This window comes from Myotis daubentonii, chromosome 1 (genome assembly GCF_963259705.1).
Source record: "Myotis daubentonii chromosome 1, mMyoDau2.1, whole genome shotgun sequence".
In the NCBI taxonomy this organism is placed as follows: Eukaryota; Metazoa; Chordata; class Mammalia; order Chiroptera; family Vespertilionidae; genus Myotis; species Myotis daubentonii.
Window position 1 is genome coordinate 202658102 of NC_081840.1, and position 51209 is coordinate 202709310.

The 51209-nt window shown below is 43.7% G+C and overlaps 2 protein-coding genes across 4 annotated transcripts; both read left to right on the forward strand.

The window, feature by feature from the left end:
- The first annotated feature begins 8337 nt into the window (after window positions 1–8337).
- On the forward strand, window positions 8338–50954 carry SGCB (sarcoglycan beta). 2 transcript variants are annotated; one of them, XM_059671486.1, is made up of 7 exons: window positions 8338–8488; window positions 14205–14414; window positions 17059–17244; window positions 19364–19555; window positions 20133–20264; window positions 23556–23761; window positions 50944–50954. In XM_059671486.1, exons 1-6 carry the CDS (start codon window positions 8456–8458, stop codon window positions 23757–23759), a joined length of 957 nt encoding a protein of 318 aa, XP_059527469.1. In that variant the 5' UTR covers window positions 8338–8455; the 3' UTR covers window positions 23760–23761; window positions 50944–50954. The 2 variants fall into 2 exon arrangements, with proteins under 2 accessions (XP_059527469.1, XP_059527460.1); XM_059671477.1 differs by lacking the exon at window positions 50944–50954 and having other exon boundaries at window positions 23556–26607.
- On the forward strand, window positions 26758–47420 carry LRRC66 (leucine rich repeat containing 66). Of its 2 annotated transcripts, none has more exons than XM_059671464.1 (5): window positions 26758–26982; window positions 30328–30828; window positions 39051–39220; window positions 42524–42713; window positions 44813–47420. In XM_059671464.1, exons 2-5 carry the CDS (start codon window positions 30333–30335, stop codon window positions 47044–47046), a joined length of 3090 nt encoding a protein of 1029 aa, XP_059527447.1. In that variant the 5' UTR covers window positions 26758–26982; window positions 30328–30332; the 3' UTR covers window positions 47047–47420. The 2 variants fall into 2 exon arrangements, with proteins under 2 accessions (XP_059527447.1, XP_059527438.1); XM_059671455.1 differs by lacking the exon at window positions 26758–26982 and adding an exon at window positions 29856–30047.
- Window positions 50955–51209: the final 255 nt, after the last annotated feature.

Below are 51209 nucleotides of genomic sequence, written 5' to 3' on the forward strand. Positions count from 1 at the left end.
CTTGTTTTTCTTTCTCTTCATTACAGTGGTTCTATTGTTCTCTAATAAAAGATGAGAGGCTAACTTCTGGGACCAGTGTTCCTACTATTTTCTGTAGAACCCAAAAATAAGGGCTCTAAGGGTACATAGCACATATTATTTTATCACTGTAGAATAATTACTAAAGAAAAAAATCACAAACATCCCATTAAATATTTATTAGATGCTCTCTTCCTTGAAAGGAATATAAAGGAGGACAAAGGGGATGGAGAAAAACTTTACGAATTTCTTAATTTGGAACCAATTAGTTCATATTTTAATAGGCAACTGGAATCTTGAACAGTCCTTTTTACATATTCATAAAAAACAAGTTGAAATATTATGTCAGATTAGGGATTAAATCCTCTTCCTTGCTGTGGGCACTTCAACTGCTAATTCTTGGTTTCATCATCTTTAAGGAGGGATGATAGTTCTTACTTCAAGGAATTATATGAGACTAAATAATTCATGTCAAGTACTCAGAGCACAGTGCCTGGCATATACTAGTACTGTCAGCACTTCATAAAGGCTGTGCTCACTACCATTACAAATGTAGATGACAGCATTATATTTTTTATATAAACTTTTATTGATTTCAGATAGGAAGGGAGAGAGAGATAGAAACATCAGTGATGAGAGGGAATCATTGATTGGCTGCCTCCTGCACACCCGCTTCTGCGGATTGAGCTCACAACCTGGGCATATGCCCTTGACCAGAAGGATCCTAGCCTGGGACCCTTCAGTCTGCAGGCTGATGCTCTATCCACTGAGCCAAACCAGCTAGGGCCACAGTATTACATTTAGCTAGAAGCCCTAGTTAAGGAGCGGGGGGAGGTCCCTTAGCCCAGCCTGCACCCTCTCCAATCCGGGACCCCACGGGGGATGTCCAACTGCTGGCTCCTAACTGCTCACCTGCTTGCCTGCCTGATCGCCCCTAACCACCTCTACCTGCCTGCCTGATCGCCCCTAACCACCTCTGCCAGCCTGCCTGATCACCCCTAACTGCTCCCCTGCTGGCGTGATCACCCCTAACTGCTCCCCTGCTGGCGTGATCACCCCTAATTGCTCCCCTGCTGGCCTGATCACCCCTAAATGCCTCTGCCTCAGCTCCACACCCAGGACCCAGGATTCCCTCCTCCAGCCAGCCACAGGCACCCAGGACCCGGGCTTCCCTCCCTCTGGCCAAGCCGCAGGCACCCGGGACCCGAGTTGGCAGCAGCCACAGGGGACCATGGGCGGGCAGCTTTGCCCAGGCCACAGCACCTGGCACCCAGGACCGCGGGGCGGGTGGCTTCTCCCTCTCCCAGGCTACAGCCGCAGCCACTAGCGCCCAGGGCCACAGGCGGGCAGCTTTGCCCAGGCCCGCTTTGTCAGGAAGGACGTCCAGATGGTTGTCTGGAAGACATCCATTCTAATTAGCATATTACCCTATTATTAGTATAGATGGGGCTAGTTAGGTTGGATATAATCTAAATCTTCAACAATAGGATTCCACAATGATTATTTTGCAACAATCATTGAGTGATTGTCTTCAACAATCATTCAATGAAATGTTGCAAAATAAAAATCTTATGACCAAAGAATATCTAGTATCTAAGAATTCTCACAATATAGTATAAAGTAGAAAAAGCAGGATATCAAATTCATTTATATTGTATAATATTATGCAACATGAACGCCAGGTATGATTATGGTGACTTTAATTTGCTCCTTTATACCTTCCTGATTTTCCAAATTTCTACCAGGAATACAAATTGCTTTTATGAAAACTTATTCAGAAACAAAGTTACCCAAGAACTTTGACCACCCTCAGAGAAATGTTAGCCAAAATATCAGTATTTAATCTGAATCAAAACAAAATATGCTTTGAGCAAATGTCCATATTACTAAGTTAATAATTAAATTTATAGAGTCCTAGGATAGAATGCATCTTTGAAATCCCTTAAGAATATGCTACTTGGTATTATCTCTACAGTGCTCTAGCCACACAACTAGATTCAAGGCCCTTAAGATCTGTAGTCATTTTGTACTTCTTGGTTTCCTTAGAACTCTGGAGTGTGGTGGTGCATAGTAGAAACTTTTTATTAATAACCAAGAAGCATACCCTGCCGGCGAACCCAGCCGACATGGCTCCGTGGTTGAAGTTCAACCTATGAACTAGGAGGTCACGGTTTGATTCCTGGTCAGGGCACATGCCTAGGTTGCGGGCTTGATCCCCAGTGTGGGGCATGCAGGAGGCAGCAGATCAATTGCTCTCTCTCATCATTGATGCTTCTATCTCTCCCTCTCCCTTCCCCTCTGAAATCAATAAAAATATATTTTTAAAAACTCAACTCTTTAAAAATGTAACAAAGAAGCATAGCACTCAATGAGTCAAAACAAAGGAAATGTTTTAATATTCATAATTTACCCTCACTACTTCCAAAAAAGGATCTGAAATGGTTTACAGTAAAAGACTTGTAGAAAATATCATTGCTATTTTTTAATGGAAAAGCAAAATTGAGCGTTGACCTATGAGCCAGGATGTCATGGTTCGAGTCCAGGTCAGGGGCACATGCCGGGGTTTCAGGCTCGATCCCCAGTAGGGGTCATGCAGGAGGCAGCTGATCAATGATTCTCTCTCATCATTGATGTTTCTATCTCTCCCTCTTCCTTCCTCCCTAAAATCAATAAAAATATATTTTTTTAAAAAGCAAATATACCCCAAATTTAAGACTATGTAGTAAGATTGAGCCATATTTTCCATTTCTTTCTGAGTTCTGTGGAAGCCAATGCAGAAAAGAAAATGAGGGTAATGAATAGTGATTTTTAAAATATAGATATCAGTTCTTTGAATGTAAATGCATTTTCCTGGTACTAATTCCAAAGCATGCTTATTCTTTTTCAAAGAGTATAGAACAACAGTGATGAAGGTGTTTTTAACAACAACCCCCTATCTTAAAAGAAAATATAGGGACAATCTTCATGTGACTGTTTCTTGCAGTCACCTTCCATCAATGCCAAAGGGATAACACTGGAACACATGTCATCAAAGAGAGGGACAAGCAACTGACACCCGTCTCTTAGCGCTGGTGATGTTACTTGCTACACACTTAGAATTTCCATACCTGTAGGAACAAGTGGACATCCTCATAAGTGCCCTAAATAATGATCCCCTCCTCAGAGCTTTGAGTGTGGCATAGCAATCAGTTAAAGAAAGAGCTAGAGCCTGGAGTGCAAATAGTCTTTCCAATTAAAGAAGAATCCATATGCTTCAAATTCCAAGCATGCTGTCAATAAGGTAGAAGTTCTGTTCAAAAAGTTGGTAAGCCTACTTTTGTCTATATATGGAAGAAAATGTCAGCGAAATAAAGGTTCTATTTGGAGAATATTTTGACATTCTAATTTTATCCTGATTTGGTTATTTTAGGATATTATCAACTAGGCAATTACTTGGAAAGAAAGAATACAAAGCAGACCTTTCTTTTGTGATACACTTTTAGGGGTCTTGGAGAAGTTGAAAGAACAGCTAACTTGGAACGTGGACTCTTGCTTTATCTCACGCTCTGCCTATAGTGTTTTCATGACTTCACATAACACTTTAATCACTCTGAGCCTCATTTTTCTGTATCTGTATAATAAAAAATGGACTAAATGAGTTCTAAGATTTCTTGTAGTTGTGACATTCTTTAATGCTTGTGTAGTTGTTTTTAAACATACTGGCTAAGGTTCAGATTGAGCAAATCTTGCCCTTTGTTTCAATTTTTGGTTCACAGTTCAGTTCGAGTCAAGCCTTGATTTTGAGAGCATTAGCTGATCATCAAAAGTTGAGCATCTTTCTTGAGTACAATTTATTCTCTGGAATAACCCTCTAAGAAATAAACAAGGCAACACACCTAACCTCTAAGAAATAAACAAGGTATTTTTCCATAGCTGCACTTTAAATCAATTTACACCCAGCTCAAACTGACAAAAATCTTCCTAAATCCCCCAACCCCTCAGAGCTCATCACTCTCATCGTTACGTTTTCTGTCTTTAACTTTCAGATATGTTAATACTGTTGCAATTATCACAGGATATTGTACTCATTTGCCTGCCTCCGATATCAGCTTGTGAGCTTCTTGACGAAAAGGAAGAGGCTTATTTAGCTTTATTACTTCAGCAGAGCAACTGATATGTTACCCTCTGCATAGTTTGCTAAATTTAAAAAAGGGGCGGGGGGAGGGGGGGAGAAAGGAAGGAAGGAGGGCGATGATTGGCTCTTTTGTATCTGACGTCATAATCCCTTTGAGTTTGAAGAAAGCAAATGTAATAGCCAGTTGGTGTTCTATGGCATCACAATTCTCTCACCCACCCAGAAACCATTTGTTCTAGAGAAGGTAATGTGTCGAACATCTGGAAGGAATAAGCTTCTGAATGTCCTTAGTTTTTGTCCACTCTGAATTTTACCCACATTGGTCAGCGGGAGAGATTTTTAACTTGGGATTTGAAGAAGCCAATGGAAGATTAACAGAAACACTCAATGAAGTGAGAGCTGTGTGTGTAGTTTCATGCTCCACCAAACACGAATATAGGCAATAAGCTACAAAGACAGCTGATGGGATCCTTATCAGATGTCCCGTCCTTCCCCACTCAGGACAGTGTGGCTAAAGAATAACCTGTTCTGCTCTGGTCTGACGCTTTTTCAGGCGCCCCTGATCCTCTTCTGTGTGTGCCGTGCCGCCCTGGCCCACGGCTGTCTGCCTCAGGAGCTCACTCCTGTGGGCCAGGGCCCTGCTTGCATGGCGTTTCCTTTAGAGCCAGTTTTTACTGGTGGCACTGCCAAGGCACTTGGTCTCCTTGTAGGTGGCAAAACACTAATGTGTCCATTCAGTGTTCTGTAGCCTGACAGCTTGTTGTCCCCAGCTTACCAGCTTCCCTTGGTCCTTGTTCTCTGCCACACTGGAAGGGAAAAACGTTTTTAAAAACCCACAAAATACCAAGTGCAGGCGCGCACGTACAGTGCAATTGATACTTCATGGCCCATGCGCAGAAGTCGGTATTTTGTGGAAGAGCCGGTATTTTGTGGAAGAGCCACACTCAAGGGTCCAAAGAGCTGCATGTGGCTCACAAGCCGTGGTTTGCCAAGCCACAGTTTGCCGACCACTACCATAGGGGAAGCTCTGCTCAGCCGCAAACCTCTCCTGCCTCCTGGCAGCACTAAGGATGTCCGACTGCAGCTTAGGCAGGTAGCAAGCCTAAGCCAGCAGGTGGACATCCCCCAAGGGGCCCCAGACTGTGAGAGGGTGCAGGCTGGGCTGAGGGACCCCCCCCCCCAAGTGCACGAATTTTTGTGCACCAGGCCTCTAGTTACTAGTATACGCATGTCTCCTAATGTGTTCAGGATTTGGAGCAACAGAAATAGTAACACATTGCCCCTGCTTTGTAATGAGTGTACAGTTAGTTCCCTTGGGAGCAAACCATACATGTATGTGTGAAAGGTAAAATAACATCAGATAGTGTTTTATTAAGTATCAAATGGGAGTCACAAGCACTTGAAAAGAGAGCAATAATGATTGGCTGTTACTGTCAGGAGGAGGTGGAACAGATGAGGTTAGTCCTTAAAGATGAATGAAATTTGGGGAAGGATAAATTCAAAGACAAGACAGACGGGTGGGTAAATAAATGTCAGCGTAGTAGGATAAATGTGACAACGGAGACATGCTTGGGGATCACAGAGAGGGGCACAGGAATCCGAAATGTGTGATGAGGAGACAGATGGAGGAGGGCTTTCCAGAAGACATATTCCTTGAGCTGAGTCTTAGTGGACAAGTAAGAGGATGGCTAGATAAAAAAGAGAAATACCCACATTTGCAAAGGCACAGAGACTTTAACGACTTGGAGTGTCCAGGCCAATAAATGGGAACGGCAAATACTGCACGTGGCTGGAGTAAAGAATGAGTTGTGGAAGGGGCAGGAAAGGAGGCCAAGAAGCAGCATATGGAAACCAGTGTTCAGGACCTTATGTGCTAATCTAAGGGGAGTCATTTTTATTGTGAACGGTCCTGGAGGGTTTTAGTGCTTCGGGGTGAGGAGTGACATGATCAGCTTTGTATTTTAGGAAGATCACAGCAGAGATAGTATAGAATGACTTTGAGAATTCTGACTGGATGGTGGTGCCATTCACGAAGGCAGTGGTTCTCAACCTTCCTAATGCTGCAACCCTTTAATACAGTTCCTATTGTTGTGGTGACCCCGATTTCATTGTTACAAATTAAACATAATTAAAGCATAGTGGTTAATCACGAAAACAATATGTAATTGTATATGTGTTTTCCGATGGTCTTAGGCGACCCCTGTGAAAGGGTCGTTCGACCCCCAAAGGGGTCGCGACCCACAGGTTGAGAACCGCTGCACTAAGGGAATTCACAAAGAGCGGGGGGGTGGGGGCAGGGGAGAGATTTTGAGTTCAATTTGTAGATGTGTTGTGCATCAAGTGTGAATTAGTTTCTTAAGGGCTGCTGTAACAAGTTACCACCAACGTGATGGCTTCAGACAACACAATATATTCTCTCACAGTTCTGGAAGATAGAAATCAGCGGAGTAAGTTCCTCTGAAGTTCTGAGGGAGAATCTGCTCTGTGCCTCTCCCCCAGCTTCTGGTGACAGTCTTCCATCCCAGGCCTTGTAGACACATCATCCCAACCTCTGCCTGTCTCCACATCGTCCTTGCCTCTGAATGTGTCTCTGTCCTCTCCTCTTATTTTAAGGGCACCAGTCATTAGATTTAGGGCCCACCAAAATCCACAGCGATCTTATCTTGAGATCCCTGACGTAATTACATATGCAAAGACCCTATTTCCAAATATCATCCCATTCACCCTACCAGGAATTCTGACTTGTATATATCTTTGGGCGGGGGTGGGGCGGGGGGAGATACTATTCTACCCACTATAAAGTGAATGAAGGGATAACTGTCTTCATAACCTGACTAGTACTATCACCTTAGTTTGCACTTCTAAGTGCTGATAATATGCAACAGGCAAAGGGAAATGCAGAATGAAAGACTCTTACATGGTAGGAAGAGCCAAGACTTTAGTCAGGTGGGCCCAGGTTCAATCCTGGCTGTTTACTCATTGAAAACCTGGTTCGCTGTTTAACCGCTATGAGTCTTGATTTCTTCATTTGTAAAATGGGGGAAATATGACCTATCTCAATAGACTGTTGGGAGAATTAAAGAGGAATTGCCAGGTACACAGTAGCCTCTAGATCAGTGGTTCTCAACCTTCTGGCCCTCTAAATACAGTTCCTCATGTGGTGACCCCCAACCATAAAATTATTTTCGTTGCTACTTCATAACTGTAATGTTGCTACTGTTATGAATCGTAATGTAAATATCTGATATGCAGGATGGTCTTAGGCGACCCCTGTGAAAGGGTCGTTCGATCGCCAAAGGGGTCGTGACCCACAGGTTGAGAACTGCTGCTCTAGATATGTTTTTTAAAGCTTGAAGATAATACATTATGAAATGACCCCATTAGCCAAAATTGGGGGAGAGAAGGGAAGAGTTTATTAGGGGTTCCCTGTGCAACAGATGATCTATTTAAACTTCCCAGCAATCCTATGATGTGACGTAGGCAGAGCAGTGAAATAGCGCAGTGAAATAGCGGCTCCAGACATCAGAAAGCAACACTGATGTAGGTCCTAGAGAAATACAGGTGTTGCCAGCGAGCCTCTGTGCCTCCTGCTGGCCAGGCAGCCCTCGCGCCCAAAGTGGCTTCTGAGAAGTGGCTTCAGCGACCTGAGGGCCAGCTTTTGCACCTTGGTTGCTACTGCCCTCACTGCATTAAAAACAAACAAAAAACCAAACCAACAAAAAGCAGTGAGAGGGTTTTTGGATCACACTGAGGACTGGGAACAAGGAGTGTGCACTCAGGTGACCTGTGCACTCAGGTGGCTTGTACATTTGGGTGCCTCCTGATGGGCAGTCTTACCCGTTACATTATGCCCGCCCCCCTCGCCCTCCGCACCATCTCCAGTTCCGAATGGAAGCAGCAGACTTTACAGGCCTCCGACGTTCAGCGGCGTCCCCGGAGTGACTGCCTTCCTCGAGGGCTCCCCGTTTTCAAGATTTTAGTGGTTAATCGGCGATTTGTGACCCCCTGTCCCCACTCCGTCTCCGCCCACGTGTCCTTTCCAAAACGCCCCTTTGCAGCCCACCTGGGAGACCCGGCGGTGATGCGCGAGGGGAAGGTCCCCCCGGGACAGCACCCGGCCTGCGCGACAGGGGCCGAGGGGGCGGGGGCGGCGGCGGGCCCTTCCGGGACAATCCAGAGGCCTCCCGGCTCGCGGGGATCCCCACGCGCGGCCGGGTGCAGGGGCGGCGGAGCGCTGACAGCCCCGCGGGGCTCCCCCGCCCCCGTCTCCAGGGCGCATGCGCAGGCTCCGGAGTGGGGCGCGGGGGCGGCGGCGGCGGGAAGATGGCGGCAGCGGCGGCGGCGGCGGCCGAGCAGGTCTGAGACCCCCGCCGCGGCCGGAGGGCTGGAGGGGCAGGGGCGCCCGGTGCTGGCGGTGGGGCCGCCGCGGGGCGGGCGGGCGGGGCCGGTGCGGCGGGCGGGGCGGGGCGGGAGGAGCTGTCCGAACCCGAGCTGCTGGCGGAGGCCGGCGGGACCCCGGGGCTTCCGAGCCGCGAGGGCGAGCCAGCTGCCCGCGGCCTGGCGGGGCTGCCCCTCGGCCGCGGGGAGAGGCCGCAGGCGGCCGCGGCCCCGGGAGCCCGGCCGGGACGGGCCGCTCAGCCGCCGGGGAAGATGCGGGTAAAAATAGCCTCCGCGCGGCGCCAGGCTGCCCGGCGCGGCCAGGAGGGCCAGCTGCGCCCAGGCGGACCTGCGGGCGCGGGGTGCGCCTCCGCCCTGGTTCTGGGAGCTTAAAACCGTCCCCTGGCCGGTTGTTAAAAAAAAAAAAATGCTTTATCAAGTATGTCCTGATCTGCATGGTAAACTTGGAACTTAGAATAGCTTTGAAGGCTGTTTTCCCCCCAAAGCAAGATATACCTGTGAAAGTGTGTGTGTGAATTATACAGGGTGTCCAAAAAATACATATACACGCATTGAGTAATTATTAATTCCAATGGGTTAAAGCTGCAAGAGAGAAACATTCATTGAGCTGTCAGCTGTTAAGTGTGCGTACATTTTGGGGGGACAAACTTTATATAGGGTGACTTCTTACAACAAAGATCACTTTCATGGTCACTTTTTCTTTTCGTTAACTGTTATTTCCTTTTAGAAAAAAAACAAAACTATGATGTGATAGGGTGTTTTTTAAGTCCCATTCTTAAACTGTGTTTAAAAAATAAATACGAGTCAAGTAACCAGTATTCTGTTTCCAGAAAATCTCTTTTTTTTTCTGGAAAGGTTTTCGTAGGTAATTAACTGCTTGTAGGGACCTCAGAGGTATATGTCACTGGGAGAGGCGTTCTGAGGGATACAAAATACGGAAGACGTGAAGTCTGCCTTCTCGGAGCTTAAAGTCCAGTTGCCTGATCGGTGCGGAACCACCAACTGAAGACCATAGGCGGGTCCCACCAGCTGTGTAGCGGTCCTACCCGGAGTCGTCGTGGATCCCACTCTGTCCCGTTCACATCCAGTCCTTCACCAGGTCCCGTTCTACCTTGTACCACCTCCGCCCAGGCTCCTTCACCCCCAGTGCTGCAGCCCAGGCCAGCCCTCACTTGGGGCTGTCCGAGAAACCCGCTGTCGGTATCTTCTAGTCCAGCTCAGCCCTTTTTGGGTTGATTTTGCTTTAATGCCAATCTGAGTTATCACTAACCTATTTTAAATTTCTGGTAGTTCCCCATCACCTTACGGATAAAGCCCATCGTTCTCGACACGGTACTTATGTCTATTCATTTATTGGCCTCTAACCACCTCTCTCACCTCTTTTTTTGCCCCGTTTCTGTACTTATCCTCCTCATCACCCACTTAAAGCTACCAAAATTAGTTTGCCCAGAGGTGACCTGAACTCAGAATCTCCATGCTGTTCCCGCCGCCTGCACGCCTTTCTCTGTACTTTTGCCTGGCGAACTCCTGTTTATCCTTCAGGATTCAACTGAAACCTCAAGTGTCCTTAAAAACCTTCAGTTGATGCCCCCGCTTGCTAAGTAGAACGTCATCCCTCTGGTGTGCCCTGTGGTGCCCTGCGCATGCTCCACCGTGGCCCTTGCCTGGTTGAACTGCAGTTGTTAACTACCCCACTTGCTTGTAAGTTCATTGAGGGTAGGTGCTATGTCTTGCTCATCTTGCCGGTCTGGGCATCTGGCATACAGTCACTCTTCAGTACATGCTAAATGCTTGCGGTGAATATAATCATGTACATGAAGTAGCAGAGAAGACTAAAGAATGCATCCCAGCCGGGATAAATTTTGCCCCGCCTGTCTTATGTAAACGGACATTCAAACTCTGACTAGGACTGAAATTGCCCACCTATCAGCACTGTCACAAGTGTCTGTGAAAATGAGAAGAAGGCACACCTCCCTTCAGGGAAAAACTACCATCATGCATATTCGAGGCTAAATTGTCTGCTGTGCACCTCATAGATGGTGCACCGCATGCGGATATACAACCTACACAACTGTATCAGCATTCTGTTTTGTGATAAAATCTGTGAAGTAGATTGAATTAAATTCTATCGAGCCTTCCTACTTGCTTTGTGGAATTTAAAATTTTTTATCTTCCCCATTACTCACAGTGCTTATTCCTCTCTTTTTGCGTAAGCCCCCAACCAGCCTGCTGCTACTCCTGACACATAAGATTCCAGATGGCCCTGCCTGGAACCTCCCTAGGAAAAAGAATGGCTTCCCTTAGTGGTGTGAGCATTTCAGTGAAGTCCGAGTCCACCCTTTAAGGCTGTTCTTTTCTCCTGTGCTCGGAATCCCTTTCTTTCCTGCCTCCACGGGATCTTGTTTCCCACATTACCCTGCTCTGCTCAGACACCTGCCTCGCTTGACATCTTTCCCTCTGCCGTCAAATATACAAGTGCTCCCCCAAATTGGGGAGAGGGAAGGTATGACAAACACAATGGAAGAAACACAATTTTCCTCTGACAATACATAATTCTTTATATATAATTTTTCTTTCCTCTTTTCTCCTCTGGATTCGGAATAGATGAATACATGCTGGCTTTTCACTATTCCCTACTTATCAATTTGCTGTACAGAGTTCATCTTTAAGGTTGTGGAGACACTTCCTGACAAATCAAGTTCAGCAACTTGATTTTCTTGACATTTATTGTATTTCTTGTTTCCCATTGTTCCTGCACACTTAAAGTCTCCCAGTACTATCTCCCTAGCTCTTTGTTCTCCTCTTTATACTGTTTTTCACAATGAACTGATGTGGTCTCATAGATTTAACTTACCTCGAGGCTCAGAACTCTCAAATCTGTATCGCTAGTCCTAACGACTTAATATCCCATCCCATTGCATTTGAGGCATGTGGTTATTTCTCATTGAGTTCAAATGCAACGTATGTGGAATCGCCTCCCTCCTTCATTCCACATATTTAACTCGTCACCATTTAGTAAACATGACATTCTTTTTTGAACCTGGCTACAGATTCAGTTAACTTTTCTCTTGGAACTATATTTTTTACTAGGGGCCCGGTGCACGAAATTGGTGCACTGGGTGTGTGTGTGTGGGGGGAGTGTCCCTCAGCCCAGCCTGCCCCCTCTCACATACTGGGAGCCCTCAGGCGTTGACCCCAGCCCAGGCCTGACGCCTCTGACAGAGGCATCAGGCCTGGGCTGGGGGCAGAACCAGTGATGGGGGGAAATGAGGGTCCCCTGCTGGGCGGGAGAGCGGGTTGGGGCTGAGTCGCCCTGCCGGCCCGCGTGATCGGGTCCCGGGCGACCACCGGCACTCACGCCCCCAACCCGCTCTCCCGGGTTGAGGGCGTGAGTGCAGGCAGACGCCGCAGCCGCCAGACGCCGCAGCCGCCCCGCCGGCTCGCGTCCCGGTTTGCCGGCCGGATCGGGTCCCGCTGGCACTCACGCCCCCAACCCACTCTCGCGGGTTGGCGGTGTGAGTGCGGGCGGACGCTGCAGCCACCCCGCCGGCCCTGTGTGATCGGGTCCCGGGCGACCGCCTCAGCCGCCCCGCCAGCTCGCGTCCAAGTCTGCCGGCCGGATCGGGTCCCGGGCGACCGCTGCAGCCGCCCCGCAGGCCCGCGTGATCGGGTCCCGGGTGACCGCTGGCACTCACGCCCCCTACCCGCTCTCGCGGGTTGGCAGCGTGAGTGCGGGCGGACGCCGCAGCCGCCTCGCCGGCCCGCGTCCGGGTCTACCGGCAGGATCAGGTCTCAGGCGACTGCTGGTACTTACACCCCCAACCCGCTCTCTGATGGCGCTGTACCATCCTGCCTGCAATATGCAAATTAGCCGCCATCTTTTTTGGCGGTTAACTGCCATCTTAGTTGGCAGTTAATTTGCATATCTCACTGATTAACCAATGAAAAAGGTATCGGTCATACGCCAATTACCATTTTTCTCTTTTATTAGTATAGGATCCTTTTTCATTCCACTTTAGTTTAGGCCTTCATTACCACAAACCTTCTATTCCTGCAACATCTCCCAACAGCCTACTTCCTGGTAGTTGTATTTACTAACTCTCCTACAAACGCCTACACATTGAGCATCCTGAAACATGTCATTCATGTTCAAAAACTTCTAATAACTCCCAGTTAAACAGCATAAAGACTAGAGTTTGTACCCAGCAGTCCAATAACTTTCACAACATGCCCTACTTTTCCTACTTTATTTTCCCTGAATTGCCAGATCTGACCCACCCACTCCATCTGGTTTCCCTGACAACTCCAAGCCATCCTGTTTCTCCTCCCATTACACTCCACAGCATGTATTGTCTATCCAGTGGTCGGCAAACTCATTAGTCCACAGAGCCAAATATCAACAGTACAACGACTGAAATTTCTTTTGAGAGCCAAATTTTTTAAACTTAAACTATATAGGTAGGTACATTGTTATTACCTTAATTAAGGTACTCCTAAAGCTTAGGAAGAGCCACACTCAAGGGGCCAAAATACCACACACAAAATACCACGTGTGGGAGCGCACATACAGTGCGATTGAAACTTCGTGGCCCATGGGCAGAAGTCGGTATTTTGTGGAAGAGCCACACTCAAGGGACCAAAAAGCCGCATGTGGCTCGCAGTTTGCCGACCATTGGTCTATACTGTTGATTTTGGTCTCGAGTACTCTTTATACTCTTAAAAATCACTGAGGATCCCAAAGAGCTTTTGTCCACATGTGTTATATCCGTTGATATTTACTGTATTAGAAAAACTGCCCTGACTGGTTTGGCTCAGTGGATAGAGTGTCGGCCTGCGGACTGGAAGGTCCCGGGTTTGATTCCGGTCAAGGGCATGTACTTTGGTTGCAGGCACATCCCCAGTGGGAGGTGTGCAGGAGGCAGCTGATCGATGTTTCTCTCTCATCAATGTTTCTGACTCTCTATCTCTCTCCCTTCCTCTCTGTAAAAAATCAATAAAATAGATTTAAAAAAAAAAAAAAGAAAAACTGGAAAAATTTTTCAACACAGGAATACATAATGCACAATTTCATTAGCTGTTAGAGCAATGATGTCATCCTATATAGTCATTGGGCCTATGGAAAATTCCTCTGTACATTCACGAGAGGAGAGTAAAAAAGGAAAAATAACATCTTAGTGTTATTCTGAAAATGGTTTCACCCTCCAGACGCCTCCGGGACTCCCCAGCTCATACTTTGAAAACTGCTGGTCTAGGATAATGTTAGCTTTAGCCCATTTTTGGCTTTGATAAAGAACAAAATCTGTCAGCCTCCCCAAATTCTTTTCATATAAATGAAAACATATATAATTTAAAATAATTATGAATCATTAATTAAAAGATTACCTACTGTAGAATGTATATATATCAACTCTTGCCCCAAATGAGCTTCACTAGAAGTAGGACTATTCAAAGCAGAGAGTAGAAATCTGTTATCAAATAGTCACACTGTAAGTTCTTCCTGCCACCCCTCTAAGCATAGTAATTAATGTCCTTTCTTGGAGCCTGAAACTCAATGTGATTTGAAGTTTATTAGGGGAAAATATATCACTGACCGATTTAGCTTTTTTGGTTATGAATATGCACTTAACAAATAAATGCATCAAAAGCTGTCCCAATGTGTTGTACTTTGTTTTAGCAAAGTTCCAATGGTCCTGTAAAGAAGTCCATGCGTGAGAAGGCTGTTGAGAGAAGGAATGTCAATAAAGAGCACAACAGCAACTTCAAAGCCGGATATATTCCAATCGACGAAGATCGCCTCCATAAAACGGGCTTGAGAGGGAGAAAGGGCAACTTGGCCATCTGTGTGATTGTCCTCTTGTTTATCCTGGCTGTCATCAACTTAATTGTGAGTATGCAGTACTCAATATCCTTTTTTTCATTACCGTGGGAATTTTGCTCTGTTTTTCAGTGAAATAATGGAATTTGTTTCTATAAGTTCTTTCAGGATCCTCTTACTTTCTGTTCTCCTATACATATTTTATCTCTTATTGAGTTTTAATGATTATATATATATATATAAATACATATATATATAAATACATATATATATATATAAATACATATATATATATATAAAACTTAGTGTGCTGACATTGCCATGTATTCATTTTCTTTAATAAAAAAAGAAAAGAAAAGAAAAAACGATGTTCATGGATTCTTCCCTTTAAAGACTTAACTTTTAAAAGGGTAGAATCAATTCAATAGAAGAGACCTTTGCCAGGATGATTTTATTGCTTTCACCTCTCCTAAAAAATATAATCTTTTCTACTTTCATTCAACTTTTTCTGCATTTAGTATTGTCTCCTCAGCTAGATTTTTAAAATTATAAACCCTTGGATAACAGTAAAAGATATATTTTACTAGTAGCCCTGCGCACTAGAATCTGTGCGCCAGTAGCTCGCTGCCACCCTCCAGTAGCTCCTCCCAACCCCCTGCCTTCCCTCATAGCTTGCTGCCGTGTCCCCTCCTGTAGCTCTCCCTCACCCACTTGTAGCCAGTAGCTTGCTCCCCCCGCCCCCCCCCCTGACTCCCCCTCATGGCTTGCTGCCCTGCCCCTTCTGTAGCTCTCTGCCTCTGCCTGCTTGTAGCTCACTGCCCCACCCTCCTGCTGATCTGTGATCCAGTCGTTATGGTCGGTCATTACACTTCACGGTGTAATGATCATTTGCATATTACATCCTTATTATATAGGATAGTCTTAAATCTCTGTTGTCAAAGAATGAAAGGATCTGGTAAGCTAGTGTACACTGAGGACACGGTTTGTTGCCTTTTACAAAGATGTTCCTTTTTTAAGGGAGAAGACTTTTAATCCAAGGTTGTAACTATGTGAGCATTAGATTTTCAGAGAGTGATTACTGGTATACCTAAGACCAATCACAAACGTGAACTTCGGCAGTTCTAAAGTGATTCCATTTATTTTTTACTTCTAATATTTCCTTTGTATTTATGTACACCTAAAATATTTTGTGTCTAATTCTTTTTTTTTTTTCTTTTTGTTAATCCTCACTCGAGGATATTTTTCCCATTGATTTTCAGAGAAAGTGGAAGGAAAAGGGGGAGGAGAGAAACTGAGAGCGAAACATTGATGTGAGAGAGACTCATTGATCAGTTGCCTCCTGCACCTGCCTCAAACTGGGCTGGGATCAAACCTGCAATCCAGGTACTGGGCTGGGATCAAACCTGCAACCCAGGTTGAGGAACCAAACCCACAACCCTTCAGTGTGCAGGCTAGTGCTCTAACCATTAGCCACACAAGCTCTTTTTGATTTAAGTAAAGAGTTAGCCTTGGCCAGCATGCTCAGTGGTTAGAGCGTTAGCCCAAGCATCAAAGGGTTATGAATGTGTAAGGAATAAAAATCAGAGTGGCATCAGACCTCTCAAAAGTAGCACCAGAAGCTAAAAGGAAGTAAGCAAGGACCTTCAAAATTCAGAAACAAAACAGTGTCAAATGTGGAAACATCTATCAAGCTAGACCATCAGTCACGTGTGAGGGATTATGCAGATATTTTTAGCCATGCACACTCAAAAAATTTCACTCCTCATACATGCTGAGAAAGCCACGGGAGGATGTGCTCTACCAGAAGGAGGTACGAAAGCAGGAAAGTTGAAGACACTGTTACAGGAAACTGGGTATCCACAGGGAGAAAGACAAAAGGGAGTTCCAGCATAAACATGAAGGACAAGTTCATGATGACAGTTGTGCAGCAGGCCCAGAGGTGACGTCCAGACTGGAGCAAGAAGACAGGGGTTCCAGAAAGATTTCCTGAGAGAGAAAAATAGAACTTACAAATTATCTGGGAGGCTCAGACTCCTAGAATATTCTACTGAGAGACATTTGACAAATACTGGAGGGTTTGGAAAGATTTAGTCAGATTTTCAAAGAAACTAAGCAAAAAAAAAAAAATGGGAAGACAAGTATTAAACTCTGAGAGACACAAAGTATGAGAAAGGGACTGCTACCATATATAGTATTTGACTTAGCAGTGAGTAATATTTATATGGTCATAATACTGAAAATGCTAAACATGGATTTAACCAAAACTTGAGATTGAAGTTGGAAGAGAAGAAATATAAATGAGCTAAAATTCTCACCTATTGAAATAGAAAATCAGTAGATAAAACCTAAACTTGATGAGAGAAGAAATAATGCACAAATATGATGTTTAAATGTGAAGATAAATTCCAGACAAAATAGATAAAATTGTTAAAAGTTGTTGTTATATGGATGAGATATGGAAGGGATAGAAGAAATAAACTGCTCTATTTCTATTAGAGACCTTTTAGCACTTTTTGACCATCAGCTATTTGCATATAATATCGTGATAGAAATTAAATGTGTGTTTTTTATAAGTGGAAAGCCAACTGATAGGTTCATCTCACTGATGACACACTTTAGGAAGTTTTATCCTCTGGCAGTGATCTCTTCTGTTTGTTTTCCAAGTATGTTAAATGTTTGCTGCCTGTTAATAGCGGGTTGTTTTCCTTTTTAGATAACACTTGTTATCTGGTCTGTGATTCGCATTGGACCAAATGGCTGTGACAGCATGGAGTTTCATGAAAGTGGCCTGCTTCGATTTAAGCAAGTATCTGACATGGGCGTTATCCACCCTCTATATAAGAGCACAGTAGGAGGAAGGCGAAATGAAAATTTGGTCATCACTGGCAACAACCAGCCTGTAAGTTATCAGACTTAATTGAGGGACATTAGAGAAAAATTCATAAATATATTTAATAATATTATTGGTCTTTATTAATGTTAAATGCTTTCTTAATATTCTAGATTTTGTTCCATTGTAGCATGTTCTGTGATAGACATAATTACTATAAGAATACATAGTTTACTCCTGTCTTCTCCATACAAGAAAACCATTTTTTAAAAAGTACCTTTCCTGCTCAGCCAGTGTGGCTCAGTGATTGAGTATCAACCCATGAACTAGGACAGTGGTCGGCAAACTGTGGCTCGGCAAACCACGGCTCGCGAGCCACATGCGGCTCTTTGGCCCCTTGAGTGTGGCTCTTCCACAAAATACCGACTTCTGCGCATGGGCCACGAAGTTTCAATTGCACTGTACGTGCGCGCCCGCACGTGGTATTTTGTGGAAGAGCCACACTCAAGGAGCCAAAGAACCGCATGTGGCTCACAAGCCTCAGTTTGCTGACCACGGAACTAGGAGGTCACAGATTGATTCTCTGGCAGGGCACATGCCCAGATTGTGGGCTCAATCCCCAGTAGGAGGCATGCAGGAGGCAGCCAATCAATGATTCTCTTACCATTGATGTTTCTGTTCCTTTCTCCCTCTTCCTTCCTCTCTCTCAAATCAATAAAAGAACTTTTTTTTAAAAAAAGTACCTTTCCTGGTTAGAATACTCTCTACTTTCTGGGAGTTTAGAAGAGAATATGCCCATCTAGTCAGTGGTAGCCCATGTCAGGGGGCTGCTACAGCCAAGGTTTTTAACCGCATAGAACCTCAATGTATCCTTACATTCCATGCCCATCACAGGCCTAGACCCATGTATTTGTGCAGAGCAATATCTTAACATATAAAAAGCCAGTGTCCCTAACAACCAAACAACCAGAACGACCAAACAACCAGAACGACCAAACGACCGGTGGCCATGAGGTGGCATTGACTACTTCTCGGTCCCTCTCCCTGCAACCACACCCCCTGCGAGTGGGGGTGGGACGGGACTAGCCACTGGCCTCTTGGTCCCTCCCCCCTGCCCACAGGCTCGGATGGATCAGCAATGGTGAACAGGGAACCAGGGTGGGTGGCAGGAGGACCATGTTGGCTGTCAGGCTGTTGGCATCACCAGCTCATGCCCCGCTGCTGGGGGCTCAGGCCTGCGAGAAAGGGGGCACCTGCACTTCACCTCCATGCGTGTGCACCGGGCCACCACTGATGAGACACGCTGCCCGCTTGGGGTCGCTCATGCCGGGCACGTAGGTCACTGGCGCACCCCGCAGCCTCTGTCAGTGCCTCACGCCCCAGCGGCAGTGGCAGCAGCAGCATGAGCAGCCGGAGCAGGCAGCACGTTCCATCAGTGGCCGGCCCAGTGAGCTGGTGATCCCAACGGCCTGACAGCCCGGTGGCGGAGGCAGCGTTCAGCCTGGTGAACGGGGAGGCTAGGCCTAGGGACCCTACCCGCACGATTTAATCGTGCGCTGGGCCTCTAGTAAGCAAATACCTGCATAAGCCCTTGTTTTTGTGTTTTGTTGTGTGTTTTTGGGGGGATGAGATTATACTTTTTCTAAATTATTTCAGTTTATTTTTTTCTTTAAATTGAATTTATTGGGGTGACAGTGGTTAACAAAATTAGGCAGGTTTCAGGTGGGCAGTTCCACAGTGCATCTTTTTTTTTTTTTTTTAATATATTTTATTGATTTTTTACAGAGAGGAAGGGAGAGAGATAGAGAGTTAGAAACATTGATGAGAGAGAAACATCGATCAGCTGCCTCCTGCACATCTCCTACTGTGGATGTGCCCGCAACCCAGGTACATGCCCTTGACCGGAATCGAACCTGGGACCTTTCAGTCCGCAGGCTGACGCTCTATCCACTGAGCCAAACCGGTTCCGGCCCCACAGTGCATCTTATGTGCATTGTATTGTGTGCTCACCACCCCAGTGAGCCTTGTTTTAAAGAACTTTTATCCCAAGTGGGTGGAGGGGGCGCAGATGGACAGTTAAGATATTTGAAATTAGTCTGTTGTTATAGAGTGTTTTGATAATGTTCTTGATGAATTTTGGATGCAATCTTCTTTGAAAACATATTCATGATAAAGTGTTTTTCTGAAGATTGTTTTTCAGCAAGGGACAACAAAACTCAGTGTAGAAAAGAACAAAACTTCTATTACAAGTGACATTGGTATGCAGTTTTTCGACCCAAGGACTCAAAATATTTTATTCAGCACAGACTATGAAACTCATGAGTTTCATTTGCCAAGTGGAGTGAAAAGTTTGAATGTTCAAAAAGCATCTACTGAAAGGGTATGTTTTATTTTCTTTGCTTTATTAATGGAAGAGAGTTACTGTCCACAGCAGTGATTTTCAACCCTTTTCATCTCATGACACACAACTAATTACTAAAATTCTGCAGCACACCAAAAAATATATTTTTTGCTGATTTGACCAAAAAATAGATATAATTTTGACTCATTCCCATCAGACAGCTTTATTGTGTTGGCTAGTGTCATTTTTTTATTTGACAGTATAAGGGAAAAGAGGTTAGTGCCCCTGGCTAATAGTTGGGTATTGCATGTTTTAAAGATTCGTGCAGCACACCAGTTGAAAATCGCTGCTCTAAAGGTACAAATTGGGAGGGGAGTTTTACTGTTTTATGTGGCATGAAAGAAATTCCAGAACAATTAGAAGGACAAATTCTAGATTTGTCATTACCTAGCTTATGTGATCATTATCAAGTCATCACTTTACCTCAACATCTGTAAAACATGAATGAAAACACTTGCCTTTCATATTTCATGGTAAAACTCCTATTCCTCTGTTTCTGATAATAATATTCACTTTAACTTTGTAACTCTTTTCACTGCTTTTTTTAAATTTTCAGATTACCAGCAATGCCACTAGTGATTTAAATATAAAAGTTGATGGACGTGCTATAGTGCGTGGAAATGAAGGAGTGTTCATTATGGGCAAAACCATTGAATTTCACATGGGTGGTAATATGGAGTTAAAAGCAGTGAGTATTTTTTAAGAATTTAAGAGAATTATAAGATTCTTGGGTATATATAAATCCATATGTGGAATAGCGTACAATGATTAAAAAATGGTATTATAGTTGTATATTTTTTGACATGGAAAGATGTTCAAAATGGATCATGAAGTGAAAGTTATAGAATAATTTGTGAAATACCTCATTTTTACATTTCAAAACATGTATAATTATAAAATCTGCAAGGGAATGCCAAATGTCACAATAGTTAGCTATGGGTAGCAGGATAACAGATGACTTTTATTTTTATTTTATTTCTGCTTGCCTGTCATTTTCTTTTAAAAAAATATATATGATGATACCTATATTATTTTAAAAGACAAAAACAAAGACCAAACAACACCAACAACAAAAACTTACAAAAGAGAATTCTGAAAGATCAAATTAAGTATCTATTCTCTGAAGTTGGGTTTCTTTTCAGTTAAAGATTTTTTCATATCCCTTCCTGGGTTTTATATCCAGTGTCATGAAAATCAATTAGCAAACATATAAAATGTTTTTTTATTTATATGTCCATTATTAATTCTAAGGGAAAAAGGTTTCCCTTTATTTTAGCTGTGGAAATGTGAGATTCTCTTTGTGCTTTACAGATTATATCTGAATTTTAATAGGTAAATATTTCATAAGGGAGCAATAAGTCTGAAAATGTTTTACCTGCTCATAATTCAGGTTAAAGCATATTTTTTCAAAACTAGAGGCCTGATGCAAAAATTCATGCACCAGTGGGGTCCCTTGGCCTGGCCTGCAGAATCGGGCTGAAACCAGCTCTCTGACATCCCCCGAGGGGTCCTGGATTGCAAGAGGGCGCAGGCCAGGCCAAGGGACCCCACCAGTGCACAATTGGGGCCGGGGAGAGACGTGGGAGGTTGGCCAGCCAGGGAGGGACCAAAGGAGGGCTCCAGGGCATGTCCAGCCCTTCTCGCTTAGTCCTGATTGGCTGGACCCCAGCAGCAAGCTAACCTACCAGTCAGGGCGTGTGCCCCGTGGTGGTCAGTGAACATGATAGCGAGCGGTTGAGTGGCTTTAGCATATCATTAGCATATTACACTTTGATTGGTTGAATGGATGACCAGACACTTAGCATATTAGTCCTTTATTATATAGGATGTCTTTGGGCACCTGCTATATGTTCATTAATTCAAGCTAATTAACCTTTTTTTACCAAGCACTAAATGACAAAAGTTAACTTAAACCTAAGGACTAAAATAATTCTTTCCTCATTTTAAATTTAATCTCATAGTTCTTAGAAAAAATAAACTTTAAAAAATTAAGTTCTTTTACTTTCATAAATAGCTTTTCCCCCCCTAAAGCACATATTCCAATCTCTGAATAAAAAAGATGGACATAAAATGTGATTCTTGCCAAAAATTCAATAGCAATACAGGGTATTTTTTACATTCCTCTAAACAAATAGTGTTGAAGAATGGTCACAGTGGGGGCATTGTTCTCTGCACTAGAAACTCAAAGAAACAATAAGTGTGATAGATTTGTACCTAGCCATTAGCAAGTGACCTAAGTCTTTTACTTTTTTCTACCTGGAAATTCTACCTGTTGTTAATATGACAATTATTAAAATAATTTGTAATATACATACACCATATCCATTTTTCCACAGTTAAAGAAATAAAGGCCAATATTGAAAAGATAATTAGCTTTGTAATTTAGTTAATATTAGTGGTTAGTTTTAAGTGTATAGCTAATAATTAGAATTTTATAAAACTGCTTTTAAAAATAACTGCACTAGCAATTTAAAGAAAATAAAATTAAATGACCACACGATGGCAGCATTGGAACAAAATTGGACTATATTTAGTCTATTATACTATCACTTCCTGATCAATGAGCCATTTTCGTTACTTCATAACCAACTTTCTCTCATTGCTTTAAATACCCTCTATAAGTTGATGATTCTCAAATTCCTGCTTTAATCTTTCCTTTGAACTAAGATTCACATATCCAACTACTTACTGTACTTTACTATCTAATAGGCATTTCAAACACAACAGTCCATCAGCAAAGCCTTCAGGCTCTGCCACCGCCACTGCCACTGCCACCACCCTTTCCTGCTGCGCTGTTCAACAGCCTCCTAAGGGTCCCTGACTCCCCTTTCGCCCTGTAGTCAGTTCTCTGTACAGCAGCCAGAGTGATCCTTTTCAAAAGATCATATCACTTCCCTATTCAGAACCCTACAAATGGCTTCCCATCTAGTTCAGAGTAAGAGCCAAAGTCCATTCCCCGGCCTTACATGTGGCCCCTGATTATTTCTTTGACTCATCTCTTACCAATCTGCTCCCTCAGTCTCTCTGCTTCAGCCACACTGGCCCCCTACTTGCTCCCGAACCCCAGGCACATCTTCCCCTTGGAGCCTTCGGTGTATGGTTTCCTTCCCCATTCACCCACATGGCTCACTCCTTCACATGACCCAGTTTCCTCTGGACTTTGACCTCATCAGAGAGGCCTTCCCAGCCACCTGTTAAAGTGGAACCCTGCCTGGTCCCTCTCTACGGACCCTGGCTGACTTTTCTCAGATGATGTCCTGTTAGCTTTTCCTGTTGGTGTGTTTATTGTCTGCCCCTCCCCATTTAAATGCCAGCTGCTGCTGCAGAACTTGGACTTTGCCTGTCTGTTGGCTGCTGTATCCCCAGCACCTAGAATAGTGTCCAACACAGAGTAGACATTTAATAATTATTTGTTAATGAATGAAAAGAAGAAAAGGAAACAGAGCAAAGAAGGGAGATAGAAGGGCCTGTAATACAAGAAAGCTCCTGGAACTGAAGAAGAGGCCCTCCGGGCAGTTCCTTGGAGTCCCTGGTCTTCAAAAGTGTACGCTTGAATCTGTATCTGTTTGATGCAGAAACAGTGGGAATTAAAGTAAATTTTCTCTAGGGGAAAATTCTTTTTCTTAGCATCATCAGAAACTTACCAAGCAGTAACTGTGAAAACTCTCTCAGGAAGTAAATAAAATGGTCTGAGACCTTGTCAACATCAGCCTCATTATGCACTTAGGAATTCTGCTGTAATTATAACTAGTGAGAAGTAAATTGTGTAACAAGTGTATTGGTGTATGTTGTAAACTATTACTAAAAGGTCACTGGTTGGATCTTGACATTAGTTTTGGTTTCTGTGTTGTCGTTTTGGTCACGACATCACTCTCACTTACTGCCTTCTTTACTTGTTAATATTCCAGTAAGTTCTGTTTATTAAACTTGTTGTATCCCCATTTGTGAAGGTAAATAGGTCTTATTATTCTCCTCCTAGGAAAACAGCATCATCCTCAATGGAACCGTGATGGTTAGCACCACTCGCCTGCCTAGTTCCTCCAGTGGGGACCAGCTTGGTGCTGGGGAGTGGGTGCGCTACAAGCTCTGCATGTGTGCCGACGGGACTCTCTTCAAGGTGCAGGTGACAGGCCAGAACATGGGCTGCCAGGTCTCAGACCACCCCTGCGGGAACACTCATTAGAAACCGGAGAGTCTTCAATATGTTCATATCTTGACTTTTTTTTAAGAGTATGCATGCAATTATGTTTTTACAGAGTTTGTGATACTGGTAATTATTTTATCTGCAGAGCACTACTGTATCTATTATAATCTCCATATTTAAAGCAGTCTCAGAGAGCCTAAATTCTAATAGACCTTTCATTAAGTTGCACTGATCTTCAAGTTAATGTTTTCTAAAATAATTATCAGATATGAATAAAATCCAAATTTTTTAAAAGTGTTTTTAAAACTCCACTATTCCTTGTCTAAAAGATAAAGGGCTGAAGCAGCTGTTAGATTCACTGTAAGCTTTTGGTAACTAATGGGCTAGACCCCCTCAAGGTGTTTGAAAGGTACACTGTCAATAAGTGTTAAATGCTCTCTTTTCGCTTCTAAGAGGCAAGACAGGTTTCTAGTACATTAACTTTCAGCCACATTCTCACTGCAAATATGTGAGGTAGTAAAAGACTGTGTGTGGTTCCTTAGTTTTGCACTAGGAAGAATACTCTGTAATAGAATGTTTACTTGTTAAATATTAATAAGTATTAACTGTTCACCATGTGGTAGAAATTAAAATACCATCCTAGGTTTAACTTTTAGGTAATGATGACAGTTGTCATTTATTAAGCTTCTTATACATCCTAGGCATTGTCTAGGTGTTGCATGTGTACTCTCTCTAATTCTCACTCGAGCTCTGTAAGTAGACGTTATTGTCCCAGTTTTTACCATTAAGAAATTGAGGATCAGAAACTTAAGAAGCTTGCCTGATCTCAGGTAGAAAATAGCAGAGTTGGGATTCAAACCTAGATACACTTGCTTCCAAATACCTTGTTATTTTCACTTAATGCATTGGTTTCAATTATTTAAAACTCTACAAAGATGAACAAAGACTAATTCAGACTTACAGATAAGAATCAAATCAACTTTAGACAAATTTTAAAAAAGAAATCAAGCAGGTATACTTACTCTGGTTAAAAAATAAACCAATCAGCCTCATGTTTAAAAAAAAAAAAGCCAATCCCTTCAGATTTTAAACTCTCCTAAGCTAGTTCCAAAATGTCAAATTGGCCTGGTAATGGGTTTCCCAGTTTCCTGACTGGTGGGCCATGGCGCACTGGAGTACCTGAATTGGGGAAAAGGGTTGCCAAACACATACCCTCAGCCCCCAGTGCAGCACAGTAAGAAGTGGCAAGTCCCGCTGTCCAGAATGGCTGGTGAGTTCACCCCAGTGTGCACCATATAGTTACTACCCCTTTTAATGAGTGCCATGCCTTGAAAAGAGTTGGGAAGCACTGGACTAAGGGTGCAATGCAGAAAATAATACAAGTCAGTTTTAAGTATGAGAATTGATCTCTGTTATAATACCACCATCCCACTGGAATGATTTTCAACCCTCAAGTCAGTGATTTTTAATGTATTTTCTATTCAACTTGAAAGGCACTCTCTGGTATTGTTAAGACACGCACAGTGTCAGGGACAGAGACTTTGCAGTAGTGTGCTGTAAGGAGGCAGCAGTGATGAATCGTAGGCCCCGGCCTACATTCTGGGATGGGCACTTTGAGCTGTGTGGATAGGAAAATCAATACAAAAACAGTTTGCATTCAGCATGTTACAGTTCTCTCTGATGGAACAACCAAATGCCTTAGAGATTATGAATAGTGTACTAAAGTATACTAAAATAGAAACTGGCTTGCTATACAGTACCGAGTGCAGTTTTTAAATGAAGAAAAAAGAGAATGAAATTTATGACCTCTGAGTATTATAGTTGCAGTGATATTCAGAACCTATTTTAATATATTCAGTACCAATTAACATCTGAGTGATATTCAAGAAAAAATCATTGAAATGTCCATTCAGATGCCTAGTATATTTTTAAATTTTACATCCATCACTTGTCTGCTCTATTTAGATTTGTTTTGAATATTTCTTAAAATATTTTTACAAAAACTACAAAACACTATCTTAACAATGTTTTATTTATTGAATATAATTCATGAAATATCTATTTTTGCTCCTCTTTGAGAAATACTTCTGTTTTTGATACATCTCCATTAGGTGCTTTTGACATTAGAGGATATTTTGATGTTTTATAGAACTGATTGTTAAGGTAACAGGTATAGTATTTGAGGACACTTTGAAGGTGGTCCTTGCCTTTTCACTGAACTGTAGAGTGGAAAATTCACTGGAGAGCAGATCAAGAACAAACCATCCTTTTTACCTGTGACCTATTTTGCATAACAGTAAAGCTTCAGCTACTCATTCTCACCACCAGATGGTATTTTTCTATAAACTGAAATGTTAACGTTCCTCTTTCTACCAGCTGTTCCTCCCCTAAGCTGAGCACTGCTGTGACTAGCAGCAGGCTGGGGGAGGTGGCTAATGCGGTACTTCAGAGTGGATTGCAGTGGTCAGGGGGACACATGAAATAAAAGAAAGATACTTTACAGCAGGTAGGAATATGCAAAACGACACAAGATGGGGACTGCCCATATATGGTCTGTAATATTTAAAATATACTTATTTGTATTCTTTTGCATTGTAAAAAAAAAATTGTGTAATAGCTTTGATGATAAAAGGTGGAAGTTCTACCTAGTTTTGAATGAGTTTTCTTAAGAGGGTAAGAATGTTCTGGTTCTAAACTTGACATAAAGGAGACCATTGATATGCTGATAATTTTAGCAATCTTTTTAAAAGTGCTGCAGGTGCAAAGATGACAAGTTATGCCAAACAAAAGGAAACCTATAAATCTGATTCAGATTGCTAACTTTGAGTTTCAGTTCAGTTTGTAACAACTATTAATGACCTCCGTTTACAATAAAGATTCTGTCAACCGCTTGCTGTTCATTTTTTAATGGATAAAATATTATCAGGTTTCCACATAATCATACAAACATGATGAGCTTAAATATGGCTGGAGAATGGAGCACCGTCCGTATCTGTGTGATCTCTCTGATCCTCCAGCTCAAAGGTAGAAGCTGTAGAGCTTGGATAGTCCCACCTCCCTCTGCGCGTTCCCTCGGAGTCCCAGGGACACGTTCACGCTGTCACTGTGGCAGGAGGCCAGGGCCTTGTGATGTAAGGGTGAAGGTTTGCCACAGGGCAGGCTCCACGGGCAGATGGGTGGAGCCTCAGAGGCTCAGGTCTGAAATTCCCACCTGGCTGGATCCAGGTAGAGACCCATTTGGAAACTACCTAAAGATCATAAGGTAGGGCTTAAACAGCGCTGCTGTTGTGTTCTTTCTACATCTTATCAGAAATAGCCTCTTCTGATTTTTTTCTTCTCATTTCTTTAACTTCTCTTCCTTTTATATAAGAATGAGCTCTCCTTTCTACTTCGTTTTTTTACTGCCCTCCCTTATCTCGCTCACTCTCTGACACCCGTACACACCCAGTAGTTCTGCTTCCTCAACTTCAGCTTGAATGTGTCCATTTAAAGATTTACATTTTACCAAGTTGTTTTTCATTTCCTCAGGAAATTTTTCTAGAGTTCTCAGGGGTTCCTTACCTAATATGTATAAGCTTATATGTAGTACATATCATTTTTCTTTACATATTAACAACTTTTACTTTAGGACATACGATTACCATTACCTAGCTGTTTTGAACTCAAGTCTGTTAGATAATGTGTACATCTCGTTAAATTAGAAAGAACCAGGTCCATGAAAATCTTTATCTCCCCTTAAGAATAAGTATTTTTTAACCACATGTTTCTGTTCAATATTGGAAAGTAGCATGCCTGTGAATTACTATATTTTTGTTGCTGATACTGCATTAGTTTGGTATTCAGATGTATATATAACGATTGCAGCTTTCATTGTAGAAACAAATATCTTTCCAACTAGAAATTAATTCAATTTCTGGTATTGCATAAGAGCCACACTATAAAAATAAGTCACTTCTCCATGCTGCAGGGCGCCTTTGCAGTTCATGGCTCTGTGTCTCTGAATTTAGATGCCCTTCAAAACATGGAGAATTGACCTTGTGTGAACAAAGTTTAAAAGTTGCCTGGTACATTTCATTCGCTGCATGCATTCATCCGAACAGAACATAGCCCTGCAACAGACTGCAAACTATTAAAAATGTAAAACGAGTGAGAAATTTACATATGCAGCACACCACGTGGAAAACATGGCCCTTAAGGAACTTACTACCTTCCAGGGAGTTTAAAACAGACACAAAACAAAGAAATGGGAATGCGGGATAATATTGATATTCTGTCACACTGAATGCTACTAATGTGTAAATTCAGTAAATATTGACGGAAAGATTTCTGAAAAGATAAAATAGGCTAACGCTGGGAAAGGGGTCTCCAGGCCATATGTAGGATTTGGAGTGAGGAGAGGAAAAGGCCTTGAGCTTGGAGCTGGGAGTTACAAAAGCTCATTTCAGCATGAGACGTCCATACATAGTGCTGAGCACAGCCGCGTCTTGTAATGGCTCCATGTGTACTGAGTGGTCCGTAGGTTAGCTAGCCCTGCCTGCCAACCTGAGGGACTGGACTACAGGCACTCAGGAGCTCTTTGAGGCTTTTGAATGAGGGAACGATAGGAGGAAAACAGTGTTACAGGGCAATAACCCATTGGAATAGGATGGGCCAAGAAGGAAAATCAAGAGGCCGTGGCAGGAGAAACAGTTAAGCCATTCTAGTATTTAGGATGAGTGATGAACTAAATGGTGCCATTAGAGCAGAAAGGGACAGTTTGTTGCAAACCTACATACGGAATAATGTAGTTATTCATGGAATTTGGTGTCATTAAAACAAATAAAAATTATCCATTTACTTTTAAAACATTTTGTGTACATATTTAGCCATTGAAATGTGTAAATATTTTAAAACTTTTCATTGCTTCTCAGAAATCTTTAGTGAAAAAGATCCTTGATGTTTATATCTTAACTAGAGGCCCAGTGCACGAAATTGGTGCACTGGGGGGGTGGGTCCCCTCAGCCCGGACTGCGCCCTCTTGCAGTCCAGGAGCCCTCAGGGGATGTCCTCAGGGAGTGGGCCTAAGCTGTCAGTTGGACATTCTTAGCACTGCTGAAGAGGTGGGAGAGGCTCCCACCACCATGGCTGCACTTGCCAGCCATGAGCTGGGTTTCTGGCTGAGTGGCACTCCCCCTGTGGGAGTGTACTGACCACCAGAGGACAGCTCCTGCATTGAGTGTCTGCCCTCTGGTGGTCAGTGTGCATCATAGCAACTGGTCATTCCAATTAGATCAATTTGCATACAGCAGGTCCTCAGGTTACATCAGAGATCCGTTCCTACAGCACGATGTAACACGATTTTCGCCGTAAGTCGGAACCCACCTGCATAAGCACCTATGTCACTCACATGGAGCACATACACAGCAGTAATGAAGTGAAACAGTAAAAGCAATTTAAAAAGAAAGATAACAATTCCTGACCTTTACTTGTGGTAAATAAATAATAAAAAACATAAAGCACATATGTACATATGTTGAAATGACGGAACTTTTTTTAATAAATACTGTAAATGGGAGATGGCGACATAACCATGAAATGACATATGTCAAGTCCAATGTAACCCAAGGACTGCCTGTATTAGCCTTTTATTATATAAGATGGTCTTTGGTTGATTACCTCCCACCCACCCAACCATGATTGGGGCCAGGGAGGGACCCTGGGAGGACTCCAGGGCATGTCTGGCCCATCTCGCTCAGTCCTGATCAGCTGGACCCCAGCAGCAAGCTAACCTACTGGTTGGAGCGTCTGCCCCTGATGGTCAGTGCACATCATAGCGACTGGTTGACCAGTCGACTGTCTGCCCCTGGTGGTCAGTGTATGTCATGGCGAGTGGTTGAGCAGCCTTAGCATATAATTAGCATATTATGCTTTGATCGGTTGAACAGACAACCGGATGACCGGACACTTCGCATATTAGACTTTTATTATATAGGATACATCTTCATGTTCGGAGGCATTTATAACCCATTTTATTTATGTTGAATATATGATTTCAAAAGGATTTGAAGTCAGACAAAGCTTGCAGTTCTTCTAGTCATTAAAAAAATATATAACATCAAGGATCTCATTTGTGAGTTGAACCTTCCACCTAAACAGTCCCACAGTTCAGTGTACCTGGATGGCCTGCCACTCCACAGTAAGTCACGTGGCTGACTATAGTGTTGTAGATACTAGACTTTGCTCTGTTCTAATGACCAGCAGGAAGCAGAGAAGCCTTTGATCTTGGTAGGTTTCCCTCACTCCGAAGCAGCCTGCAGCCTGAATGGTCCCGGAAAAGCAGACACAGAGGTGAGGCCCAAGTGAATACGTATTTTTCTGAAAAATCGGGGGAGTTCTTTCTGTAGAATGTGACATAAATGTAATTTTATACCATGATTATACCAATTTTGGAAGCTACACTTTAATGCCTTTATTTCTAAGAAATTTCTAAGAAATCAGACATTCACTTAAATTGGCAATCACGGCAAGATAATTTTCCTCAATCTTGAAAAGTAAATTTTCTGCTTACTTGCTGTTAGTTTTTACGCGTTATAATGAAAAAAAAATCAATTCATTTTCCTTTCTCCAGGCATTATGAAAAACCTTTGTTTCAGAGCCATTACCATGGCTCTGGGTCTTTATTTTACTGGAGCCATGACAAACCCAGCAAGGAAAAGCAGTAGTTTTTTCAATTCTGAGCACCAATGGAATGGATATCGTCTGACCAATTGTTCCTTCACTGGAAAGCGGGGTACACCTGTGGACATATCACAGACGGCAGCCACCGTGGATGCAAGTTCCATTTTCTTTAGGGTTCTCTTACAATCTCCCCCAAAAGAAGAAAAACGGAATATAAAACATCTGGACCTCAGTAACAATCTCATGTTGGAAATAACCTTAAGCCCTCTTGCACATTTACCTGGTCTGGAAACCCTAAACCTCAGCAGCAATGCCATCCACTCCATCTCCCTGGATCTCCCCGGTCCTAAGTGCTCATGGGTGAAACGCCACAGAAGCAGCTTGAGACGTGGGCTTCCGCATCTAAAGCTGCTAATTCTTCAAAGAAATAAACTCAGTGACATTCCCAAGGGTAAGTACAATCTTAAGAGGCGGACGAGACCGGGAAATCCTGAGTGCGTGGAGAGTTCATGTTTTATGCCAATGAGAATTCCATGCTTGCTTTCAGTTTTGAGGAAGTGGCTGGAAGTAAAGCGATTTGATCCAAGCGAATATAATAACAGGGGTTTCTTTGTGGAATTTGAAGTTAAAATATGTGGAACTTACAGTCAATGCTTTTTCATCTTCTGTCACTATAATTTATATTCATGTTATGTGGATTTGCCAAGAGACACTAGGAAGTAGTAAGTGCTAACTAATAATGCATGATTTTAAATTTTACCTGAGAAATAACTAGTTCAGATACTTTTAATATGTAACACAATTCAAATTTATTGCCATATTTGTAATTTTTTCTTAGAATACCTTTTCTTTCTACTTATCCAGTAGCCCTCCAAGTGTAGACTAGAAAAATGCTCATTTTATGTATTAAGATGTAAACTTTCTTACTAAGTCAAAATCAGAATTCCTTATCCTGGTTTCTAACGGGATACTCTACATATCCTCCTATTTTAATAAACTCTAATCCATTCTGACATTCACTGACCTACATGTTGGCGTTCCTCAGCTAATCCACCAACGTTTCATTTAGAAAATGTGTCAGGTTCATTAGCCAGAGCTTCCTTTGCCCTTTCGATAGTCAGGAGTGCTAGGCCATTTCCTTTCCCTGTTTGTGTTTGGTGTTGGGCATTCTTTGCCAAGTACTTACTTCACACAAGACACTATACTATAAAAAGAAGTGGGAGGATATTGTCATTTTTCTTCCTCCCAAATGATGCATATTTAGTTTTTCTCATTTTTCACTTCTTTCATTTATTTATTTTTTGCTCTTTCTCCACATCTGGTCTGGTTTTAAGCACCATTTTGACAACAATAGCCTGAAGGGGTGACGGAATTACTATTCCAGCCATCATATCTGCAGAACTGTGTGAGAAAGGCAGGAGTCTTCTCTCCCTGACCTTTTCCACAAAAGCAGTGTGCGGTATTTTCAGTGTAAACTAATTTCATCTGATTTTACAATTTGTATTGTATTGTTCTTATTATAAAAGGAATACCTGTTATTTGTGGGACATTAGAATTTGAAGAAAAAATTTAAGGGAAAAATTGAAGTCCTTCATGTAGTGTATATTATTTAAGTTTATTCTTTAGGTCTATGTACATATTTTTATTTCAAATTGGAATATACTTTCCATAATATTTTTATACCATCAAATTGTTTGAATATTTTTACCTAATCAAGCAATTAGATATAATGGTATAACATATGTGATGCTATAATGGTATAACATATGTGATGATATACTGATATAATATTTTTTAACTAGTATGGTAGATGTGAATCTCAACCCACAAATTCAAGTGTACTAGAGATATAACCTTTTATTGCCTATAATTCAGCGTAGTTTCTGATTCTGAGCCCAAATTCTACTAGGATAGGTTGTGGGTGGGGTATAGAGTACTTGTACTTAACCTCGGTCTTTTGTGAGCTTTCCTCTGCCTTTTCTCCGACTTGTACTGCAGCTCTAGAATCTTGTACCCTCACAAGGCGTCAAAGTGTGTGTGTGTGTGTGTGTGTGTGTGTGTTGTCCATCTGTCCCCCTAACCCCCATTAGCCAAAGAACATTTCTTTCAGTCTTTTCAGCTTGGAAAAAATCCCCTTTTTGTTTCTTCAAAACCTTCTGTCTAGTTCTAGAAATTCCTTTCCTTTAAAACTTTAGGCCTGTGGAAAACAAAAGCCAGAAAGACTTGTGGACTCCTCTGCTTGTGCCTCGAAATGTGCCTCCCCTGGGGCACCGACAGAGCTTTCTGCTTGAACGGAGAGAAAGGAAAGGGGGAAAACAGAGGTAAAAGATTAATATGTCAAATATTACCCACCACAAGAGTAAATAGAGAATTGCCGAATGTGTCTCCTGAAGGCAGATGAATTTCCCAGAGCTCATCGGAGGTTAGGGCAAATACAATTCCATTTAAGGACCAAATAGCCCTATAAAATGCAGATGCAGCCCCTATCTTCCTTTTCTGAGTTAAACTTGGCCTCCCAAAGTATCAGGGGAAATGTTAACTCGCAAAGGCGAAAAAAGAAGGGAAATGACAAATCCTGTGCCTGATATTCTATTAGAATTCTAGCAAATGAAACCACAGAGAGATGAATGAAGCAGCTGGGTGATGGAGTCCAGTGTAAGCACAGAATCTAATTGGATATAATTCAGAGTTCTTTCACCCATCGAATTTTGTGATATGAGTTATTTTTCCAAAATCAACATGCATTTTCCGTTTTTACTGGATTGAGTCCCCTCTAACATCCCTTCCCATTTTATGATTCTGTGACTGTGGCTGGGTGACTCTGGCTTTAAAACCCCATTTTGGAGGGAAAAACTGGTAAGAGGGGGCTGCCTGCCATGCTGCTTCTGACATTTCCTTGGTGCTTTTTCGATTCCTTTATTCTAAGGTTCTCAACCTTCCTAATGCCGCGACCCTTTAATACAGTTCCTCATGTTGTGGTGACCCCAATTTCATTGTTACAAATTGAACATAATTAAAGCATAGTGATTAATCACAAAAACGATATGTAATAATATATGTGTTTTCCGATGGTCTTAGGCGACCCCTGTGAAAGGGTCGCGACCCACAGGTTGAGAACCGCTGTAAGCCTTTTTAAAGGTAACATCTGGATAATGTGGAATTTACACATAGAATTGCTGTTAGGTGTAAAGAAAAAATGTCTTTCAAGAACCTAATTTAACATAGTATTTGGCATAATAATGATATTGTGAAAAGTACTTTGTAACCTTGTAAAGCAGTATGCAAATATTAGTTATTATTATTCTCTTGGCACAAACTGAAAATAACAGCCTATTCAGAAACAAATAATAAATCTGTTTTTGTCAGAATCTCAAGTTATCTTTTAAAATGCTAAATAGCCCTGGCCAGTGTTCTCAGTGGTTAGAGCCTCAGCCCTCACACCAAAGGGTCTCAGGTTCAATTCCTGGTCCAGGGCACATACCTGGGTTGCAGGTTCCATCCCCTGGCCCCCCATCAGGGAACATGTTGGAGGTAACCAATCAATGTGTCTCTCTCACATGGAAGTTTCTCTCTCTCTTTCTCCCTCTTTCCTATTTCTCTCTCTACCCCTCCCTCCCTTCCTTCCACTCTCTTAAAACCAATAGAAAAAATATCCTCAAGTGAGGATTAACAACAACAACAAAGTAAGTTAAATAACTTTGCAGTAGATGGGTCTCCTAGTCCACTGTAATTCATGAGCCAAGAATCATTTGTGTCTAACTATTTATATAGGTGTTTGGTCTGATCTGAAATAATACCTTAGAGATATGTATCTTGGGAAGCAGGGATCAACAACTGGCCTGCCAGCACACGTGTACCTGTATAACTCATGTCCCATGAGTCTTAAAGCAGTGAGTTTATACAGCCAACAGAGAGCTGCTTTCACCCAGGAAAGCCCACTTCTGTGAGGGTGAACTATCACAGCGACTCACCCAATGTCAGCCCTGCCTGTCTTCAGAGGCATCTGTGAAGTCACCAAAAAGCTTCATGTTGGGACAACACCAGAGGAGGTGCCAGCCGATGTGTTTACAAGACAGAAGCCAGCCATGAATTCAACCTTAATGATCATTCTACCTTCCTCCCAGATATTTGGAATATAGTGTTAATAATGGAAAATCGGTTTTAAAATTTTAAAACAATGGGGCAGGTCTCCAGTTAAACTATCCCACCTTCATCAGGCAGCATTTCCGGAATGCCCACAGAGTGCCTAGAAATCTCTCAGGTCCAACATGTTACTGGGATTCCAGTTAGGTTGACAGTCCAGATGTGATAGCCTGACATCATTTAACAACGAAGTTTCAGAACCCAAGAGATAAATGTGTTAGAAATGAGATGAAATAATACCTGACTTTGAAACTGGTAGAATTTTAAAAAAAAATACAACCACAAAATCATATATTACTAATCATGTAAAAACAAAAGTACATTGTATTCTTTTCATTTGTAGGAAATGAAGCATTTCATCTTGATTGCTATGATTATGGGAATACCAGTAACCAATTTTTTCAAAAAGTTCAGGTTGGCCATAGCTGGTTTAACTCAGTGGATAGAGCATCAGCCTGCAGACTGAAGGGTCCCAGGTTCAATTCTGGCCAAGGGCACATGCCTAAGTTGCAGGCTTGATCCCCAGTAGGAGGCAGCCAATCAATGACTCTCTGTTATCATGGACATTTCTCTCTCCCCCTCTCTTCCTCTTTGAATCAATAAAAAAAATATTTTTTTTCAAAGTTCAGGTTGTAAAGGAGTAACAAAATGTATGTCATTAAGCTAAGAGGGCAAGGTCTTTGGCTCACCTCTACTAGTATAAATTTAACTACATTAAGGGCTAGCCTTATCAATAATTCTTATCTAGGACCATTCCAGACTCTATTCTAATTCTTAGTACTCTTTGAACTTGAGGCCATGACCCTTGAACATTATTGTTCTGTGTTATTAGGTATCATACTTGGGAGAACATTTAGGAAGTTCATAGTCCAAAGAAATATTTTTAAGGTGGTGTAATGTCTGGGCATACCTTCTGTGGCCTTTTTTCCAATAAACACTGAGATAATTTCTTAGAAGTAATAAAACTGCCTCTGGCCTTTTAAATGCAAAGGCTAATCAAATTCCTGCTTTCCCTAGCTTATACGATCATCAGAAAGCAATTCAATAAAAAAAAAAGTGCCTCCCTATTTTCTTCCCAACATTTGACTCTCCTCTCTTGAAACAGAATCTACGCTCTGACATCCAAACTCAGCTAATGCACTTCCTAACCTCTTTTAGTCACCTGAATGCACACCCCTGCAACATTGATTCACCATGCAAAATTTTTAAAAGAACATATTTTCCCCCATTGAGAGTGTCAGCCAAGTATCATGGAAGAGTTCTCAAATTCCCGGTCCGTTTTTCAGAGACCCTAAATGAATAAGGTCATATCTCTCATTATCTTTGGATCAGCAGGCTAATCGGGACATGTTCTTTTCATAACTGTTCTTTGGCAAAATCCAAGGGAGCAATCCCCAACACATTTCAAATCTTGGCTCACATCATGTCTGCTAACGTCTCGTTACCCAAAGCAAGTCACATGACCAACCTCAACTCAAGGGGACAAAGAAGTAAAGTGGATATTTGCTGAATGATTATCTAAACTGTTACACCTGGTTTCCACTGAGCTCAAAATACCTGACCATAGTAATCAAAGATAGATTCAATTTCACCTGCAAGAAACAATTTTTAAGGGAGGAAACTGAGGCATGGAGACCTTAAGTGATACTTTCTGATTCACATCAAAAGTGACAAACAGAGCTGGATAAACCGAACATCTTATAGCCCTATTTGCTATAAGATACAAGTAGAATCACTAAACAATCCCAGTGCATTTGGCATTTTATGTATTCCATGGCCCATACCATTCTCTTTCGTAGACAGCCCAGCCCTACTCCCCGCCTTCTTTTTCCTTTTCAAAACTCAAGTTATCTTTCAGGACCTTGACCATGTCCTGTGTGTGTGTGTGTGTGTGTGTGTGTGTGTGTGTGTGTGTGGCTAAAAGGTAATGAATGGTTAAAAGATCTGAATTTCAATCCCACCTCCACCCGCCATGATGTGGGGCAAATTCTTGCTGCACCTGTTTTGCAATTTGTAAAATGGTAATAACCGCCAGGGCTTCGTGAGGACTAAAAGGAGATGTTTGTGAAATGCTCAGAGCACGGAAAGAGTACACAATTAAACGGAGGTTTAAAAATAACTTCTTCCTTCCACTCAAAGCGAGGCATGATCTCCCTTCCGCTGATCTCCTGGCCTACATGTTCAATTCAATTAAGTACTGAGAAATTGCAGAACCATAAATTCTCATCCCTGCATAGGGCAGGCAGGTATCACAAAAATGTCAAGGAAACTATAGCTCCTTTCATATTCGTGTCTTGTGTTTCACTTTTTCCCCCCTCACAAACCCATATGTTTGCATAATAAAATATGTAGGAATATTCTCCACAAAGAAACATTTTCTCCAGGGGCAGGAGGGGAAATATTGAAGTGCCTAGGACAGCAGAGCAGCTCACAGATGCTGGGGCCCTCAATCAGGAACAGCAAATTTACCAACCAATATTGAAGCATTTCCCACCAGCATATGCCAGCTGAACATCAGCCCTGGTTCTCTCCCATTTTTTTTAAACATGCAGGTTTCTTGGCCTACTCTTTGTTTTCCTACTTTTGATAGAGACATGAGTAGAAAGAAATCACATTTGTCGGTAAGTCCGTGCCCATCTAAGACAGGCGCCCTCATTCAGCTCCAGCCAAACGTCTTGTGCCAGTTGAAACTTCCAATAATCCAAGAGAAGCTAGATATGCAACATTTTTGTATTGAATCTTTATTGTCAGCTCATTAATTTTTAAATCTCTGTGCAGGCCAAACACTGTGACCTCTAATTTATTGTGTGCATGTTATATTCCAGGCATTGGAAGAGTTCACAAAGACATGAACTCTGACCTGAATCATCTTATGGACAGTTGGATGGAGGGGTATAAGTGCTTTGTATAACTAGCAACTTTTTCTAGGTTTTATCATTCAACCAGACACAAGGATTCTATGCTATATTTGTCCTCAGCACCAAAGACAGTACACAAGGAATAAATCCTTCTGGAATTGAACCAACTTGAGCTGTTTTGTGGTAGTTGGTTAAAGACACAGACTACACATGAGAGCAGAGCAGAAGGAAATGTAAAAATGCAGGGCTTCCTTGCGGGACTCAGATGGTAAATCAAATTTGGGAGACGCTGTGACTGGCACCTCCTCCTCAAGCTTTCTTTTCAGTGCCAAATGCACCTCCTGGTGACTCTGGCATCAGGTGAAATACAAAGGCAATTAGATTATTTTGCCAGAATACAAAATCTAGCTAGAATTTACTACCTTCAAAACATACAAGAATGCCTAGAAAATAGTTATAATATTAACAATAAGTACATAAAAGAAAGGATATAGCTACAAAATGAGCCATGAACATTTGAAAACTCTCAGTTCACCCATATAAATAAATCATCAAACAACTATTCAGTTTTATCCATAGTTCAATCAAATGAATATTTACTTATTCTTCAAAGTTAGACTTTTTAATTAATGCTTTTATTATAAAACTAGAGGCCCGGTGCACAAAATTCATGCATGGGGGTGTCCCTCAGCCTGGCCTGCACCCTCTCCAATCTGGGACCCCTCGGACATCCCTCTTGCAATCTGGGACCACTAGCTTCTAACCGCTTGCCTGCCTGCCAGCCTGATCTCCCTAACTGCTCTCCCCTGCCAGCCTGATCCCCCTAACTGCTCTCCCCTGCCAGTCTGATAGCCCCTAACTGCTCTCCCCTGCCAGTCTGATAGCCCCTAACTGCTCTCCCCTGCCAGCCTGATCACCCTAACCACCTCTGCCGTGGCCCCACCACCATGGCTTTGTCCAGAAGGACATCCGGTCTAATTAGCATATTACCCTTTTGTTAGTATAGATTAGCACATGCTCATTGAAAAAAAGAGTTCAATGATGTCTAAAATAAAGCGTCCTTCCTTCCTTCTCTAACCCCACTTCTCCTTCTAAGTGTAAGTACTACTAATAGCTTAGTTTACCTCTTCCAGGCCTTTTTTCCTGCTCACTCAAAATATATGATATATGTATATGGGTACAAATGGCTCCTTTTTTCAAGAACACTGGAATTATACTTGATACTGTTCAGCAACTTAACATTTTCCTTCTCATGCAGTCTTGTTGCTCTACCCCATTCTCTTTTATAGTATTCGGTTCCATAGTATTTTATAGTATTGACATACCATGCTTTGTAACCACTTCTCTATTGAAAACCATTTAGGTTGTCTCTAATCTTTCACCCTTACAAACAATGCTGCAATTAATATCACCAGTTTATATTTTAATTTTGTTTTTCTACATTTCCATTGATATTTTAGAGAGAGAGGAAGGGAAAGAGAGAAAGAGAAATGTCGATGTGAAATCGGCTGCCTCCTGCATGCCCCTTACTGGGACCAAGCCCAAAACCCAGACAGGGCATGTGTCCCAACCAGGAATTAAACCAGCAACCTTTCTGTGCACAGGACGATATCCAACTAACTGAGCTACACTAGCCAGGGCAATATTTTAACTTGCTTTTTAATTTTAATAGGATTGTGGAAACTGAAGTCATTACAGAGTTTGGATCTGTCATTCAATGGGATATTGCAAATTGGTATGTTTGATTTTCATAACTGCCTGCAATTGGAGAACCTCTATTTAAGGAGCAACAAGATATTCAGAATTCATCCGGAAGCCTTCAAGGACCTCAAAAAGTTACAGGTTATAAAATAATTTTTATAATATTTCAAATACACAGCCATATGAGCAATGACATTAGAAGAATGTTTGAAGAGTGTCTTCATGTCCAGTAGTACTGACTATTAATCAAAACATGTAAGTCTATTTTAAGATTCCTTTAAAATCACTGAAGTCTCTCTCTTGCCTTAAAAATCAGTGGTCTCAGTAATGGACATGAATTTTTCTTGAACATAATACTCAGCAGCGACAATTGGCACATTATTTTTTTCTAAATCAAATTAAACTTGTCGCTGGCTTCAATCAAGGTGTTGGCCAAGACTGGATTCTCACCTGAAGGCCTAGGTGAAGCTCACGGGGAAATGAAGGGGAAGCTTTCATTCAGTTCCTTGTGGGCATTGACTGAGGGCTCCGTTCCTTGCTAGCTGTCAGCCTGAGCCTGCCCTCTGTTCTGTGCCATGTCAGCCTCTCCATAGGGCAGCTCACTGCATGGCAGCTTACACCACAGCCCAAAGGAGAGAGTCTGTTAGGACAAAGAATATGAGATCCATCGAAGTGATGTCCCATTGCTTTTGCAGTACTCTGATGGTTAGAATCAAGTCACAGGCCCCGCCTACACTCAAGGGGAGATTTCTCAAGGGCGTGAATACCAGGAGACAGAATCATTGGGGGCTCTTTCAGAATCTGCCAAATTATAAGAGCAGATGAGAAAGCCCACTGAACTTGACAGTGCTCCCCAATTCACCACAAATAGGTAGTCAGATTGCCTGGGGACCTCATTTAGTATATTGTCTACTGATTATAAGTATATGTGTGTGTGATTGTCCTGTGTCTGTTTTATTTCCTATGCATTTTTATTGTACTTTGTAAGTCTTCTGCAGCTCACAGGTTATAGATGCTGCAGGCAAACTAAAAAACAATCCCAAGAATGATTTAAATCATCTGTAATTCTCAATTCACCTGAACTGCCCAGAATTATACAATCTCTCCTTCTCTAATATTCCTTCTACATGTTTGGTAATAACTTAAAAACTGGTTTTGGAACAGGATGAACATATTTGGTACCAGAAAGCTGCATATTAAAATAGATGTATGTGGGTTGTTGTTGTTTTTTTTTTCTTCAGGAGATTCATTTAACATTTACACAGTGCAATATGTCTTCCCATGTCAGAATCTTCTCAGAAGCCAGATAGAGTTTTCATATGATGAATTCATCATGTTTAGATAGAATACATTTGCATTAGCATTTCAAATTAGCATCCTTTTTCTTACTCTTATTCCATTCTTAGATTCAGTGATTTGTGTAGCAATGTATGCTTCTCCCAGGCTTTCTCTAATGTACACTCCTGCCACTGATGGTGGATGGCTGTTTCTTTAGCCACATTGGACTATTCTGTTTTAATCTTTTCTCAGAAATTATTTCTCCTGAATCATCTTATTAGGTTTCTGGCCTCTCTCCAGTTTTGCTTTCAATTCAATGATTTATCATATCATAGTTGCTAGACTAGGGGGGGGGAAAAAGCCAGAAGTGCACTAAAAAGAAAAGAACTACCTGAAAAACAGTAGAATATTTTACTCAGTTGTTGAAGAGGGTTATGTAAGAAAATTATTGATCCTTGGCAAGACCAGGCCAAAGAAAAGTTTTGTTTTTTTCCTTCCCAATATCAGTCTCCTACTTCCTATTTTTGGCAATCTTCCTTGGGGAGTCAAGACTGCTTGGTTACTCAACATGGGAAAGGTCAGCCTCATTGCTCATGTCCAGGGAGAATTCTGACTCAGCATGTAGTGGTCTTGCTGATGGTGCCATTGGATTAATTGTTTGAATCAGCTCTTAGGGGTTTATTTAACCCAGGATATCAACGCTGCTTTTCCTGTGATGTTTATAAAACATTTGACCCAGATAACATCCAGCCTCTCTAATTTTCACCCGTAGCCCTCTTTTTATTTTTCAACAAGACTTTTATGATTTTCCCTTCTTATAACCATCTGCCCCTTCCCGGACCCCAAGACCCCACTCTGGTGCCTTATGCTCCAGCCCTCCTCCACCGAGCCCTTCACTCCAGTTTGGTGAGAGCTCAGGCTCCAGGAGGGCGTGTTGTGGAATAGAAGGCACACAGGGAAGCCAGATCAGATTTCAACTCTGCCATTTCATTCATTCATTCTTTTCTCCACTATTTAAGGAGCAGCTGCTATGTACTAGGGGCTTGTGGAATATACTGTGTGCCCTAGCCCAGTTTCCTCCTCTGTAAAAAAAAAAAAAAAAAAAAAAGTGTGGGGGTGGGTGGAATGAGGAGTTTGTTGGGAGGTTTAGAGATAATATATGTAAAGCACCCAGTGAGGTGCCTGGTACACAGCAGTGCTCTGCGAATGGTAGCTAGAGCTGTACCTAACTATGCTTTCATGCCACGGACACATCCATCTTCAACGGGTCCTTCTCTGTGTTTCTAGTGTCACTGAGTCCTTTTTGTTCCCTGGTTTCCCCTTCATTTCTGATTAGACTAGAAAAACTGGCCATCTTGTGCATACTAAGTAGTGCAGATGCAGAGAAATGTACTACTACCCTTGAAGCAAAAGATCTCTCTTCGCTACTTGTGGTCAGCCGCAGTTTTGTGTTGTATGGGCTCATCATTCAGTATCTTCTGCCACTTTCAAGAACACTGTGCTTCTAGACATTTTAGCTCTGGTATCTAATTCTAGACCTTGATCTAGACCTTGGTAACAATGGTGAGTCCAGGTTTTATCTAACAGTACAAATCACAGCTCATAGGAAAAAAGGAAGGGAAAATGATTGATCATCTAATGTAGGCACCATACTAAAAGAGTTTGCATGCATTTCATCCTAACAACAACCTTGGCAGGTAGGCTCATGGAAAGTAAACAGTTTGCTTAGGCTCACAGAACTGTTAGAGACAGAGCAGAGATTTACGCCCAGGTTCCTCTGACTCTCAAATCAGCGCTAACTTCTTATTGCCTCCATAAAGGCACAAACAATATCTGGAACTCGTCTATTGTCTCTAAGTGTCTTTTTTTTTTTTTTTTAAATCAATGAGTTTTTTTTAAAATATATTTTTATTGATTTTTTTACAGAGAGGAAGAGAGAGAGATAGAGAGTTAGAAACATCAATGAGAGAGAAACATCGATCAGCTGCCTCCTGCACATCCCCCACTGGGGATGTGCCCGCAACCCAGGTACATGCCCTTGACCGGAATCGAACCCGTGACCCTTCAGTCCGCAGGCTGATGCTCTATCCACTGAGCTAAACCGGTTTTGGTGTCTCTAAGTGTCTTTATTCGCAGACTGGCCTAAATGTGCTTCTTCTCGAGCAGGTTGTGGACCTCAGCAGCAATGCTCTGACCGCCATCCTGCCCATGATGACCATTGCTCTAGAGCTTCCCCACCTGGAGGCTGACTTGGCCCATAACCAATGGCAGTGTGATGACAGTGTGACCATCTTCCAAAATGTCATTTCTGAATCCTGGAGGAGAAAGTGGGATGTAATTTGCAACAAGTCTATAGGTATGTCAGTAGTACCACTTCTCTCTGAAAGGGTTCCAGCTGAACTGAAAATAAATAAGCAAATAAACAGATGAACAAAAAACAGGACCAATTTAGTCTCATTGGAAACAATGACAGCAAGAGTGGTGATCCACGGCCTTGGGCAGCCTCGGGCTGTGTCATAGAGCAGTCATTGGTTTCTAACTGTTTTCCTCAGTCATGAGTGAGTTTTTTTACGTGGCCAAAGAAACCTAGTTCTACCGTCTCAGAAACTTCATAAGGAGAGAATTTTGCCCTGAAGACCCCACAAGTGTCATATTTTTATTTTTTTATAAAATATATTTCTTTATTGATTTCAGAGAGGAAGCGAGAGGGGAGGGAGAGAGAGAGAGAGAGAGAGAGAGAGAGAGAGAGAGAGAGAGAGAGAGAGAGAAACATCAATGATGAGAGAGAATTATTGATCAGCTGCCTCCTGCACACCCCCTACTGGGGATCGAGCCTGCAACTCAAGCATGTGCCCTTGGCTGGAATTGAACCTGGGACCCTTCAGTCCACAGGCCAACACTCTATCTACTGAGCCAAACCAGCTGGGGCAAGTGTCATATTTTTAAATCCCAATTCTTAACAAATAATCAAAGAAAGAACTTTGAAAACTTGAAACATGATTAGTTTAAATGTTTGCCAACATCCTAAAAATATAATCCTACACAGACACAAACACACATTTCAAAAGTAGATTTTTCTTTTCTTTGTTCCCTGCCACTCTCCCAACATGCTTAAATATGTTATTGGAGTTGAATATTCTGGAAAGTGGTTTCCACTATTTTTAAAAATATATATTTTATTGATTTTTTATAGAGAGGAAGGGAGAGGGATATGTAATGGGGTGACCCACGGAGACAACCACCAGGGACTCAGATCAAAATTTAGGAGTCTTTATTAAGCTGGCCAGCAACTACAGTTATATAACCCTTTCGAAGCAGAGGCTGAACTGCAGTGCCGACTACAGGAGTTACATTTTATTATTAAATTCTGTGAAGGCCCAGAGAAAAATGTGTCTTTCAAATTCTGGGCCCCCAATATGGAGGAAACTCCTTTTATTTATACTTTTTCCAGTCCTTTGTCTCCCAAATTTGGAATGAGACTTCCGGGCCTTCTGAGACAGAAGGCCTGCGTGCTGGGATGGGGCCATGAGACCATATCTCAAGGCCTGGCCTGATGTCAGTACTTTCCTATCTATGTGTTTTAGGACAGCATGCCCCGCCTGGCCGAAGCGCCAGATATGCAGCCCAGCACAGGATAGTTAGAAATATCAATGAGAGAGAAACGTCGATCAGTTGCCTCCTGCACACTCCCTACCCGGGATGTGCCCGCAACCAAGGTACATGCCCTTGACTGGAATCGAACCTGGGACCCTTGAGTCCACAGGCTGACGCTCTATCCACTGAGCCAAACCGGTTAGGGCGGTTTCCACTATTGTGTTGGCTTAAACTTCTAACTGGGGAGTGGGAAAGAAAGTCAGATTTTTTTTTTGAATAGTCCTGGATTCTGTTCTGTTCGGGACTGACATTAAAGTAGGAACATGGCCACGTTTCCCACGTTTAGAAGAAAACCACGAAGATCAGAGGGAGGCCAGTGTTGTCAGCCACACGTGTCCTGTCCTCTCTCAAAGCCGCCCTGGCTTCTGAGTGTGGAGGGCAGAACACCGGGAGCCACTAGAGAGCCCTGGGCATTGCTGTGCTCGCCAGCACTGGGCACGCTGAGGAAATGATGCTGCGAACATGGGTAGGGCTGAGGCAGACTTTGCCGGGGGCTGATGGGATGTTCTCAAGAACGTGCAGTAGGTCAGGGTCTGGAAGAAGGAGACGTAAGGAGGTTACCCCTCCGGTCTGGCTTCTTTCCCTCCCACAGGTAGCCATCGTCAAGAAGCCTGAGAAACACACCGATCCTGGGCTGGTGAGCAGCAGCCCTGAGCCCACAGCCACGTGTGATGCACACGGAGCCGTACTGCCGGCCTTAGACACCATCGGTCCATCAGGAGCGCTGCTTATCATCGTGCAAGATGCACTTTAAATACAACCATGGGCTCTAATTTCCATGTGTTTCACCCCCACTTTCAGGGCACGAGGAGGCATACGGGTGGACACCCAGAAGCAGAATTCCCAGGGAGGCCCACCTTCCTCACACGAAGCGGAACCACAGGAAAAGCCTCCTAAGGAGCAGAGCTGGGGGGCCCCAGGCAGGGCTGCCGCCGGGGAAGAGGGACCGCCCAGGCTCCGATGCCCGCGAGCAGCACAGGCGGCCGCCGAGACGGGTGAGGAGCACCCAGGATGCGCAAGCGGCTGGCAGGACGGAAGCCGCGTCCCAGGACCTCGCCCTGGCCGTGTGCCTGGCGGTGTTCATCACGTTCTCCGTGGCTTTCTGCCTGGGGGCTCTGTCGAGGCCTTATATCGACAGACTGTGGCAACGGAGGTGCAGAAAGAAAAGACCCGGTTCTGCCCTCTGGTATTCCAACCAGAGCTTCTGCGATGAAACGGAAGCTGCGGGGGCCGTCCAGCACCCAAGGGTGGATCTGCACCAAGCTCACCGTGGCCTAAGCCTCTGTGCGCCCCAAGACGCTTTCTCGGGGACACAGGCCAGCCCACAGGCTGCTGTCGCTGCTGGCAGAAGTCTGGGCATCAGCAAAAAGGAGCCTGGCGGCGGGCAGAGCAGGGGACCGCGTGGGGTCGACACTGGGGCCGGGAGGAGGAAGGATCACCTGCTTCCCAATGGCCGAGCAGCCGGTTCCGTTATCCGCGGACGGCCCGGTGCTGACAGTAACCCCCGCGCCTCAGCAAGACAGGACCGCGTCTGCAGGCATGGTCTCCGTGGAGAAGTCGATTCTGAAACGGAAGATTCGCTCAGTGAGCGCTCGGTGGGCATCCCTGCGATTGCTGGCAGATTACGAACTGGCTCTGGCTCCATCCATAAGGATTCGAATGCATTAGACCCACCACTGTCAAGAGAAATGACGGCTGCTCTCTCTCAAACGCAAATATGTACAAAAGCACAGAGGACGGGAGGGCACGGGGACAGAGAGGGCGCGGAGCGGGCACCGCTGGAGTTTCCTAAGGAAGCGCCAGTGCGCACTCCCAGTTTGCTGGACGCACAGGGAGCCAGTGCTGAGAAGCAACATCCCACCTACTCCGGCTCAGCCCAACTCGGTGACCTAGGACATGTGGGCCCGTCCCCAAAGGCCTTTCCCCCAGCACAGGGCAGGGACCTACACGTCACTCCTGCTCACGAGGACCCAGCCCAGAGACACGCTCCTCCTGACACGCGGGACGAGCTGGACACCAGCTCCGATTCCGATGAAGGCTCTTTATTTACTCTAAGCTCCGTGAGTTCAGAGGGCGCACGAAATGTGAGTGGAGAAGAGGCAGATGGGGAGGAGAGTCCTGGAACCAGTGAGCTCCTGGAGGACGGGGACCCAGGGGTGAGGAGGGACACCGTGACATCAGCCGAGAGTCTTGAGGACATCACCTTCCGGAAGGCTCAGGGGAAATGTGAGATTCAGGAGGATCGCTTTGAAAAACCTCTCATTTCCGGTTCCGACTCTGGTTTGTCCAAGCGTCATCGGGAAAGTGCCTCTGATGCCCACACATGTGAGAACCCAGGGACCGTGCCCGGGTCACTGGGTGACAGGGCCGCCCGTGACACGACCCCGGGCATGTTCACTTATGGCTGCATCACGGCCCCTCGGTCTGAGGCAGCAGGATGGCACTGCTCCCTCAGAGACCTAGAATTTTCCACTGTGGAAACACCACCGTGTCCTGCTGAAGCTCCCCCGGGTCCTGATAAGACTGCCTGTGGTGAGAGAGATGCAGACATGTGTACATATGAACCTCTCACTCAGGGATCAGACCCGGATGAAAGCAACCGTCCCTCACAACACGATTCTGAAGGGGGCAGCACGCATTCCAGCCCGATGGACACAGGCGCCCCTGAGGCCCATGAGTCCAGAGAGGCTATGAGTCCAACACAACTGTTACAGTTCTCTGGTGACGAACCAGCTCCTCAGGGTGAAAGAGGAGGAGGGGACTATTTTGAAGAGGGTTCCAAGAGCCAGGTACTATTATTACAAGCGCTTCCCAATAAAACCAGTCCGTTAAGAACACAGGAGCCCTTCGGTGATGGAGACGGGGGTAAATATTCAGAGGAGAATCTGTTGCAACTAGAAAAAGATGATTCTGACTTCTGTACTCAAATGCAGACCCACAGGAACCTGATGGGGGTTGCCCGTCTAGGTGAGGACCGGCTCTCCGATAACAAAGACGAAGATGTTCAATGTGAAAGTCAAAGGCAATGCAAGTAACATTCTTAGTACAGATTGGAGCACTGAGGTGGAACGGCTGAACAGATTTTAACAAATTCTGCACAAAGAACAGCACAGCTTTTGGGAGGTTGATCATGAACCTACAAAACTGGAGGGGTTCAGAGATTTTCTAAATATTTGTAATAAGTTGTGTTAAAAGTTGGACCATTTAGCCATGGCTGGTATGGCTCAGTCGGTTGGTGATTGTCTTGTGCACAGAAAGGTTGCTGGTTTATTCCAGGTCAAGGCACATACCAGGGTTTCAGGCTCGATCTCCACTAGGGGGCGCGCAGGAGGCAGCCACTTGATGTTTTGCTCTCACATTGATGTTTTTTTCTCCCTTCCTCTTTCTCTAAAATTCAATTTAAAAATCTTTTTTAAAAAAGTTAGAACATTTTATAAAACAAAGAATAAATTAAAAATCAATTTTCAAGAAGAGAAGTGATGGTTTTTGCAAAAGAAAAAGAGTCTCCACCATTATCCCTGCTTCTCCCTTCTTTGGCCTGACTTGCCAATCAGGGCTCTCATGATCTGTGATCTTCTGTTTATCCTCCTGCTTCTCTGACATTTTCCCCTTTGCTTTCCTGGCACTCCTCCTCGGCTTGTCCTCTTTAACAGCATTCCTCAGGGGTCTGTTTCAAGTCTCCCTGCATCTCCCCTTTGCCCCTCTCCTTGGACCCCGCTGCTCTATACAGGTGACGCCCAGGTCTGCACCACTAGGCCCAACCTCCCTCCCAACTTCCAGACTCACATTCTCAATCCAAATGCCCAAATTCACATAGATCTTCCTGGGACCTAAAATCCAACATTTTCCTTCACAATCATGATGTCCCATATTCTTTTTATTGGTCAGTAATATCATCACATCCATGCAGCAGGACCGGTTCAAATTTTTGACTTATCTCTGACTCCTCTTTTCTATCCTATATCTGAGCAGCCTCTAAGTTCTATGCAGTGGAAGTTCTGTATGTCGGATACAAGGGGACATTTAGTACGGCAACCTGGAAGGGTCCAGCCAGTTTATGTCGGACCAGTGTTTCCATAGATAGCAGCTTGCTTCTACTTCAAGTGTATATTTAGGGTAGATTAAGGTAGAAGGTGACTGAGTGTGTGGGAAAGGCCCTAAGGGTTCCCCCAGTCCAACTGTTGGCATCACCACTGGTCTTATAGGACCTATCTCCTCAGTAACCCTACTCCTCACCCCAAATAAGGCAAATTCCTCATCTAACATCTAGATTATTTTAAGGGCTCTTGGTGACCTTTAGTCCTTTCCTCGCCCTCACTTAATCTTATATCCTATTCATCTCTTCACAACTCAGAAACCTTTGGTGGTTCCCCATCGCCTCTATGAAGACCAAATCCCATAGACACCTCCGACCTTTCCAACTTTATCTCATGACATTATCACTTCACCACACATTTTTATTCTGATTTACATCATGTATGTCAATCATTTATTTCACTTATTTCAGCAAGATTTTGAGGCCTTCACTGGTCCCTGATCAATTCCCCTCTCCATTCACAATTGCTATTTTGAGATTTCCTGTCCTTGAACTTTCACTGAGAAAATTTAGACGATCAGAAAGAAACTCCCCCACTCCTACCCCATGGCAGCACACGTTTTCCTAGTCATACCTAATCTCACTCCTTCCCTCCAGCCTGAGAAGAAGTCTGGGTTATGTGGTCAGGGTTGGTCCCTCCCGTCCGCTCTCGGTGCAGTTCTGGGCATGGATCTATTCATGGTTCCCATCCCCGCACTTCCAAGCCTTCCCCATCTAATGGCTCCTTCCCACGGGCCAAAGCCGGCTCAAGCCCCTTCAATATTAAAATGAAAGAAAACCACCCTGTAGCTCCCTCAAAATACCACCTTCTTCTCGCTCCATAGCTAGCAGCTCACGGGAATGGCCAGTGACTCATTGGGTCTTCGGGGCACCGTGGCCAGGCTTCAGCTCACCTCTCCTGTGCCAGGAGACGTCACCAACAATCCCTGCTTGCCACACACTGTGGACTTCAAGGTATCCTTTGCCGCATTTGTCACTGTAGATCACTCCCACTTGACACCCTGTTCCTGCGGTTTTGTGATATGACTATAAAGACGAGGATCCCAGCAGGACACAGGGGGCAAGGACCAGGGATGGCTAGAGAGAGTTGAATGAAGGAACCACTTGGGAAGATCTGGGCAGGATTAAGGGAAACTAGAAAGGGAAGGGGAAGGACCGAAGAGCAACAACGAAAGCCTTTCCCATCCTTAGGCCAAAAAGACAAAAGAAATTGCAGCTGGAACTGTGATCTTTGGTAGAAGAATGTAGCCACGGAAGAACTGCAGCCCAGCAGGAGGAAGCCCAGAGAATAATCACCGGCCTCTCTCTCCCTCTCGCCCCCCCAGTCTTTCTACAGCGCCCCCCAGTGGCCGGGTCCTGGAAGCCAGAGGGGAAGTCCACAGAGGTTGGCCTCCAGGCCCCAGAGCTGGGCGGAGAAGGGTGGAAAGTAGACTTGGAGGGGCAAATAGAGCCCATGCAGCACACGCTTTCTTTTGATTCTTCTGCTTCTCTGGTCATCCTTCCTCGAGCTCCTTTTCCACCATTTCTTTCTATGTCCGCGTCTTAAATACCTGTGTTTTCCAGGGCTTGGTCCAGGAACCTCTTGTCTTTTTACTCAGTTCCCATTCCCTGTGTGAGCCATCAATTGTGAAGGCTTCCACCTCTACCTGAAAGCTGATATTTTCCATATCTGTAACTCCAGCTTTAAAATCTTTCTGGCACGTTCCCCTCCCATCCAGCTGCCTGCTGGGTGTCTCCACAGGCACTTCAAGTTCAGTGAGTGCAAAAGGAAACTCATTGCTCCCTCTAGCCCTCCCCACCCACCAAATCTGAGCCTCTGTATCCCAGTCCACTACGCACCCGTTGCTCCATCCAGAAACCTGGGAGTCATTCTTTTGACTCCCCTCTCCTCACTTCCCACGTCTAATTCTGATCATTAAGCACAGCACATTCTAGCCCCCAAATAGCTGTCAAACCTGTTCCCTCCTCTCTAGCCACACTGTCACCACTGTCACAGCTACAGTGCTCACCTTGACACTCCCACCAGACCGATGGTAACAGCACACCAACTGGCTCTTTACCTCCATCCTATGTGCCTGTAATGATTCCCACACATAGTGTGTGTGTGTGTGTGTGTGTGTGTGTGTGTGTGTGTGTGTGTAGGGGGAGGAGGGTTTCTGAAATGCAGATATGATCGTGTGGCACCCTGGTTAGAGCCCACCCATAGGCTACAGGCTTCTCTGTTTCTCTAAAGCTGCGTATAACCTTTGCCCACATGGCCTGAAATGGTTCTTTCCAACCCACTCAACAGCCAAACAAGCCCTCCTTCAGCTCCTACTTAGTTCTCAGGTTAATCCCCACTTCCTCCGGGAGCTTTCTTGGCCTCCAGACTGTGTTAGATTTCCCCATTGCAAACCCTCTCACAACACAAGCAGTCTCCTTCCCAGAGGAGAGCTTTCATGGGGAAAATTAAACAATGGTGTGTGTGAATTTTTGTTAAATTCTGTCCCCTTTTTATACTATAAGCGCCATGAGGACAAAATAAAGTGTCTTGTCACCCCTGAGCCCTCACCACATGGCTTGTTGTCTTTGTCTGTGGGCTGTCTTCCACGGAGCCCTTTTCTGTTCAGTCCCGTGCATGCCCTCAACCGAGCGGGCCTCCTACCCAGGGCGGTGGCCGGGCGGCCTCTGTCCAGGCTCTTTATTGAGCTGTATTGATTCCAAACCAACTTTTACATCAGTTTCACAGCTTGTGGAAATGGTCTGAGAGTAGAGAGAGTGAGGTCCCCGCGGAGACCACTGCTGTAAAGTGGGCCTTTGCTAGAGAAGGGGGCGGGGGACACAGAAAGGAAAGGACCAACCGGAGAGACAGTGTAAGGTTAGGGTCCACCGTGCTGATTGGCGAACCCAGTGCCTGTCGCAGAGGAAGTGTTTGGCAAGTACACGAAGGAAGGGAGGAAGAAGAGGGGGAGGGAGAGAACTCTGTTACCATGAGGTGCAATGGGGTTTTTGCATCCAGCTAGTCCTCCCTCCACCAGCACCTCTTTCCCGGCCATCGACTTGCTAAAGGAGCAGGGTACTTGTCCTGCAGAGTGGCCTACACCCTGGACCTGGCAGCTTGCT

Excerpts from the sequence above, each read along its gene's own strand:
- SGCB (XM_059671486.1), top strand. The coding sequence starts at position 8,456 with ATGGCGGCAGCGGCGGCGGCGGCGGCCGAGCAG. Across the intron at positions 14,415-17,058 it reads TGGCTGTCATCAACTTAATT|ATAACACTTGTTATCTGGTC; the intron begins GTGAGTATGCAG and ends TTTCCTTTTTAG. Across the intron at positions 19,556-20,132 it reads AAAAAGCATCTACTGAAAGG|ATTACCAGCAATGCCACTAG; the intron begins GTATGTTTTATT and ends TTAAATTTTCAG.
- LRRC66 (XM_059671464.1), top strand. The coding sequence starts at position 30,333 with ATGAAAAACCTTTGTTTCAGAGCCATTACCATGGCTCTGGGTCTTTAT. Across the intron at positions 39,221-42,523 it reads AGGACCTCAAAAAGTTACAG|GTTGTGGACCTCAGCAGCAA; the intron begins GTTATAAAATAA and ends CTTCTCGAGCAG. Across the intron at positions 42,714-44,812 it reads AATTTGCAACAAGTCTATAG|GGCACGAGGAGGCATACGGG; the intron begins GTATGTCAGTAG and ends CCCCACTTTCAG.